The following is a 72,089-nucleotide window of genomic DNA, read 5'->3' on the forward strand; positions in this document are numbered from 1 at the left end:
AGGTGTGCCAATTTATTAAGTACAGAAAACTATCTACCAAAATGATGACAATTCATATGGGGTTGTGAAAATGAATCAAACCTTTTACATCTGGAATCATTTATTTATTTATTATTTAGTTTTTATGTTACTCTTACAAAGTGACTCTGGGTGGCTTACAAGTTATAAAGTTTGACATTGATTAGGCATGTTCATTGGAAAAAATACTTATGCTCAAACTCTTGTGGGTGTTTAGCGCATACGAGGGCATTCATTTCCCAGGAATGGACTTCTTTGTTTTTTACTCATGATTATGGCAAAGTGATTATTTATGTGTTGAGAATATGTTTTGCATGCCTTCTGATACTGAATGTGCCGAAAATATGTTTTGCATGCCTTTTGAGATTGAATGCGTTCTTTTTAACCGCACTCCAGATAGAACAGGCTGTGATGCCTGAGGTTCCAAGGCTAAATCGGAAGAGCCATAAGTTCCCATAACTTCAAAAGAACTTTGTTCTTTTAAAAAACCCACCTGTTTTCAGCCTAAAAATGCATACCCAACCAACCCAAGATAGCGATGGCATTTTGTGAAAATACCAAACGTGTGAAAAAAATTGAAAAACTGAAAAACATCTGAAGTCCCAGAATTATTATTATTATTTGCTTTATTCTTTTTTTTTATAGGAAGCAGAAATACAAGTTAATACTTAGATGCAGGAAAATTTGAACTAGCCAGGAGCAAAAATTTACATTGTTTTGCCAAAAAGCATTTATTTACTTGAAGTGAGAGCTTCAAGCTGGTATGCAAATCTAGGCTAAAAGAAAAAAGAAAAATCATAAGAAATTTGCAATATAGTAAAATATCCTAACTGTTTATTAGTTTAGTGGAAATTCCAGTCTAACCACAATAGATCCCATGATATTCAGAACAAAACATCTTTTGCTTGTAATTCTTTTTTTTTTTTAACCATTGGCTGTCTCCAGGAAACTTTTGGGAGCATTTGTATATAGCCCATGATCTTTCTTCTTTTACCTGCAAAGGTAAAAAGGTAACAAATGCAAATTTCCCCTGGAGATGGCTGTGTAAAAATCAGGAAGACCACTAAGGCAACTGTACTTCAAATGCTTTACACATTAAGTTTCATTTTAAAATGATTCCCCTTTTTTCAGAACAAAGTACATTTAATCAGTAAAAATCTTAGCCAGAATTTAAACCCAATGATCAGTAAACTGGTTATGAAAAACGAGCAAAAGAAAAGAAAATCCAATTTTTAAAAAGTGAAATGCTTTTTAAGAATACCTTTGGCTACAATTAGTTATTATAGAAATATTTGTGCTTAGTAGTCTTAGGTATCTTATTCCTCATAGTTAAGTCTGTGTGGATAGTTTACAACTTCCATCATGCCAGTTAGAGATTATGGGCTAAGCAGTCCATTTGGAAAGCAAAGCTGAAGTGCTCTGGTATTATTCCAGCTAAAAGATTGGAAGCCTGTTAATTTTGGCTGTTATTACCTATGAAGATAAACTTAAAACCAAGCATGTCCAACCTTTTGGCTTGCTTGGGCTGCATGGTTTGGACATGCCAGCTTTAATCCTCGAACCTATCTTTTCTGTGCTAAAACAAATTGAGAAATTATAATCACCAATATAAAAATAATTATGGGTTTGAATTTACAGGATCTATTTTTTTTATCTGAAATATGAAGTCTACCAGCTGGAGTCAAATATAAATTAATAGTTCAGGAACCGGGATATGGCAGCACCTGGTGATTCTGAGCATCAGTCTACAAATTTGTTTTTAGTACTAGAGATTTACAAACAAATATAGTCATATTTCTCTCCCTAACCTAAGCATTCTTACCAAATATAGAAGAGGAAAAGGCTAGTTTTCAACCAATTAAAATGGGAAAACTTTTTTTGATTTACAGAAAACACAATTTTCCAGCATATTTAATCAAGCACTACTGTGTTAAATGAAATTTTTAGTTCCACGGTGTTAAATAAGATCAACTGTTAAGAAAGTTACGCTTGTAGCCTTACATGCAGAAGAAATGTATGAAAAAAAAAACATTCACAAGGACGAGATGAAAGGAAAACAAGTTATCGTGTTGTAAGAGTTCAATACCTTTTAATGCCTAGATAGTTTTTTAAATACAGTAAACTATTTGCTTTACAAAGGAATTATAGCTCAAAGGAAGGCACCAAGAGGCTTACAATTGAACAACAGGCATGTCCCATCAATCCAAATATTATTGGACCAATAGTTCCACCATTGAGGACCCGGATTGTGGGGGCAATAAGCTGACTTTGTATAAATATACAAAAGTATGAAGGCTATTGCTTAACGCATTGTAAGCCGCCCTGAGTCTCCGGAGAAGGGCGGCATATAAATCAAATAAAAAAAATAAATTAAAAAAAATAAATTGATTGGGATGCTTTGAACTATAACCTAAATTAAGGTTATAAATTAAATAATCTGGACCAGAATTCAAAGATGACTTCAATGATTATTATAGGATAGCTGAGGATTCAATACATTGGTTTTCCCTAATCTTACATCTCTAGATGTGTTAGCATGATTATTTATTTATTAAAACTATATGCTGCCCATCTGACTCTCAAGTGACTTTTGGGCAGTTTACAGTATCATAATAGCAATATAAAACAATTAGAAGGTCAAAAGCATAAAACATTGAACATTAAATGTTAAAGAACAAAATTAAGAACAAACTGGATAAAAAGGACCAATGTGTTAAATAGAGTGGAGATAGGATCTTCTCCTAATCTACCAGCCCCTTCCAGAATGGGATGCCCATATTGGAACTCCCAGCCAATTGCCAGAGCCTGGTTCTTAGAATTCCTGAGATGAATTCTGGGATTTGTAGTCCCAATACATCTGGACAATGCTTATTTGGGAAAAACTCAATACATAATTAGCCACTGCAGATATATTTTACAAAAGCAGTAACAATGCAATGAATTTTAACATTTATTGTATGCAAATTCTGTTTTCCATGATCTACTGTGCTAATACACTTGCTTATATTATTCCAATGATTCCAAATTAGTATTTGTATCCCTGGAGTTGTAGCTCTAAACAAAGAAAGTGGAATTGAAACAAATTTTGTGGAGATGTAAGAAGCAGAAGACAAAGAAATGAACAAAGACAGCATGACACTAAGATCAGATGAAGCGTAGGCAATTGTCCCTACCCTCCAGATACTGGATTTCAATTCCCATCAACCTTAGAAAGCAAGAAGCTGCTGAAACAAATAAAAGATGACAAATTGCCATCTTCTGAATTCCTCTGGGTAAGAATGTAAGACTAGGACTACAATCATTTCAAATCCCAAATTAATTTTGAAGCATACTAGAGGGTTATAGTGTACATAATACTGGACTTTGAATAAGATGATAATTGTTTGCTTAATTATGGCACCTCCTCACTGCCTGCATGCCATGGTATGATTTAAAACTATGTTTTGCTGAACATGTTATAGTGAGATGGTTCACACATAATACTATGTGTTTAGTATTATGTGTGAACACATAATACTAAAACAAAGCAATGATGTACAAAACCCAGTGTTTAAATCACAATGCAGTCTGTTTTTTTCTATGAACTCAAACATTGGCTAAAGCTATTTTTGACCTGCCTAATTTATCTCAGGGGTTCTATAAGGAGATATTGAGTTAAGAAAAAGTCATTTAGTTTGAGGTCTTTGATCCTTTGAGTTTTAAATAATGGGTGAGAATAAATATCTCAACAATGATTGAATCATAAAAAGGAGATGGTAACAATTATGCATTAAAAACTTTAAAAAAGAACTTTAGTAAAGGCACTACAACACTGCCTGAAAAAAATAAGAGCTAACAAACTGCACCATTAAAATGTAATAATTGTTATAATAGCCCCACAGAACCCACTGATCATTGTGCAGTTGTGTTTAATACACATTTTTAAAGGCACTTGTTAAACAGGGTAAGGAAGCTTGATGGTTAAAAACAATGGGAGTTTAACTCCAACAAATCTGGCATGATAAGGTTGGGCAAAGCTGGGTGCAAAAAATTAAAAACCAAGTTTCCTTTCACCTCTAATTTCTATTCTTATGGAAGTAGAATACTGTATTATGTCTGCCTTTGACTCATCCTGGTTACCCTAGGAAGTCTGAAGGAAATAAAGGAGTTCAACTGTGTCAAAGTCCAAGGTGATCATTCCCGGGGATGTTGCCATATATAGTCCAGTCTGAATGAGATGAGTTGGTCTGTTCTTATGGAGATGATCATGAGGACTACCAATGTTCCAGACAAAGATGATTAGTTATTCTTTAGACTCTGTATTTTGCTTTGCCGTGGTTATTGATAACACATAAGTGCTGAAACAACAGAAGTTTTAACATCGTCATTCACTGAAGGCAAATATTAGTTATACAACCAACTCTGCACTACATTCGTTAGAAAATGCAAAGTACAGGAAGTTAAATACCATTGGGTCACTGGCTTGTTTAGTCTATTATTGTCTACATTGGGGTGCATAGCTACATTTGGCCTTTGAGTAGCATGCCTCAGACCCCTCCCAGATGCCAGCAGGGTCCAACAAAAAATTAGGTAGGGGCAAACCAGTTATATATAGTTAAATATGTTTATTCTTCAAGAATGTAACAATTTCTTCTATTGCCAGATTAAAAATTTACTGTTTTAAGAGTTTCTAGAGGCAATATTCAAGGCTTTGATAGGTCTCCATGAGTCCTGAGTCTCATATCTGCATTGACCAGCACAAATTCTTCAGGATTTCAGATAACAGATTTTGTCAATGTATTTGAAGATGTAAAAAATTGAATGTTTTCAGTCAGACCATATATTTTACCAATACTAATTTGCCCACTGCTCTTCTTTTGTCCTTCTGTTAACATCCTGTCAAAGAAGCACTTTGCAAATTACTACCGTACATTATTATTATTATTTTTTTTAAAAAGCTTATTTCAGGAAGTAGAGAATGCTGAAACTTACATTTAGGTCTCTGAAGTACTCATTGTAGTCTAAGGCATAACCCACCACAAATAAATCTGGAATTTCGAATCCATAATCTAACATAAGAGGAAGAAAAAGAAAAAGAAAAAGGGATATATTGTTAAAATGATAAACTGAGGTCATTTTTCTTTCTTTCTTTAAATCATAGTTCAGTAACCTGAAAAACATCTTTATTAGCCAAATTCCAGCTATGTCTGATGTATGAAGGCTTAGAGGAGAATGCTTTACAGCTAATCCCTTATATGAGAGTTGACTAGAAGTGTCCAATTAGATCACATAAGCTGTCCCAAAGTGATCCTCTTGATTTTGACTCAGAAAAGGAAAGAAAATCTGAAATATTTTAAACTTTATTTCATCCAATAAGCTTTCTGTTTTAATACTTTTCTTAATAACATTTTTGGAGAGCATCCTAAGCGTAGGAATCTTGTTTAGTTTGAGAATGGAAGTTTTTTTCGAATATCTTTGAATATGAAGAAATTCACAGAAGGGGACTTACAGTCAGGCCTGAATCCATCTGGTAGAGCTGTTCTTTTCACCAACAAGCTGCAATTAAAACGAAGAATAAAATGTTTCCATGATTTAAAAAAGTTTCAAATAATTTGTCCCATACAAGTAAAGATTCACTAAAGTGAACCATGACCCATATTATGAACAGCCACCCTGCCTTATTTCAAGCTGAAGTATGGACATAATAATGTCTCTTTGAATGAGCAGTGGCCCTCTTCAAATGCTAATTACTTCTTTTAAGTGGCCATTGCACAGTTGGAACTATGTTCTTCTGTTTTCCCTTACAGCAGAAGTTAGATTTGCAGAATTAAGAAGCTCTGTGTTTGGTGCAAAGATCCAGGTTAAAATATCCCAAATAAATGTATATTCAGCTTCTGCATGAAGACAATCACCAAAGAAAACCCACCATTTTCGGAATAATCTGCTTTATTATCAAACTATTTTTAGCACTGAGAAGTTTTCTCTAATGGACGACTGGAATCTGCCTTCTTGTCACTTAAGGCTATTATTTTATGCCCTGCATTCTACAGCAAAAATGGCTTACTCTGTGTGACACCTTTTCAATATGTGAACAATGTTACAATGCTTTCCCTTCTCTTCTTAAACATAGCTAGTTCCCTTGGTGGCTACTTGAGAAACCTAGTTTCTAGCCTACTAATTGTTCTTCTGGCCTTACTCTGTCTTCACTCCACTGGACTTTGTAGCCAGCATCTTCATATTTCTGGTTGCTATTTGAGATGTTGAAAAAGTAATCAGGACAAAATCTCAATCAATATTCTGTCTTTAATTTCCGGTCTTAATTTCCGGTGAGGCCATCATAGATATCCCATATCGAAAGTTGTTGGTGTTACACTTGTGGTAAATAATCTCTCTATCAAACCTTGGATGTTGCTTCCAAAACTTCTTTAAAAAAGTATGCAATGGAAAACGATAACTACCTGAAGATCAATCATGCAAGCTGTAACAACTTTATTTGATTTTAATTATATTCAAATGTAAAATTAAATCAAATTTAATTTTTGCTCGAGTCATAACAATTTACTGCCTAGATTTCCATTTCTGGTCCTTAATACACCACTAAGATGCCAAATGTTGTTAAGATTCTTGTCTGAAAAAAAATGCTTTATATGGAAGTGCAACCATAGAAATTATTTATTTAATACTTACTTAGAATTGAGACTGATTAAAAATAATTTAACTTAGTTCCGAATAAACAGAAGGATTATATCATATCTCTTCACCTTCTAAATATAATCAATGAGGTCTTTTGTTTTCTTTCTAACTTTGATTATGCAAAATGACCCAAGTGTTGGTCTTTCAGTGCCAATAGAGAGTTTTCACAAACACAGCTTAATATTTTAATACCAAGAGCAAAGAGTGAGAAAGGCTATGCTTGCTTCCTTCTCCTAAACTGGTTGCTCAGCTTTTGGATTAGCACCAAAAGCTAAACAAATTAATTAACCAAAATTAATGGAAAATGGTTGATAATACTGTGGTTTGATACTACTTTTGAGATTAGCAAACAAATCAAAGTTAAGGAAATTTTAACTTGGCACCAGACTGAATTAAGCCTGAATATATTCTTTCACAAATGGATACTTACCTTGCTACCTTAACCATGCTGGGTTTATATTTTTTAATACTGTCAAGGAGTGCTTTCATAGTCCTTCCAGTTCCAATGATATCCTTTGTAAAATGTACAAAGAATGTTAGCAAAGCAGTATAAAATGCTGTATATTAATATTCTAAAATTTAAATTATATTAACAATAGACACATATTGTTATTTTTTAAAAATAATTCAGTGATATTTTGTTTATTATAAAAGCAAAGGCCCACTCTTCCAATAACTTTTTTAAATCTAGAATTTTAAATAGAGGATTCACAAATATTCTATTTGTGTTTTCTGTTACATTATCAATTTTTGTTATTATTTGGCATTTAGCCAGCCATTCAAAAATTACTGGTATTTCTCTAATTAGAGTATAATAAGAAATCCATGCAAACTGCTCCTTGACACAGACAAATATATGAACTTACCTCCACAATAAGCACATTCTGCAAAATAAGGAGAAAGACATTTAGTTAAAGTAATTGAGAACACAATTCATTTGTTTAGCATCTCAACCACATAATTGCTTTCTGGTTCTCTACCCTTTCATGGCTAGCCCTCTGAAAGTTCTATTTCAAGTCCACTTTCTTTACATATGAGTTATAAGACTATAGAAATCTAAGACTAAACAAAAGATTAAAATATTAACTAGATAACCCATATTTTACAGGTGGACAACAATGAAGATCAAATCAGTTAAACTCAATAGCAATTCATAAATAAGTTACTACATCACAGGACGCAAATGAAACTGTCATTATTTTCTTAACAACACTTTATTATCACAAAAATATCTCCTGTAAAATTGATAATTCTTAGTCAAAGCAACTTCTAATTTGATACGTGAATCAGATATTTGACAAGATGCATCTGATGAGCTTTTCTCCATTGTTAAACTGAAATATTCTCTACCTATCCTTGAATCAGAAGAAAACTATAGTAGCATTTACTGTCTTGGCTTCTGATCCCTATCCTGATTCTTTTGCCCATTTTAAGTCTTGCTTGAGATTGCTTTAGCTATAGCAGTATTGAAGTAGTCTTATCCCTTCTATCCAAAACCTAACAGGTTTCTTATATCGTGTCTGTCCTTGGATTGCACTGGAATAAGAGGGATAAGACTACTTCAATACTGCTATAGCTAAAGATAACTTAAGCCTCTCTTGTTGATAGCCTGGAAATGAGATAAAGAAGCATGGTCAAAAAAAGAATATGTTGCCATTGGATTTTTATGCATTGATTAGGCGCATGTGGGGAAAAATGTCTATTTATTTATTTATTTATCATATTTGTATACCGCTCTACTCCCGAAGGACTCAGGGCGGTGAACAGCCAAGATAAAAATACAAAGAACATACAAAAGTTAAAAACTATTAAAAATAGATTAAATAATTTGGGCTCAAAAAACCAATTTAAGGCATCCAATTTATCTAAAAACATTTAAAACCCAATTTAAAAGGGAGAGTTAGGCCAGACCAGCCTGTTGGAATAGAAACTTTTTAGGGCGCGGCAGAAGATGCGTAGGTCTTGGATCCTCCGTATCTCCGGGGGGAGCTCGTTCCAGATGGCAGGTGCCCCCACAGAGAAGGCTCTCCCCCTGGGGGCTGCCAGTCGACATTGTTTGGCCGACGGCACCCTGAGGAGCCCCTCTCTATGGGAGCGAACTGGTCGATGAGAGGCTACTGGTGGCAGAAGGCGGTCTCGTAAGTACCCTGGTCCTGAGCCATGAAGCGCTCTAAAGGTGGTAACCAAAACCTTGAAGCGCACCCGGAAGACCACTGGGAGCCAGTGCAGCTCGCACAGGAGGGGGGTCACATGGGAGCGCCACGTCGCTCCAGTCACCACCCGCGCGGCTGCATTCTGGACCACTTGGAGCCTCCGGGTGCTCTTCAAGGGGAGCCCCATGTAGAGAACATTGCAATAGTCCAGGCGTGAGGTGACAAGGGCGTGAGTGACCGTGCGTAACGAGTCCCGATCCAGAAAGGGACGCAACTGGCGAATCAGGCGAACCTGATAAAAAGTCCTCCTGGCCACAGCCGCCATATGCTCTTCTAAAGACAGCCGTGAATCCAGGAGGACGCCCAAGTTGCGAACCCCATCTGTGGGGGCCAACAACTCGCCCCCAATAGTCAGTGATGGCACCAACTGACTATATCGGGACGTCGGAAACCACAGCCACTCGGTCTTGGATGGGTTGAGTCTGAGTCTGTTCCTCCCCATCCAGATCCGTACGGCCTCCAGGCACTGGGACGGTCTGGGGTAGAGATGTACAGCTGGGTATGCTGATCATCAGCATACTGATGGTACTTCACCCCAAAACCACTGATGATCTTACCCATCGGCTTCACATAAATGTTGAACAGAAGGGGCGAGAGGACCGATCCTTGCGGCATCCCACATACAAGGGGCCTCGGGGTCGACTTCTGCCCCCCTGTCAACACAGACTGCAACCGGTCAGAGAGAAAGGAGGAGAACCACTGTAGAACAGTGCCCCCCACCCCCAACCCTTCCAACCGGTGCAGCATGATATCATGATCGATGGTATCAAAAGCCGCTGAGAGGTCTAGTAGGACCAGGACAGAGGAGCAACCCCTGTCCCGAGCCCTCCAGAGATCATCAACCAGTGCGACCAATGCTGTCTCCGTGCTGTACCTGGGCCTGAAGCCCGACTGGAACGGATCTAGATAAGTCGATTCATCCAGGTACTGAGGCAGCTGTTGTGCAACCACACTCTCAACAACCTTTGCAACAAAGCGAAGGTTGGAGACAGGACGATAATTTGCTAACACAGCGGGGTCCAGGGAGGGCTTCTTGAGGAGGGGCCTCACCACCGCTTCTTTCAGGGCGGTGGGAAAGACACCCTCACTCAAAGAAGCATTTATAATTCCCTGGAGCCAGCCTCGTGTAACCTCCCGGGAGGCCAGCACCAGCCAGGAGGGACACTGGTCCAATAATCATGTGGTTGCGTTCAACCTCCTCAGCATCCTGTCCACGTCCTCGGGAGTCACAGGATCAAACTCCTCCCAGATAACATTCTCAAGACCCGGCCCAGACACCTCGCCTGAACCCACCCAGTCAGAGTCCAAGCCGTCCCGAATTTGAGCGATTTTATCATGCAGATAATATGCAAAATCCTCAGCACGCCCTTGCAAGGGGTCTTTCCGCGCTCCCAGGTGGAGGAGGGAGCGGGTCACCCTAAACAGGGCGGCTGGGCGATTATCTGCCAACGCGATAAGAGCGGAAAAGTAGTTCGCTGCTTTTATTGCCACTAAGTAGGTCTTGATATAAGATCTCACTAGTGCTCGGTCAGATCCAGAACGACTAGCCCTCCAACTACTCTCTAGGTGTCTTTTCCGGCGCTTCATCTCCCTCAGCTCCTCGGAGAACCAAGGAGCTGGGCAGATTTGGCGTCAGGTCAGAGGCCACAAAGACACCACAAATACATTTCATCCTTTAAAAAGAAGGTAACACATAGCAACTAGAAAAGGAAGAAAAAAAATGCTTCCCTCTCAGACAGCAAATTACCAAGAGGTTAAATGTCTATGGAGATTCTCAGTCATCCAAGGTCATAGTTGTCGCAAAAGTGCTTTTTCAAGAGGCAACTGGACTTTCTGGTTTTTCTTTGAAGATGTTTTGCTTCTCATCCAAGAAGCTTCTTTAGCTCTCAGCTCTGAAGAAGCTTTTTGGATGAGAAGTGAAAACCCAGAAAGTCCAGTTGCCTCTTGAAAAAGTATCTTTGGGACTATCAAGAGGTTAAGTTAGCAGCATAATCTATTTTGAAAATCAATTTGCAAATCACATGCTGGCCATTTCTTTGAAAGAACCATGAAATATCACATTGTTGTTAAGTCCTAACTCATGGCAATGGCAGAGTTTTATTTTTAAATAGGCCATTAGTAGCAAAATTCTATACCCACTTTGCCAAGAAAAGCTCCAAACTTCAAACATTCTTGAGAGGAGGTAAAAATCAATTTACGAAGAAAACTACAGTCAGTTTTCTCCAAGTTCAAAACCATTTGTAAGGTCAGTATTTGTAAAGCTCTAACAACAAAATCTCCAAAACTGGAACAGCCAGTCCAGTTGTGACAGCACAATAGAACCTAGCAATTTACATGTTGCTAACAATGAGCAGAAAGTAGACGTTCCATTCTGAAGGTTGAGATGTGGATTCAGTTATGCACAAACTGATTTTCCTTTTTCTATAAGCCCCCACTTTTATTCTGCTTCAAAATAAACTCAATCATCTTCTCTCCTAAACCAAAACATGCAACTATGTTAACGACATTGGCAAGCAAGTAGCTGTTTGCTGCATGGCAGCAAGGAAAGCTGAACATGGAACTGGGAATTTCAATACCAGCAACAAATCATAGCTGCCAGCCTCTTTGTCTTGGAGAACTGTAAAGAAGCAAAAGAATTTGGGTTTTCTAACAAGTGTGTAAGTTGGCAGCATTTCTAGGTTCTTTGTTGAGGTTTAGATTGGAAGCTTCCCTTGCAAGGAAGTTTTGGCCAAGGAGTGATTTTATCACTTGATCATTCATGTGTCCTGAACTGCAGTTGTTCATAAAAGCAGACCTTGTCCCTACTTTCTTGACTTCTTAGCAAAGAAAGCTAACAACTACACTTCAGGTAAGAAAATAGACTGAAAAGCGGTGTTTACAATTCAGCACAACTTGGCTCTACTTTGAAGAATCATTTCATTTCATTCTTTGACAAAGTGCCTAAATTAGTAGACCAGCCAAATGCTGTGGACATAGTGTATACTTAGATTTCAGTAAGACATTTGACAAAGTAGACCACAATCTACTTCTTGGTAAGCAGGAATAATTAATACCCAAAAGACAGGCTCAAGATCCAGATGAATCTTGACAGACTTGAACATAGAGCCCTATCTAACAAAATGAAATTTAATGTTGAGAAAAACAAGGTTTTACACTTAGGCAGGAAAAACCAAAGGCACAAATACAAATTAGGTAAAACTTGGCTCAAATACAGTAACTGTGAAAGGGACCTTGGAATCCTAGTGGACAATCACATGAGCCAGCAGTGTGTGGGAGCAGCCAATAAAGCTAATACAATCCTTGATTGTATAAACAGAGGCATAGAATCAAAATCACATGAAGTATAAGTACCACTTTATAAAACCTTAGTAAGACCACACCTGTCATACTGCATCCAGTTTTCGTCACCACATTACAAAAAAGATGTTGAGACTTTGGAAAAAATGCAGAGAAGAGCAACTAGGATGATTAAAGGCCTGGAGACTAAAACATATTAAGAATGATTGCAGGAATTGGTCAGTCTAGAGAAAAGAAGGACTAGGGGTGACATGATAGCAGTATTCCAGTATTTGAGGGGCTGCCACAAAGAAGAGAGGGTCAACTTATTTTTCCAAAGCACTTACAAGGCAAGAAACAATGGATGGAAACTAATCAAGGAGAGAAGCAACCTGGAATTAAGGAGAAACTTCCTAACAGTGAGAACAATTAACTAGTGGGACAGCTTTCCTTCAGAAGTTGTAGTTACTTCATCACTGGAGGTTTTAAGAAGAGATTGGGCAGTTACACATCTGAAATAGGATCTCCTGCTTGAGCGGGGGAGGGGCATTGGACTAGAAGAGCTCCAAGGTCCCTTCCAGCTCTATTCTGATTGAAACATTATTTGTAAATATAAGGAGAGTTGTCCTGGAATATTGTTAATAGATGCCACACAATGGCAAGTACATATATCTAGGAATCTCAGAAGTTAAAAATAACAGCCTGATCTTCCATGAACTGATATACAATCTATGGATATGTCTTGTCTCCCTTTAAATCCATCATGTCTGATGGCAAAACAGCCTATAAGTGAGTTTGGTCTTGTGTAAAATATAGTTCTGGGTAAAGTGGGTAAAGGAGACCCAAGTTAAGGCATTGCAAACAATAGGTCCAAAACCGAGACCATAAACTCTTTTTCTGTGATTGTTGCAATATTTTCAGGATCAGACTCAATAAAGATAATAGGAGTTAGAGCTTTAAATATATTTCTTTTTAATTATGATAGGCATTCTATATTCACTGAATATTCAAGGTAGAAGCGACGAGAATGGTGAGGGTGGCTCCTTATATATACAAGGGGTGGAGCTAGGAATGGGAGTGGTAAGTTATGAATACATTAAAGTCCAAAGAATAAGTTAACCTCTGATATTCCATATATACATTATTTACACATTGGAGAATAAGGCATTTACATCTGACAAATCCCCCTCTAAATGCCGGTTCGTTACACAACACCAATTACATTCTGATTCAGGACAATATAATACATATAATTTAGAAGTTAAATATTTGTGTTGTTTAGAAGGTAAGGGTTTCGTTAATATGTCAGCTAATTGTTCAGAAGTATCGCAATGTATTGCTTTAATGAATCCGTCTTGAGACAGTTGTCTCACATGCTTAAACTTTATATCAATATGCCTGGACCTTTGTCCAATTGCATCGGATCTGGATATTTCAATGGCCGCTTTATTGTCTTCATGCATAATAAATGGTAAAGTGGGTTTCTTCCAAACATCAGTGATCAGATCATTGAACCATACAAGGTTATTTGCAGCCTTGGACAAACAAACATATTCCGCTTCTGTAGTAGAAGTGGCTACTAGTTCTTGTTTACCAGTATACCAGTAAACTGGACAATCATTCAATAGAAAAACATAACCAGAAGTACTCTTTCTGCATGATGTATCACCAGCCCAATCTGCATCAGCATAACAAGTAATTTTTGGTTCTCTGTCATTATTGGGTTCCAACATTAAACAAAAATCTAATGTACCCTTCAGATATCTTAGAATTCTTTTGACAGCTTCCCAATGATACAAGGTTGGTTTACTAACATATCTTGACAATAGATTGAGAGGTAATGCAATATCTGGCCTAGTCCAATTAGATATATAAAGGAGTGAACCTATAACTGATCTGTAAAATGTGTTGTCTTTAAACTCAGGGGAAGATTCATCAGTGTTTCTAAGAAAATCAGTTTGCATAGGGGTGTCACAGGTTTTGGCATTATTTAAGTTACATTTGTTTAGGAGTTCGATGATTTTATCTTTCTGTGTAAGTTTGAATCCCCTTTTAGTTTTGTTAATTTGCACACCAAGGTATTTATTCACTTTACCCAGAGATTTCAGTGAGAAGTGTTCATTTAACTTATTTACAAAGATTTCCCTGCTCTCTTTATGCTTTCCAATGTATAAAATATCGTCCACGTAAATTAATACAAATTCAATATGATCATTACTCTTTTTTACAAAGAAACAGTTATCAGCAGTGGTGGCGTTGAAATCCATGGTCTTAAGTACTTTTACCAAGCAATCGTACCATCTTTTGCCGGATTGCTTTAATCCGTACAGACTCTTATTTAATAACCAAATTTCGTTCTTATTAGTGTATTGACTGTGTGGTGCTCTTACATATATTTCCTTATCTAATTTTGCATATAAGTATGCGGTCTGTATGTCATATTGGAATACGTCCAGATTGAGTGCAGATGCTACTACAAGGGCTGTTTTGACACTCTCTGTTCTCACTGTGGGTGAATATGTATCAGTATAGTCTTCTGGATATTTTTGTGCATAGCCTTGTGCAACTAATCTAGCCTTGTATAAGGTATTGCCTCCTTCTAAGTTCTTAATTTTATAAATCCACCTGGTACCTATAATTGTTTTATCCTTAGGTGCGATCGCAGGTGTGAATACATTTAATCCTTGTAAACTTTCCATCTCTTTTTCCATAGCTAGTTCCCATTTTTCTCTTTCTTCATGTGGAAGTTTCAATACTTCTTCATATGTATTAGGTGTTATTTGTTCTCCATTCATATGCATTATGTAATCTTTGTATTTATTTGGTATTTGGTTTCTATTGTTTCTAATAGTTCTTTCAGGCTTGCTATGGTTATCATGCAAATATCTAGCTTCCTTTTTTGTTAATGTGTCTGTCTTTATTTTATGCTGACTATTAGTCCAAGTTTTGGTTTTGTTCTTACTTTTGTTAATATTTTGATTTTCTGTTGTTCCTTCCTCGCAAGATATCGTATCTTTACATTTATTAGGAAATATTTCATTAAGGTGCAATTTTGACCAATTGGCCTGTTCATGGAACACAGCTGTTCTGGATACTATAAATTTGTTATTACTATCAATAAATCTGTACCCTTTGGTTCCAGTTTCGTATCCCATGAATCTTAATCTCCTGGATACGTTTTCTCCCTTTCTCCTCAATTGTTTAGGTATGTGTACGTCTGCAGTGACTCCAAATATGTGCATGTGTGATAATTTGGGTTTTCTATTGTACATCACCTCATATGGTGTCTTATTCACAATACTGGACCAGGTTCTATTTTGAGTGTAATTCGAATAATGTAATGCCTCTGACCAAAATTGTTTGCCTAAACCAGCATCCTCTAATGTGCACCTAATCATGGTTTGTAGTGTGGAATTTTTCCTCTCTGCAACTCCATTTTGAAATGCGGAAAAAGGATTGGACGTGAAATGTAACATTCCTCTATCCTTTAACCATTGGGAGAATTCTTTAGACATGAATTCACATCCCCTATCTGTCATAATTTGCTTTATTCTGATATTATGTTGTGTTTCTATACGTTTGTAGAATTCCTTAAATTTCTGAAATGTTTCATCCTTGTGCTTTAATGTGTAAACAAAACCATATCGGCTGTAGTCATCCACTATTGTTAGGAAGTAACGTTTTCTATAGGTAATTGAGGGACTTAATGGACCAACTAAGTCCATATGTACCAAATCAAAAATATTGTTAGTTGATCTGTTAGATTTTTTTGGTCTGGGACTGGTTTTTAGTTTGGTGGATTTACATACTGAGCATTCCAAATAATTTTCACAATTTTTTATTTTGACACCCTCTGCGTGTTCAGTCATTTTTTGTACTACAGGAAAGCTTGCATGTCCTAACTTCCTGTGTAAGATGTGAGCACACTCATCATGAATTGGTTTACCTATTTTTGGTTTCTTTTCCTTGTATGTATTTTTGTGATCATGAGTTATTCTACACTCATCATTGTCACTGTTACTGACATTTTCATCATCTGCTTCAATACAATCTTCCATATTTGAATCAATGTTATGTAAACATCTTTCTTTAGTTATCAGATAGGGTAGACCTCCTTTTATCATTACAGTACCTACATTTGTTTTGTTCTTTTCTATAGTTGCTTTCCCCTTTGAGAAAACTATATTGATATCAGATTCTCTGCTTAATTTTATGGCACTTAGTATGTTGTGAGGTATTTCTGGGATTAATAATACCCCCTCTATTTTCCCTAGACCAGGCAAGGTCACATTTCCTTTGCCTAGTACTTGAACCTTTTCTTGATTAGCTACCTTTATCACAAACTTATCTTCTATAAATGAAGATAATATACTTTTGTTGTTGGTGGTGTGATTTGTTGCACCAGAATCAATAAGCCAATTGTTATTCTCATCCTGCTGTGTTCTGGTGCTGTCTTGTTTATTTAGCCCATTCAGTGACCCAGATTTCCTCTCTTTTGAATTTTCTCTACCCCCTCTACCTTCTTTGTAATTTGGTGGACTTCTATATTTGTGTCTATCTGTGGAAGATTGTCTGTAATTATATTTGCTCCTATATTCTGGTCTATGTCTCTCTCTTGAGACTTTGGGGCAGTCTCTTCTACTATGTTCTCTGGATCCACAATTGTAGCATCTAAAGGCCTCATTATGTTTATCTTGAAAGACTACTTTCCTAAAAGGTTTGTGGTCTGTTTGGTTACTAGATCGATTTTTTCTTGAATTGTCTTCTGCTATCAATTTGTTAGATAGACTTTCTATGGATAAATATCCCAAATTAATGGTATCTAAGTGTGACATAAAGCTATCCCATGATGGATCAAGTGAATTGATAATAACACTTTTCATTGTTTGATCTGAAATCACTTCCCCCCTCAATTGTAGCTCAGCTCTTATTTTGTTTAGATTTATCAAATGCTCACTTATAGAAACCCCTGGTTTTACTCTAGAGGAAAAGAAATCCTTAGACATTCTTGTGGTTGTAGCTACGCTATCGCTGTGAAATAGATTAAACATGCATTGAATTATTTCTGATACAGTTAGGTTTGGTTTGATGCTATGATACATTGCAGGAGACACGCTAGATATTATTATGAAAAATGCTCTATGATGTAAACAATCTATTTTTAAAGTCCAAGGTCTTCTTGGAGGGCTAGTTATAAAGAATAGTAAATTTTCTTTCATGAAAATAACCTGAAGCTGTTGATACCACTCTTGTAAATTAATGCCATCAATTCTAAGTTTTGGGAAGTCACTGGGTAAGTTACCTACATTATTCTGTCCATTACTTACAACCTGGGGCAGTCCGTGATCTCTCAAGTGCAGGAAATTACAGAACGGCATTGGGATGCTTGCAATGAGTCTGCGCGGTTCTCTGGCCAGTTCAAGTCCTTCTGGGTCGTCTACGTAGTTTCGCACATGCGCGTTGCTCATTTCTTCTTTGGTGGCGTCGTGGAAGGTTCTCTCCCTTTCAGCTCTCTCGATCCGCTCCTCCTCAGATGAGTCGGTCTCTGGCTCGGTTTTTGGGGTTCTGGTGGTGGCGACGGTTCTTTTCTTCTTTTTGTGTGCGTTGGTATCCGATCTTGTCTGTGGTGTAGGGCGAAATCGGCATGGCTCTCTGGGCTCGGGCGTCGTCGCTTTCGAAGTCAGGATGGGAGCGTGCAGGTCTTGAGTCGCCGGTTTGATTTCTTGCTTCTTCGTAGATGTCTTGGTAATTTTCAGTCTTGGCCCAAAAGCAGCAAAAAGCGTTTTCATTGCTGATTTTACTCGATATTTTGTTAAATCGTCTTCACTTTCTGATTTTGGATCATCTGAAGAGTTTGAGACTTCTTTCTCACTTTCTTCGTCTGATAGTGTTTTTCGCGCCAGAAATTTTGAACTGAGCGTTTTGATTGGCTCTGCTCCATTCTCTTTTGAAGTTCGTTGAAACCAAGATGGCTGCCATTCAAAATTTCGCGCGGGATCACATCTTTTCTTTTTAACAACTATTTTCTCAGTAGTCATCTCACTTACGGTTTTTTGATCTTTGGGTTTTTTTTTTAATGATGTTTTTCTCTCTCGCTGCTCCGCTGTTCTTCAGCATCTCCTGGAGGTCCGCGATGAGACTTTCATCATTCTTTTGGCTTTTTAGTATTTTTAATATCTCTGACCTGAGTTCGTTATTTTCTATTTCGATTTCTTTCTGGTCATTATTTTCACTCATTAGTTCTTCTTCTTCAGTGGTGTATTCTTCGGATTCTCTCGAAATCGCGTTGGTGGATTCGTTGATCATCTCTTGATCAGTTTCTATTTCTTTGCTGTAGGCCCTGGTGTTGGGCCTATCTTTCTTGGACATTTTTAATTACTTATTGAGTCAATTAACCATCCTCTGCTACCAGCTTGTTGCAATATTTTCAGGATCAGACTCAATAAAGATAATAGGAGTTAGAGCTTTAAATATATTTCTTTTTAATTATGATAGGCATTCTATATTCACTGAATATTCAAGGTAGAAGCGACGAGAATGGTGAGGGTGGCTCCTTATATATACAAGGGGTGGAGCTAGGAATGGGAGTGGTAAGTTATGAATACATTAAAGTCCAAAGAATAAGTTAACCTCTGATATTCCATATATACATTATTTACACATTGGAGAATAAGGCATTTACATCTGACAGTGATGAACCACTGAATTTATTTTTATTTATGAATGACATTTAGAGGATGCTAATTTAGAGTAAAACTAGAAAACAATTTTAAAAATGTCCAGCAGCCAGACAAACACATCACCTACAACAGAAAACAAAACTAATTGAGTATCTATGGAGATTTTCAATCATCCAGGTCATGGTTGTCCCAAGGGTGCTTTTTTTCAAAAGGCAACTGAATTTTCTTGGCTTTTTCTTTGAAAATGGTTTTCTTCTCCTCCAAAAAGCATCTTCTTCTAAATTAACTGAGGTTCCACATTCTGCAATGGACTATGACAATGATCTTGGAGGACAAGAGGAAGAGCCATAGCCCAGGCAACCACCATGAAAAAGGTATTTCACCTACAGAAGGTCAGAGGGCATGGGAAACATTCCAGAAAGAACACACATACACACATCATTTTTCTGGAAAGTAAAAAGAAGTTAGAAATCAGTAGTGGGTTCCTCCTGGGACCCACTACTGGGGGTATAGAACCAGTAGTAAAACCCGCGGGATGCTCTGCCCACTGACCCCGACGTCATCAATACTTCTGTGCTTGCACAGAAGAATGCGCGTGGCCCCGCTGCGAACCAGTACTAAGGTAAGTAGAACCCACCCCTGGTAGAAATGCTTTCAGACTTGCAAGTTTTTGTTTCTATAAAGCTAATATATGTTCTATCCGAGGCCTGGAGAACAGGCCAATTTTCTAAAGATTTCTGGAACATGGGTGGATGGGAGTCAGATAGATGGCTTGGGGGTGGGGGGATATCATTCCAATACTTACTGCAAAAGTCAACCATGGACAAAGGTAACGGCAGGTGAAGTTAAAGTCTAACCAGGATATAGTTTACCTGACTACCAGGTTGTTTAGCACCTTATGCTATTCTAGTTTCTCTCTGCTTCGTATTTCTGTTTAGGCTACCCTGTTGTGAATATAATGAAATTAGTGTCTTATAAAATAAGACCAATGTTCTCACCCGGATTGAAAGATACAATATTCCCATTCTAATTTAAAGTTGTCACTAAATTAGGCTGAAAAACAGCTTCTATCCCAGGGCAGTAACTATATTGAATTCTATGGTATAGTGCAATATTAATACAATATTGGGTTTTCAATTTCAGTTATATAGAATGTAAAGGATGTGTGTTTGTGTTTTTATTTTTATCAAGGTGGATAAAAGTCAATGATTTTTTTAAAAAAATAAAAAAAATCGGATTTTTTAAATTTAAATTGGATTTTTTTGATTTTTATTGAATTTATTTTAATAAAAAACTTTTGGGGTAAAAATCTATCGTAAGATAGTTTTCTATTTAAGATACATAAATAATTTAGTTTATTCAGCATGAAATGGAGCTTAGTTATGTAGCATGAGGCTATATATTCTGCAACACTGGGATTATCTGTGAGTCAACAGTGGGTCAAAGGAGTAGCAGAGATGACAGTTGCTCTTTAAAAATTATGATTTAAATCTAGTTGATTTAAATCAAGCCTTTTTACTAGTGATTTAAATCATGATTTAAATTGTGTTTTAAATCAACTCAATTTAAATCAAATCCACCCTGATTTTTATAGTTATAATGTATACTGAAGATGGCATTTAATTTCGTTGTACGATGTGCAATGACAATAAAGTAAACAAAACTAAACTAAAGCCCAATTATTTTTGCCTTTATGAGACAAACTGAACAGAAGGAACTAAAATGGAGGGGAAAAATGTAAAGTTTGAAGTATTTTGGCAGAATGTTTCAATTACTGTGCTTGACATAGAACATTTTTTCCTTCACAAAAATAAAGTCAACTGTGTGGCTTGAGCCAATGGATGTCTTCAGGAGAATTTTTGAATGAAACCAGCACAGGAGAATTGAGTTACATTCTTTTCCATTCCCATTTTCCAGGCAAATTTGCACTTTGCTTTAGGTAAAGAAAAGAGACCTGTGCTAAACAAATGAATGACTTTAATTGGGGTTTCTAGATTCTGGACAATAATGAGAACCACGGTGGGAGGGAAATGATCTGAGATGGTTCAGATTGTGCCACATATAATGGCAAGGTCAGGATCTACTGTTTTTAAAGAGGAATTTCTAAAAACAATGTTAGGCCCATTTGGGAATTTGTTTTTGGGTTTCCTACCTAAAATGGAACGGAGCTGCACTGCCTATTGGTTTGGGATTTGTTGGGGGAGGCGGGGTTCCAGGGGCTGTAAAAGAAGAACTCAAGGGCCAAATACTTCAGGTTATACTTTTCTGAAGGTAGATAAAACTCATCAGTAACAAAATGGAATTTTGACTCTCATTTTGGCAAATAGTGATAGACCAAGAACCATCCCTGACCACTTCTTCCACCATTAAGTATCCTGCCATTTCATGAAGGCAATTGGCAAACTCATGGGAAACACCACAAGGGACTTCTTTCAGCACAATCCAAAAATGATATGTTCCCTGTTCTCCAAAAGGTTAGCTGTTGTAGTAAATAGCTATGGAAAGTACTCATCTAAGAAGAGGAACATGGGGAACACTCTTTGTCTGCTTTGCATCTGAATCTTACCCACCAATTTGCGAAAAACTGGTCTTGATTACCTTTGAAGGTTGAAGATTTGAAGAATAGCCAATCTTTTTTTCTCCCACAAAATCAATGATTCAAGCATAAGAAGAGGTAAACTAGGAGTTAATATTTAGTTTCTCTGTTTAATGCATCTCAAAAGGTGGCATGCAAGCCTACTTCTGCAAAATAAAAATTTAAAAATACCCTGAAAGATGTCTACACATTTTCTAATCTTAACTAGTTTGATACAGACCATCTGTAAGAAGCCACGAAAGTAAAATATGTACTGTTTACGAACTACTTTGTTTTTGACAGATAAGGCTGCTGTAGGTTTAACTGAAAATATTTATTGATTCAATTCTATAATCAAGAAGTGAATTTGTGAGGAATGCATAATATTATTAGAAAGGAAAGCAGAAGCCATAACATATTAGTGATAAAGACCAAATTCATCCTTGACCAATGAAAACACCTGGATGGCTGGATGGTAAAATATTTACGCCTTTCCTATTTTTGTGCTATTCGATGGAATCTTATTTTGTGGTTTTGCACAAAAATGTATGCGAATGCGCATTTTACAAAGTTACAGGATGAACCAAGGATGGCTTTTAAACTTTCATATAGCATATTTTTCCATAAAAATGTCTTTTATAGCTTTGAGTAAATGTGCAGTTCCACAGCCTATTTCAGTAGCCGTAATAGGGCAAAGTGATTAGATTTAGTATGTCAACTCACAAGGGCCAATTCCTCATCCCAACCCAACGAGCACATTTCTGAACTTTACTTTTTTGTTTTGCAAGAATTTTTCCCTTCAATTATCTGGTAAAAATTAGACAGATGAGTGAAAGACAGTTAAGGCAGATATTTCTTAATTAGATCATCCCTACGAAAAAGGCTTCAGAGTTATCACCATTTCTATCACTCCTGACAATGGAATCCTAACCAGCCATTGACTTCAGATGAAAGCACTATCAACTAAGCATGGCAATCTTGATTCTAGAATTAAACTAACAGATAATATATGCAAAAATTCTTTCCCATGATCAATTCTGAATTTAACCAATCAATATTTTAGATGAGAAAATTAATGACTTACACAGAATTATAGATTTAGGGTGAGGATTTTACTTGGGAATAAGCACTATTAAACATAAATGGAAGAAATATGTTTAGGCTCACGCTGTAAATCAGTTAAACTGATAAAAAATAGCATTCTTGTGTATTTATCAGTAGCCAACCCTGCTGAACAAAATATAATAGGTTTACACTCACTGAACTTGTAAGATTGCAATCCTTTAAACACTTATCTGAAAATAATAATTCAACCAGAAACAGTATTTATTATTTGGTTTAGCACGAAGCACAGAAGAGGCTCAATGAATAAATTATGATTTTTTTTTAGTAACCACTTTTTGAAATCATAGGTTGTTGATTTAATTAATGGAATGAAATTGAACATTAGATATGAATATAATATACACATATCACACACACAAACACACGAAAAATACCTTGAAGCTTCAATTGGTGTGGAATGAAGCTGCGCAAGCTGTACTAGGTATTCGAAGAAGGGCACATATATTAAATATCTCAGCTCCACGAACTACACTGTGTTCCAGTTAGCTTTCGGGTCCAATTTAAGGTATTGATTATTACATATGAAGCCCCATAGGCATATGGAACCAGATTTGCCCCATTGCATCAATCTGTCCCACTCGGTCAGGTACGGAAGACATGCTACTCATCAGTCAAAAAATTCTACTGGCAGAGTCAAGGAAGAGAGACGTTTATGCTATCATCCCTGCTTCGTGGAACATCTTGTCCTCAGAAGTGAGGAAAGCTCCCAATCGATTGGTCTTCCACAAAAGAGTCAAAACATGGCTGTGAAGGCCTTGTGTAGAGGGCGCTGGTTGGTCGCATGAGAACCCCCTGCTGCCTGTATTAACAACTCCTAGACTTCCTATCTTGGAATTTTTATAATGTCGTCTTACATTTAAATTTTTTTTAAAATTCTAACGTATTCAATTTTTAATGTTTTATTATATTGATTGAATTGTACGCTGCCCCTCCAAGAGAGAAATGTTCAGTTAAGAAGTTTGATTGATTAATTCTCTCTCCCCCCACCTCTCTCTCTCAGATACACACACACACACAGAGTGTGCGTGTGTGTATGGGAGGTTGTTGAATTTGTTGAAGCCTCTAGCCAATCGACAGATGCAGCAGGCAGGAACAGTTTGAGACACAAAACAAACTGGATATAGGCCACAAAAACCATGGCTACTTTGTCTGTAAGCCTGAGCTGCTAAATACATAGCCCTAAGCTATAAATCACAGTTTAGAAATTACAATGGCTGTGCAGCCATGCCCCATTCATCCAACAACATGGACTGTAGGTTAGCACAATGTATCAAACCAGCAAGTGACTTTGCTTGTTGCTAACTTGTCCAACAAACCATCAATTGGCAAGATGTGTAAATGGAGAACTACTGCCAAGACCAATGTAATGATACATTGTGAAGTCAAACAGACAATAGCTGCTTTCAGATACCACAATAAGTTATTGTTCATAATTACAGAGACAAGTTTACACAAGGTTTAGGCTCGCGTGCATCCTTCTTCAATCATGTTCTAACAATTGTTTCCATTTTTGATAAACTGTAATTAATCATATTGTTGAAATCTGAAATTGTATTTAGGCCCAGGAAATATGAAGCTAACTTGTTTTAGATAAAGTTAAACCATAGTTTAACCACTTGAATGGCAACATAAACCATAATTAAGTTGTGCTGCATTGGTAGGAAAATACGCATATCCAAGATAGGTTACTAAGGCTTGTACCCATTATAAGAAGTCAGCCATCCCAAACACAGTGTCTTCCAGTTTTTATAATTCCCTGCCAGCAGAAGAAAAGCAATTATGGGAACTAAATTCAACACATCTGGTGGTTTATAGGGAAAAAAATAATATATAATTTATCATGGCATTCAAATGCAATCACATACATAATTGTATTTTTACCTGGATTCATGGTGGGTGTGCTGTGGGAATGATGGGGGTTGCAGGCTTTAGAAGGATATTTGACTTAGAGCACTACAAAATCAATGATCAAGTATTGGTAATTTATTACAGATGTTCCTTGCTTAATGAAAGCAATAGAGGACCAGCAATTCCTCCACTCAGTGATGCAGACATAAAGTACAATGTCATGTGACTGCATGGAAGTATGATAGTTCCAGTGGTGGTTGGGAAAAAAAATCCTTGTGATTGTTAAGTGCAATGTCACATGATCACCATTTGTTTTTTTAAATAATTTTTATTTTATTAATATATTCTATGCATCAATACACAAATGAAATATACAATTCTGCCATCATGGTGTAATGTGAGTACATTGTCCATAAATATAAAGTCATTCCTTTATACATACATACTTGCCATCATATATCTATTCTTTCCCACCTTTTCTGGACCCAATCATACCATAATTTCCAACTGTTATAAAATTCTGAATCTTTTTTACCATTGATCAATCTAGTTAATCTATCTGATTCCGCACACTCATTAATTTTATATATTCTTTTCAAATCCATCGGTAAGTATTAATTTTTCCACTCCTGTGCAAACGTTAATCTTGCTGCAGTAATAATATGAATCAACAAGAACCATATACCTGATTTAACATTCAAAGGTTTTGCCCCCAACAGGAAAATCTCGGGCCTCAATTCCAAATTGATCTGTGTAATTTCCAAAATCCACTGATGTATTTTTTTCCAATATTTAACTGCCTGCGGGCAGGTCCACCATTGATGAAAGTAAGTTCCATTACTGTAACTGCATTTCCAACAGCAGGAAGATGTCCCGGGAAACATTTTAGCTAATCTCGCATGGGGGAGATGCCAACGGTAGACCATTTTATATATGTTTTCTTTATATGAGGAGGCCATGGTTAATTTCATATTTTTCAACCAAATCTGTTCCCATTGCTGGAAGTCAAGGGGATATCCAAAATTTTGCCCCCACGCTATCATACAATCCTTCACTACATCCTGTCCTATCTGCAGAGACGATAAATATGCATAACATTTAGATAGTACCCCTTTCCCTCCTTCTAATAAGATCTTATCCAATTCTTGTCTTTTACGGTAAATTCCGTCACTATATAAATCTTTTTTATACCTGGAGTGCACTTGGGAATAAGACAACCAGTCTATCTTATATCCTTGGAGAGTTAATAATTCTCGTGACTTCGGATTACCCTGAGCATCCAAAAAGACTTCATAAGTCAAAGTTTTCCCCCCTTTATACAATGTCGGGTAGATCTGAGCTTCCTGCGCCGAAATCCAACGAAATCCACGATCACCATTTGTGATCTCCTGCCAGCGTCCTCATTGACTTTGCTTGTAGAAGCTGGTAGTGAAGACCAGAAATCATGATCATGTGATTGTGAGATGCTGAAAATGCCATGAATGCATGCTGGTTGCCAAGTGCCTGAATTGTGACGATATGATTGCAGGGATATTGCAATATCCATAATTACAAGGAATGTGTATGAGTTGTCCTCATTGAATAGTCACTGAATGAGTAATCATTGAATAAAGATTACCTGTATTTATGAATTATCATGTATACATTCCTACATTCAATGTTTATTTTCATTATTAAACAAGCAGTTTTTAAAACTCAAACTCTTTTAAGATGTCTACAGACCTTTCCAGCCAGTTTTGAAAAGTCATCTCCTCCTATGATCCGAGTATCTTCCATAGATTGGTCATTCTGCAAAAACAGACATCATATAGCGGTTTTACTTTCAACATCAGTATGAACAAAAAAGAACTGGGATAGTAGAAACATATCTTGTGATTTGCTAGTTTGCACTGACTGCTTTATCAATTCTTCTTCTTTTTTATGACTTTTAAAAAATGTGTATTTTAATGTTTTATCATATTTAGCTTTCAACTACTTTAATATATTAGATGTAATCTAGAACTCATCAAATCTTTCACTGACAGATCCAAGGGAGCCATTTCAATGGAAAATGTTTAAGATCAGGAGGATAATTTTTTCATCTGATATTCATTCTCCAGTAGATTTAGACCTATGCAAATGTAGGAAGAATTATAAATGAATTGAAAAGTAAAAGCATAGTTCTGAACACATCCATTCTAAAATAAGCCCCATAAATTCAGGTAGGATAAATCAGTTAATCAAGGATAGCAGGAATGAAAATTTTCTCCCACAGAAATGAAGGAGTTGTAAAAGCCTATGATTCTGTAAAACAGAAATCAAAGCTACTTTTGAACATTTTTAATTAGGATTTTTCAGCATAACAAAATGTATAAGGCTAAGGAAGATAAGAAACAAGAAATAAAAATAGAAGAAATTGAAAAAAATGAAATGAAAATATATAATCATGCATATAATTATCTTCTTTCTATATTTCTGTAACTGACATATGACAGCTCCAGTTTCTTTTCCCCCCTGTATTTTCCCCAACATGTTTGTTCCCTTTTTAATCCCAAATTCCAGTTCATTTTTTCTTTAAAAACAACAACAACAAAGCTACATTTTGTGAAAATCACCGACAAACCACATTCCAAAATAAAACTATTGATGCAAGTTTTATTCACTCAATGCAATAAAATCCAGCAGCATCTTTGGGTAGCAATCAAAAACAGCAAGGTATTAGAGTTTCACTAAGATTGAATCTCTGTCTCTTTTGGATATGTCCAATGGCTGTACAAAGGGGACAGGGCTTTGATTGGAATAGCGCATTATCATCTTGCAGATTTTGATATCCCATTCTTGGTTCACAGAAAAATATAACCTGCTTAAATTAATTATATATTTTGCACCCTACAAAAGTGATTGAGAGAGCAACTTTAAATCACTCAAGCCTTGTTGATTTTCTCATTTCTCTTCGGCTTCTATTCCCCTTCCCTTCTCCCAAAAAACTCTTTAATGCTTAATAAAGAACAAGAGAGTTGTTATTCCATTATGTTTCAAGGGGTAAAATAAACATGGAACGCTTTTCCCAAATTGCTGGACAGCTCATGCACATGTTTTCTCTTCAAAATGAGGTTGAGCGAGCAGTTTGATTCAGTAATGTTATCTCTACTTCAGCCCATTATCCTCCCAATGCTCATTAAGGATTTGCTTACTTTACTGGGCAATTTTCAAGACACTTAACAATCTTTGGATCCTGGATATATCATAGCTCTCCATTACAAATCAAAAGATGTTACCCTCGAAAAGCATCTCTTAATCTGTACAGAAAACTTCAGAGAAGCAGCAGAGAACATAACTGCAAAGTGATTAAGTCCGACCTTGATGACAAGTAGAACTTGGGCAAAGGAACAGAGGAGAGAGTTCAAAGGCTTTGATTTTTTTTGAGCAGCCTGGGCTAGCATAATCTGTGACTGATCAAGACACAAGAACAGGCAATCTGGAGGCCCACTGAACTTTAACCTCCCTCAAACCAAACACTGTATCAAACGGCAAGACCTTGGATAGACTATATATTGCCATTAGAAAAAAAATTCTGGAAACCACCAGGTTTCCTATCTTTGGAAGATACTTTAAAAATGTTGTCAGGTGGCAGCCCTCAATTCACAGTGCCTTTCAAGTGTGTGAGACAAGAATGCCTAGCCTCCTGCCACTGCTAGCTAACGATTCTGAGAGTTTCATTTATTTTTCAGATTTATATCTTTTTTACAGGAGTACAAGGAATTAAGAGATAGGAGCTCCACAGTGCATCTCAAAGCAGTGTTTGGAATTCAAATCCAAAAAAGCTGCATGGCTTATATGACAATCTACATCTTTTAACATTTCTCCTTGAATCTAGTAAATTATCCAGTTAGTGTTTTTCTGTCGAAGCACCTGGTCTACCCCAATATGGGAGGGAGCATTCTGCTTCCCTCTCGCCTTTCAGCTCCAATCCAGGAGCCCTCAAGCAGTCGCATTCATGACAAACCATTTTATACCAAATTTATATTTGCTTTATTTCTTTATCAGCAAATATAAATTTGGTATATATATATATATATATATATATGTATGTATGTATGTATGTATGTATGTATGTATGTATGTATGTATGTATGTCTGTCTGTCTGTCTGTCTGTCTGTCTGTCTTTGGCTATTCGGGTTTTCTCCCGCATAAAATTAGAGGTGTCTTGGCAACGTTTCAACGAAGTCTCATTCGTCATCTTCAGGCTGGTGTCCCCCAAAATAAGACATTCCCTGATAATAAGCCCAATCAGGCTTTTGAATGCATGGCAATAAGGCCAAGCGCTTATTTCAGGGTTCAAAAGAATATAAGACAGGGTCTTATTTTCGGGGAAACACGGTATGTATGTATGTATATATATGTGTGTGTGTGTATGTATATATATATATATATGTGTGTGTGTGTGTGTGTGTGTGTGTATATGTGTGTGTGTGTGTACACACACACATTATAACTGTCATAAATACATGCCAGTTGCCAAGTGCCCAAATACTGATCATAGGACCCAGGGGATAATGTGCGTACTAGAATCTGAGTCCAGCAGGAGAAGGGCGGTATAAAAATTTAATAAAATTTAATAAAATTAATAAAATTTAATAAAATTTAATAAAATTTAATAAAATAAATAAATAAAATTGTCTTTTTTTTAGTGCACTGTAACTTCAAACTTCAAAGGGACATGGTGGCTCAGTGGCTAAGACGCTGAGCTTGCCGATTGAAAGGTCGGCAGTTCAGCAGTTCGAATCCTTAGTGTTGCGTAATGGGGTGAGCTCCGGTTAGTTGTCCCAGCTTCTGCCAACCTAGCATTTTGAAAGCACATAAAAAATGCAAGTAGAAAAATAGGGACCACCTTTGGTGGGAAAATAACAGTGTTCCGTGCGCCTTTGGCATTTAGTCATGCCGGCCACATGACCATGGAGACGTCTTCGGACAGTGCTAGTTCTTCGGCTTTGAAATGGAGATGAGGGGAATCTTTAACTTCAAACAGTTGCTAAAGAAATGGTTATAAGTCAAGGACTTTGTCTAAATCAGCAGTCCCAACCTTTACAGCTTGGTGGCCTGACAAGGAAGAAGAGGGGGCCCAGCCCAGTTCTGAACATGCAACAGCCCAGTAGTGGACTGCGGCCCCGGGGTTGGGGGACCCTTGCTCTAAGTAGCCTACTTCCACCCTATATCAATCATATCAATGTCAAAGGGCATGAACAGGAGCATCGATAGTGTAAATTGTTTGTTCCCATGAAATAATTCCTCATATATAATTGCACATGCAAGATTTTCTTTTCTTGGCTTAGCTTAGGCTTGCTTTTCCATGTATGATCTTTTGAATAGAAAAAAATTCTGCATAATGTTCCAAAATCCACAGCTGAACAATTAGGATCCTTCCAAAATGTCACTAGTGTTGCTCAACTGGTCCTTACAGACCAGTCTAGCTTCTCTCTTTTATCTGCAAATTAAGATTCTGTAACCACTTGGTCAGAGTTTCTATAGCAACATTTAAGTTGCCAATTCTTCCAGTATTAGATCATCTCCACTGAATTGGGTGGGGCAGCTATTATCTTTTTTTTTTTCTTTCCTGGAGACCAGAGGGATCTTGAATCCATCAGGCTACGTGTGGGTGATCTCAAGAAAAGAAAGGGGCTCTTGTAACTAGGATTCCTGATGACAAGATTGTAAAAAGCAGCACACATCTGTGGTTTGGGGTAGCTGAGAAGAAAATGGTCTCTTTTTAAAGTGTTCTGGCAGAACAAAAGCTACCTTATCATGACACAAACCAACAGTAATAAATTTCTAACCCTTTACCTCATTAAACTGTGATGGGCTTTTTACTGAAAAAGTAAGGACATTTACTGAATGTCCTTTGGCTGTCAGCTCAAGGTTTGGCACCTGCTTCTCTCTCTCTCTCTCTCTCTCTTCCTTTTCTTCTTTCTTTCTTCCAGAAACAAACCCAATTAGAGTTCATAGAAAAAGCATAAGAGAAGTTTTAAAAATATCAGTGGTTTCAGGGTATTTGAAGAATCTGTCTTCTAATCATCTTGTTTCATTCAGTGTTACTCCTATCCTGAAGGCACCCACAGAGTTGGAACGGAAAATTCAATCAGTTCTCATTTTAACATAAACTGACCCAATTTTCACTTCCTAAGATAATATATAGACTGGCCTACAGACATATTTTCATTTTTGCACACCTCTAAATTTTGCACTTTGATTCCTTGATCAGAAAATGTTGCAAACCTTACCTACGTCAAGTTTGCACACAAAAAATATAGATTGTTTGTACTTATAAAAAAATAAGCATGACATTTTACACCTGTTTTAAATTTTTTCTTGCTTTATTTAATTTTATTTTTCATGCCAGGTTTTTTTCCCAAACTTTTCCCTCCAGATGTACTTCGATTCCCATAATCCTTCAAGCTGCTTAACCATGTTGACTAGGGCCTTTGAAAATTAAAATTTGATACATTTTGGCTGGAACTTAACAAAGTTAAAAAGCTATCGTCCACTGATTTGAGTGTGGCAGAATGAAAATACATTATTTTATTGATCATGAGCCTTCTGTATTTATGGAGGGCGGGAAGAGGTATTTTAACCTTAAATACAGTAAGATTGCCAGTTGCCAATACAATTCATTCCAAAGCTTGGTCCCTAAATTCAAAAATCATAAGAGTTATTTTAATTTCTTCCAGACCAGTAATCCCTGCCATCTTTTTAAAGATCTGTAGCGTTTAAAAACTAAATTCAGGTAATCCTTGATTTATGATTCCATTTTGGACCAAATTTCCATTGCTAAGCTAGCCAATGTTAAGTGAGTTGATTTTATGACCTTTTTGCCACCGTTGTTAGTGAATCACTACAGTTGTTAAGTAATTCCTACAGTCATTATGCAAATCTGGCTTTTTCCACTGACTTTGCCCATCAGAAGCCTGCTGGGAAAATTGCAAATGGTGATAATATGATCTGGGGAATGCTGCAAACATTGTTAATACATGCCAGTGGCCAAGCACCTGAATTCTGATCACATCTCCATGGGGATGCTACGATGGTCATTAATGTGAAGACCAGTCATAAGTCACTTTTTAAAGTGCCATTATAACTTTGAATGGTTGCTAAATGAATGGTTGTAAACTGAGGACGCAGAAAGCAAACCGAAAGAGAAAACTACATACATGCTGTGTTTCAGCCCAAAATAAATACTGGAAGTTATGAATTGTATCTTTGGAATTATCTGCACTATTTAGTGCAAATGTCCCATTCTTCAAATACTCATTTTTATGAAGAAGGTTCATTGCCAACCATGGCATTGTTTAAATAATTCTAGGTTTATTTTATAGAGTGATCATAGGATATTTTCCAGACAGATGATGACTCATATTTCTGACAGCAATATGCCCCATCTCTTGTGGAAAACTCAGAAGTATATTTATTGTTCTCAAGAGCCTTAGAAATATTGATAAAAGTGTGAACACACCTTCTTCTATTTTTAACATGTTGAGAAGAATTTACCTCAAATTCCGGATATATATATATATACGGACATGGAATGTGTATACTCATAATACTTACAGCAGGAAATCTCTTTTCCTTGTACTAGTTCTTAAGAAAAGATCCAATATAATGGACAATATGCCATGATTAATTAGTGTTTTCAAAGGATACAGCTCTTTTTTTAATTTGGAAAGCACAACAATGAAACAGCAGTTCTCAGGACGCCCAGCAGAAACCTAATTTTAACAGAACTCTAAAATTGTTTAATCTTTTGTTTGGCCTATATCTTGACGGTCTTATTGTTTCTAGATGCTTTATTTAATGAGGAATTAATTAATGGTTTTTAAAGAGTTTTATTCTACTAAGCAAGTAAATTGGCCCATGAGCAAATTGAAAGCCTGGATCTTCTAGATCAGGGGTGTCAAGCTCATGGCCCGAAGGCCGGATACGGCACATGCTGGCCACGTCCACCCCCATTTTAGCAAAGGGGGAAAAAGTCGTGAAATCTATATCTTTGAATATGTATTAGGCTACTCCAAAATGATGGACAGACATTATCTCTTTTCTTTTAAACAGCAGAAATAGAATGTAGATATGAAAACAGCAGAGAGACATTAGGCAAAACTTCCAAACTGTAGGAGCTGTAAGCAACAAAGGAAGATGGCCTCTAGCTTAATGAGATGTTCATGAAAATGCAGGATAACCATTTCAAAGAAGGTGCAGTTGCAGATTTATTCATCGCAGTGACATTTGAACTGAGCAACTGCCAATGTCTCTCTCCACCAATAACATTCTGTGCTTTACAGCAACAAGAAGAGGAATTATGCTATGTGTCTGGAATGAGAATGAATATAACACAACCCCCCCGCCCCCCATGGTTCACCAAACAGGACTAGCAGACCACAAGTAGTTATGCATATCTTGTATTTTATAAGCCAACCTGGAGCCACAATGTAATTTAGAATAATCCTCAATAAAAAGGCAGAAGAGAAAAATAGGACTTGTAAGGCTCAAATATATTTGAGTCTAGTTGTACCTGGATGAAAATAATCTGCAGAAAGATATTAGGGAGAAAATTATATTATATTAATTATAAATTATATTTATAAATTATATATTATAATTAGTTTATCTACAATCAGTTTATTTGACTCAGTGTTCTCTAGATAGTTCATATGACATACATATAAATATTTTCATCACCCAATTCCCTTCTGAAGAAAGCATAATCATGCAAAACACAAAATAGAATAAGGAACAAGTTAAAAAATTAAAAGCTTGAGATAAGAAAAGGAAACTAAATATATAGCTAAACATAGCTTACACCAACATCCCCTAGTCCACCTTCTAACTTGCAAATCATGTGCTTCCATCAGTTCATATAGAATCATAGAGCTGAAAGGGGATCTTAGAGGTCTTCTAGTACAACCCCCTGCTTAAGGAAAGTCCTTATCTTTCATCAAACCCACACCCTCATATCATATACCACCCACAACTTGAGGACTATATTATTTTAACCTCATTGTAACTTTGAATACTATTTAGCCACCAATTGTAAATCGAGGATCTGTTTTGCACACCATTGATTTAGTTTCTGCATAATGTTCAATCATTTGCTCAACATCCTATCTACTGATATCCATCCTTTATTTACATCACTCTTACTGCACTTAGCAGTAATCTTCAACTCCATACTTGCACCAATATTCCCTAACTGAAGCCTATTCCATTTGTTATATGCTTTCTTCAAATCGATAAATGTACAATAGTGTCAACTTCGTCTCTCATATGTTTTTCTATGACCTACTAAAAACCAAAAATCTGGTCTATATACACCATGTCAAACTCACGGCATCACATTGCCATCACGTGATTTTTTCCCATTCGCGGAGCTGGGGTGGGCATGGCCTGCGTGTGATGCATTCGGCCCGCAGGCCACCAGTTTGACACCCGATATATACTCCTTCTCCTTTCTGTCTGGCATAAAAGTACAACCAATCTCCTAAGTATTATTCTTTGTCACCATTTGCACCTTTTCAATCAAAAAGCCTCTTCCCAGATATCCTTAATAAGCAAATCCGCATTTAGTTTTTTTGTATCTGTTTTTTTCTACCTTTTCTTTCTACAGGGGAACAACAATTACACTCCTCCAATCTTCAAGCAGGTTCTACAGTCGCTCCTTAATCAAATCATTTTAATATTTTAACATTTCTCCAATTACAGAAGCTACACTTGCAGCCTCACCATTTTTCAACATTTCACACATTTGAGGCTTCTTTTTCATCCATGTTTTCTTGGACACCAATGTTTAATTTTGCAGTTTGACATATAATTATGATTCTTACATAGCTCTAAAATACTCCTTCCAGCATTCTCCCTGTTTTAGATTCATCCCAAATCACTGCACCACTTTTATTTTTAATTTGATTCATTCCCCTGGAGCTTTAACCTCCTTTAGCCTTATATCCAAAACATCTTTTTATTTTTATCAAAAACCAGTCTACATTTTCTGTGCAGCTTTTAACTAGTCATTGTGTTTTTTGATTATATTATTAGACTATATTTTCTCTGTAGATCTACTGTACATTATAGGAAAATTATGATACAAATCTAATACAGTCACATGATGCAGTATATTTTTTTATTGTTAGGGTTTACACTACCTCTTTTCTTCTATGCATTTTTCTCATCCAAAACCTTTTTTACTTTATATTCTGCCAGATTTTCTATTAAGGTAATGTCACATATCCTTACTCTACTCTGTATTTTTTAATCATAATGTTCTAGTCATCATTTACATCTTCTTTTCTTATATATTCTTTCAATTTATTGTACTGAGAAATTAATCTACCTTTTAATATTTTTATAGGATTCATACCATCTTTTCTTGCAGTCAGTTTACTTTCACTCTAGTTTCTTTTGCTTCTTTATTTTTCCTTCTATGGATCTTTTCTCCAAGATCGAAGTTGACACTTTCAAAAAATGATCTGGCCGATGTGTCATTACTTTTCCAGAATTAACAAATTTTCTCAGTCTTTCGTCATAACTTTATTTATGAAATAAGTGAAAGAAGCACCAACCTCTGATATTAGTTGATATTAGTTGTTATTCAGACTGTATATATATATATATTATATCATTAGGATCTATAAGTCCCCAAAGTGCTTTTTTCAAAAGACAACTTCGTTTTCATTGAACATGTTTCGTTTCTCATCCAAGAAATTTCTTCAGTTCAGTTCAGAATAAGAAGTGAAATGTCTTCAAGAAAAAACAAAGTCCAGTTTGCTAAGTTTGAGGGAGACTGGGTTGCGCAATGACTGGGGCAAAACTCGGATGAACAGGTAACATTTTATTAACCCAAACAACAATCACAACAGAAGCGCCCGTGCCAGTTTGACAGCTCCTTTTATATTCGCTGTCAAACGGCTGAGCCAATCAGAACGATGCTTGACTTTCTATGCTCTCCACTAGGGGAACGGCTCCGGAGAGGACTTTGAACACAACACTCCTCCCCACCACGTTCGCGCATGCGTAGTCCTGGAGATACGCTGGCCGCCGGCGGATCCGGCCTGATCTTCGGGGCCCTGGAACCTGCAACCGTTCTTGCAGAGTTGACCTTTCGCCTGGCGTTGGATCCTCACTGCTTCCAGCTGTGTCTGCTCCATTGGATCTTCCCGGGTTCCTTTCGCCGCTGGCAGGTAAATGCTGGGTTTCTTCATCCTCCATGCTGCGGGGCTTGGTCGGGGGTGGTGTGCTTGCTATCGCAGTGTTCTGCTCTTGTTGTTGCTGTTGTAGTTGGCCCTCTCGCTCGGCGGCGTCCCCTTGTTTTCGGCTTGAGTCAGCTACCTATCTCTCAATTGATCTTTATGACGTTTCCACAACCAGCCCAGGCCCATATCCACCCTGTATGAATAGGGCCCAGTGACACTCACAATCTTCCCTGGCAGCCATAGGGGGTGCCCTCCATAGTTCCGGGCATAAACTATGTCCTCTACTTGGAACGACCAGTGCGTGCTGCCTGAGTCTAAAGGTTTACTAGGGGCGTATTGGGGGTGCAACCGGGCTAACGTGGTCCTCAGTTTACAGCCCATCAGGACCTCGGCCGGGCTCTTATTAGTGCTCTGACTTGGGGTGGTGTGCTGCACCAATAAGTACTCATCTACCCTTCCTGCCAACTTCCTGGCCCCATTTTCTTTAGCGCGCCTCTTTAGCAGATCTCACGGCCCTCTCCGCAAATCTGTTACAGGCCGGATGGAATGGGAATATCAGGCAATACCTGATTCCCAGGCGGGTCAGGAAGGACTCAAAACGGTAGATGTTAACTGAGGCCCGTTGTCCAACATGAGCATGTCGGGCAGCCCATGTGCGGCAAATATTCTCTGGAGGGCCCTGATGGTAGCCTCTGAAGTGGCCGTGTATATTAGCACTACTTCCACCCACTTTGAGTAAGCATCGGCCACCACTAGGAATAGTTGTCCTTGAAGGGGCTCCGCGAAATCAATACGTACGCAGGACCAGGGAGTTCTGGGTTCCTCCCATTCTCTAGGGTGGTCCTTAGGTGGCAACGGCTCCTGTCCCCTAGGCATATCAGCTATGGAGAGGGTGGCCAGCTCAGCGATGCATGCTTCATGTAATACCTCCTGGAATGACAGCTCAGGCTTGTCTGAGGCCTTGGCTATTAATCGCTGTTTGAGGTTCATCCCGCATGCCGCTAATTAGTCTATCAAGGAGATAGTCATCAAGATTCACAAACTGACAGTGCTGCGCTGCTTTCCTCAGAGCTGCCACGTACTGGTTGATCGATTCCCCCTCAGCCTGATCTCTGTGATAGAAGTGCTGGCACATTGCAATCCTTGACAGAGCTGGGGCATAATGCTTCTTTAATTTACTCATAAATTCATCCCAGGTCCTTGAGTGAATGGACTGAGGGGCCATTAGGGTCATGGCAGTTTCAAACATCTCGGCCCCACAGAAACTGAGGAAATAGGCATGTTTCCGTTCACTTGATAAATTTGTATAGTCATTGGCGATAAGGAAACATTCGAACCATGCAACATACGCCTCCCACGACTCCGTTGTCGGATTGAACGGGGCGAAATTTTGTGTAGAAGCCATTCCTGCCAACGGACTCGGTTCCACAGCTCTGTGTGACTGAAGCTGTGCGACGTATTGTCGCTTGCTGACTGTTCGTTAGTAACTGCCCTTAGTAACCTCGCTCTTTTCCATTTCGCTCAGATTGGCAATCCCATCTTCGTCGCCAGTGCTAAATTTGAGGGCGATTGGGCTGCGCAATGACTGAGGCGAAACTCGGATGAACAGGTAACATTTTATTAACCTAAACAACAATCACAACAGAAGCGCCTGCGCCAGTTTGACAGTTCCTTTTATACTCGCTGTCAAATGGCTGAGCCAATCAGAATGATGCTTGACTTTCCATGCTCTCCACTAGGGGAACGGACTTAGAACACGACACTGTTGCCTTTTGAAAAAACCACTTTGGGGACAACCATGATCTGGATTACTGAGAATCTCCATCAATCTATATTTTTGACAAAGGTATACAAAAATTCAGACAATCTAAAAGAGAACAATTAATTTTCATAGACATGTATGTTTTGGACTGGATGATTTATTTGCAAAAGAACTATAATGCTGCAGCCAAATAAGAATATTTCAAAGAAACATTAAAACCATCCTAACATTTCACAAATAGCAGATAGATATAAAGATGACCCAGGGGAGTAAACAAGATACAAATGCCATCCAAAGCTGAAGTCCTCCTGCAAGGAGCATAGCCTCCCTGCACCGTATAAAAAATGTAAAATGAATTAGTTTTGTAGCATTGACACTCAACACTCAATATATCTTTACTGATCTTGAAAAATAGCATACTAACATGCTTTTACTGAAATGCTTCTTCCAGTGGTAGTAATGTATATGTAACAGGTACATATGGAATGATTAATGGCACATATACGATATGAAAACCTGGCTGATACTATAACAACACAATATATTCTGTTTCTCTCGTCTGTTTTAGATTAACCTTCCACCCATGGTGTCAATATATAAGCACTTAAAAATGGAGGAGTGAAGAACAAAGACCACTTTAAATACCATTTAACAAGTAGCCAGGAAGCCTTAACTTCCAAATTTAGTTAGATGAATGAAGAAAATCAGCAGGGGTAGCTGCCAGGAAAAACAAGCCCATATCCCTATGCTGTTAACTATGCAGATCTGATAAATTTACACTCCCTGAAAAGCATCAAAGTTTCTTAAACTCTGGTCAATAAAACTATCTCTTTATACTGCAATAAAAATATATGAGGAACCTGTACTGTTTATGAAAATATTTTCTGCTTCCTAACCAGTCTACATATGGCTTTGGTCAGAGAGCATGCTTAATTCCATCAGACACTAATCACGTCATATCTCTTTATTAAGAGGTTGTGGCAGCACAGTGACAGTAGCTGGTCAAGAGTCATGGTTTGGAGCAATAAAGTATCCCTCTCCCACTTCCAGTAATCTTATCTTGTATTCCATAAAATCTTTTGTCAAGAGAAGTCTAGCAAGGTTTCATTAATTTTTTTTATAGGTCATACAGGATTGGGTGTGAAAATTGCCCTACAGTTGAGTGAATTTTGGTATTTGGAAGACTGGATGAGAATAGGCTGATCCAATATAACTACAGGGCTGCTTTAATTTAAAACAAACCCCTTTTTAATCTCACTGTTGACTAGGTTTTGGTCAGTAAGTGATATTATTAGAGTCCAAAATAAGCATAAAAGTAAAAGACAATCCAAATTCACAAGATAGACTTTTATGTTATATAAATCATATATCCTAGGAAATTGTTAAGTATATAATTCTGCTGGTATACCACTTTTTCTTGAATATTAGATGAGTCAAAGACCTTGCCTCATATTATGCACGAAAATGTTAGCTACTCTTGAGAAATGTAAACGATAAGAATGTAATAATGCTGCCTGCCTTTATTCTCAAAAGAAGTATAATCAATGTTGAATGGACATATTAATAGAGGGTAGTGAAGGAGAATATGGATCAATATTTCTGCCTTTTCTGACTCACCCAAAGCCAATTTGTATAGGGATATTTTGATATCCAGACTGTGAATAGCTAAAAATCCCACAATGGCACTAAAAGAAAATGTATTGTTCACACAATATATTCAGGTCACCTTTTCACTGAGTTAATTTTCTTATGTGAACCTGACCAATGCATAAAACATTAAATTGTTTATATTTTCTTATGTAATCAGAGAGGCTATTGCAAAATTATTTTTAACATCGAAACGAAGACTAGCCACTTCAGAGCAACTTATGTATCCTGGGAAGGGAAAATAAATATTGAAATTATTATTAGCATTTACAATTAATTGTCGTGTACTCGTTTTCCTCTGAAGGAGCCCAAAGCAAGATATAAAATAGCAATAAACCAATCCTGAATAAAGATCAACAGATAAAGAATAATGTAAGGATTCATAGGCTTCTATAAAGTGGAATATAAAACGAAACAACATTCATTTAAAAGGCAAACATATCCTAGTGTAGTTCTTATCTTTCGAATGTCCAAGCTAATATAGTTTCAGTTCTTTGAAACACAACAGTCGGAACACCCCTGCCAACCTCCCTGCCAAGAGGAAGTTCCATAATCAGAGGGATACCCCTGAGGAGTTTCTACTCTGACCGCCACATTGCTAGCCAGACTGTGAATAGTGCTTCGCTATCTAACCTCAATGTATAGGTTACCAGCACTGGGAGAAGTCTTTTAGGCACACAGGATGCCTGCCATTTAAGGCAAAATGGAATTAGGCTTGAGAATAAGTATCCCTTAGCTACTTACGTACAAATCTTCATGACTATCTAGCACAGTCATGAATAGAGATTTCTGTAACTGTAGGCGAGAGAAGAGTTCCTTTTGTCCATTGGTTTCTTTTTACTCAAGAGTGGATAGAACTACCATGACCTTTCTTTGGGGCTATAATTTCCAGCTATGTCTGGCAGGGAGCTTTAACTTGGAAATTGAAAATGACCCAAAAAACAAAACAAAAACCAGTACTAAAATTCTGTTCCAGTATCAAAATATTTTTACTTGGTGTGTTAACCTTTAAGAATTAATTTTGCAAAAATGACTTTAGAATATAAGGTCATATTTTGGGATTGGTCCACTTTTCAGGAATTCACAAATTACCACAAATAATTTCTGGAGTCAATAAAAAGCTATTGGAAAAACAAAGTAACCACACAATCACAGTTTTTTGTACGCACACACCCTTTCTGTGCTATGATATCCAGAGTGCCATAGCTTGCAGCTTATCCTCTAACTCCTTTTGCACAAACTATTTTACAGTGTAATCCTATCCGTTATTTATTCAGAAAGAATCTTCACAGAATCAATGTGCATAGGATTGCATTCCATTAGGCTATACTAGAGGGAAAAAGCAGGAATTAGAGCTATTCCATCTACTCAGCTGAGCAAACATTAATTTTGATTTCCTCTTCTTTTTGAGCTGTTTCTGTCCAGCTAGTCCTCATAAGACCTCTGACAACTTCTGGCTGCATTACACCTTCTCATTACAGTTATCAGCATTAGCATGAAGATTCGGCATATCTAAATACCTGCTTCCTTCTCTCCTCTCCCCTCCTTTTTTTTTGTGCTAGGTTATCTCTTTTTATCTTGCCAGACTGAAAACTGGAGGACAGGGATCCTTTTTCGTTGATCTGTAAGGCGATCAAGATTATAAATGTTATTCATTATTAAGGGTCTGCTAAACATTCTCTGGGAACAGAACATTTTGAATACTCATAGCCATTCAGAAGGTGGTCCAGCTGTTTTCCATAACGTAATCTTCCAAACGGAAGCAGTTTGCGCTTCCCCAGAGTTTCCTAAACCGATTTCTTTCTGGAACAGTAGGCTTTGCACATCTTCAGTATTGATCTATGTACAAATACTACATATAGCCCAGAAAATGGGACTCTTATGCAAGCAAATTAAGGAAGAATTATGAGAACCTGCATAAAACACTATGGCTCGAACCACAGGTGTGTGTGATCTACAATTTCTGGAGACAAGTTGTTCCATTGATTAATTGTTCTGTCAGGAAGTTTCTCCTTAATTCTAGGTTGCATCTCTCGATAGCTTTCCATCCATTACTCATTATCTTGCCCTCAAGTGCTCAATGTTGGAGAAAAGGTTGAGCCCCTTTTCTTTGGGACAATATTGGAGAACTGCTATCATGTCACCTCTAGTTCTTTTCTTCGTTAGACTAGACATACCCAGTTGCTGAAACTGTTCATCATATGTTTCAGCTCCAGGCCTCTATAATCATTTTTGTTGGTCTTGGAATATCTTTGGAATCCAATCCAATTTCATTTTTGACCAACATAAAAATCTAGAAAATATGACATTCACAACTACAGCACAAAACATCAAAGTGTGTTTAAAAAACTGTTAAAGATGGTACCTAGAGTTAAGAGAGGGAGAAATAAAAGGTGTAAGCCTGGTGTAAACCCAGATCTGTGCTGTGCTAATATAATATACTAAAAGAATAATCTGAAACAGCAAATGCTGAAAAATGGAGATTAATAAGTTATAATTTTTTGCCAGAAGCTGTGTTGATGCAGACTGTTTCTAGCTGGCAATCAAGATCTAATGGATGCCTGGCAGCTTTAGATGTTATTGGGCAGCTGGAATCAGAAATTACAACAATAAGTAAATGTGAAGCTGATCAGGGCATCTGATAATCTGGCAAGTAGTGGAGAACAAAGGTACTGCCAAGGGCTCTAAATGAACAGAGGAGTTTGCTGACCGACTCAGGGACACAAAACATTTTGGGAACACATTCCTTGTAGCACACACCACAACATGTTGTGGTGTGTTAGAATGAAAGCTTAGAATGTGCTTAGATGCCTATACTGGATCAAATTTGCTGATCACAAGATTACCGATAATCCTTAAAATCAATAAAATCAATATTTATTCATTTTTAAATTATATTAAACAATATTAATTATGGAATGATTAAATTAATATATCAAATATTATCAATCAATAACATTGTTTCAATTGATTGCTTTCTAATATTTACAGTGGTGTAATGCTTGTAGATAATAGAAATTCTTTTTAGGTTTCATGTTTAAAACATGTACAACTGGTATTTTAGGAGTTAAGTATAAGTTATATTTTAATATGGACTTTCCAGCATCTGAACGGTGAAGAAATGAACTGGATTAAGATATAGGATTTAATGGTTTAGTTATCTATGTCGTGGAACTGACAATACAGGCAGTAAATCGAATTTTAGTAATTTTAAATTAATAATAGATTCTTTTTCAAATTAATAACAGTTTCACTGACCATGTAAAGAATTAATGATACAGAAAACAAACACTCACTTAAACAAATGTTATTGTGAATATCTAATAAGCAGAAACTATAAATTGGTACTAGAAACCTGTAAGCTGGCAAATATTAGGTCTTGTATATTAATTTACAGGCTGGAATGGAAATATGAGGGAAAAAAGCATGTATAGAGTCCACCACCATAAAGTAAACTGGCTCTGTAATATCTTTATCATTTAAGCAGAGTGTATATGCTTCATTCCAAGAGCCAGATTGATGTAGGGGTTAAAGCATCAGACTAACAACCAGGAAATTATGAGTTCTAGTCCTGCTTTAGGCATAGAGCCAGCTGGGTGACTTTAGACTAGTCACTTTCTTTTAGCCCTAGGAAGCAAGCAATGAGAAACCATTTCTAAAAATCCTTGCCAAGAAAAATGCAGGGATTTGTCCATGTAATTTCTGAGAATTGGACACAACTAAATAGAAGAAAAAATGTGTGCTTCTTTCAGACTCTATATTGTTCTACTTTTGGACATGTTTATCCAAAGGCCTAGCTGTCTGGAGAAAGCTCTAATTTTTATCCAATTCTGATAAAAATTGAACAACCAGCAGGAAGAGCTTTAACTATGGTAATGGATGTACCACTGGAAGATCTAAAACACCAAGATACGGACAGATTGTCATGCAAAAAAATCTATGTAGTTGCTAGGATTTGACAAGGACTTGATGGCATGTAATGAAAAAATATGGCTCATTACCTACACTGTATTTATAACAACTCATAATTTAAAAACCATTTGAAAATAAATTCTTCTTAAAACTACTAATTAAAACAAATGATATTGAAAAGTCCTGTTCTTCAACATAGTACTTGCATAATCTGATATACTACAGCCCTCATAAATCCTAGTCAGACAACCATAGATTAAGGTTATTGAACACAATGCTACCTGAAGTATAATTTATTTTGATATCACCTGGTAGAAAGGTTTGGGATATGTTCGGACATTGTGACAATTCTGAAATTGCATCCCAGCATTTCTACCAAAACTCACCATCATAAATACAAAAATAGATGATTTCAGTTCTAATTGAAAAAGATGCCAAGGAACAGTTTTCAAACATCAACAAATTCCAGCACCTCCCCTCAAAACAAGTGTCATATCACAAGACCGCCTTATAGTAACTGAAAGATCATAGGATTGGTGGAGATGAGTGAAAAGACAGTCTTACTCTGTTGCATTTTTGAAGTGTACTCTCGCCCTTTTCTGCATTAGCCCTCATATGACACTGGACTGACTTGGATCTATTTTAAGGAGCAAGGTTTAAGAGATGCCAGCAAAGGATTTCATCCAAGTCTTTGGGGAAATTATAAAGAATCTGGGGTTGCTCCAATTAATGATGCCCCTTTTCCATAATTAAATGAAAGGAAATGCTTTGCAGGCAATGTTGTTAGCATAAAGGAAAAGGAAGTAAGTTAATAGTTATAGCAGGCTAAGCATATTGCTATGATTCAAAATCTCCCAAATCATGAATTACCAATAGAAAAATAGCTATTTCTTTAACAGGTACTAATAGAATGCAGGTTAAGCTTTTTAACCTTATGGCTTATAGCTTAAAAACCTTATGGCTTTTTAACTTTACTTTATGGCTTTTTAAAAATATATTAGAAATTTTGCAGAGAAGGAACTTAAAATGTCAAGAAAGGCTGGGATTTGTGGCACACGTTAGGGTCTTCAGCCATTACACCTCAACATTATAAGAGAAGTAATCCAACACATTTGGAAAGCAGCAGGCTGGGATAAGCTAAGTTAGCTCTTTCCTCTTAGAATCACAAGGTTGGAAGGGTCTCAACGTCATATAATCTAACTCCTTCCTTGGAGCAAGGCCTAATAAGGCACTTCAGAGTGCTGCTATCTACCTGCAATATGAAGACCTCCAGTGAACAGAAACATGCTAATGATGAGGCAGTTTGTTTCATTGGTGCACAACTTTTATCTTGGGAAAGATCATCAAATCTTTCTGAGAGATTATGGGTTTTTTAGATTGTTTCATCATTAGATGTTGCCTTTTAACAATGATGATCTGTCTGTTTTAATAGCGGCTTTTAATCAGTTGTTGATTTTTTAAAAACGTTTTAACACTTTAATGGGTATATTTTTTTTACCAAATGTAAAGAAAAAAATCCATGTGACAGATATCATCAACCTACAAATATTTTTTTTTAAAAAAAATGATTAAAGACTTCTTTCTAGAGAAAAAACACCTAGGACTTCAGTTCAGACAATTAATCCTAGAACCTATCAAGAATTTATGGTTCTTCCCATATCAACCTTATGTCTATTTCTGCAAAATATCCATTGTAGTCCTAAAAACATATCCCTCCTCTGTCAAACAGCTAGTTGTTGTGGTCCGCCAGCAACCTGCGGAGCTGGCAGCGGAGTCTGACAGTGAGGAATCTGGGGATGAACATGGGCCAGTCCTGGAGTCTGGGGAAGGCCCGGACGAGGGCTCTGCATCAGAGGCAGAGATGGAGTCAGGGCCATCTGGGAGTGATGCACGGACTCTGGAGCCTCCAGAGTTGGACAGCAGAGAAACAGAGGAACAGAAGGAGCCTGTTCCTAGTGTGTGCGTGCACAGAGCTGCCAGAAGGCATGAACAGTTAAAACAAAAGGGACGACTCGGGAGTAAGGCCTGGAGATGATTGGCTCCTCCCATAAGGCTTAAAAGAGGAGCAAGAGGCACATGGGCACTTTGCAGGAAAACAACGTTGTTAATTCTGTTCCCAGTCGGCATCTCTGTTTGATTCTGGAATCCATGTGGCTTTGCCAAGTAGGTCTTTGGCAAAGTGTCAAGGGAGATAAAGGTTGGTGATTATCCCGAAGGACTTCTCCCAAAGAACTTTTTGCAACTAATTGGGACTCAGCTGTGAATGAATGTAATTCACAGCTGTTGCAATAAGAGGTTTTTGGGACTACTCGTGTGTTTTAATGACTCAAGAAGCCTCGGTCACAACACTAGTTAAGTTTTGCACTACAAAGCATTTGTTGCTGGAACACGAGAACACAACATCTGTGTTATGTAGCAAATTTCCAATTCACCAATGGTCCTTTATTAACCACCCAAGCCAATATTTTGGATGCAATGAGCTTTCCTGGACAATAAAAATAAAGGGAAGTTGTAGCCTTGTCCTTACCACGAAAGTATGCCCAACTACTCAGAGTAAGGATAGGGAGAAATAAATAGGCAGTAAGTCGCAGGAGGGAGAACAATGGAAGGGCAGATAGCATTTTGATCAATCAGTGTTTTGTGTCCTTTGTGATTAATCCATTCCATATCACTGTTTCGTGAGAATGCCCATATCATTTTCATGTCTCCTCAAACCAGAAGACTGGGAATATTGTGTTGGTAGAGCACATACAGTCATTTATGTACTCGGCTCTGAAGGCATTAAAATGAACAATTAAAAGAGGCATAATTCACATTTAACCAACATATTAATAGAGTTCTCTTTGATCAGAATAAAAAACAAGCAGTTCCTACCAAAGGGGAGAGGAGAGAAAGATTATTTGCCAAAGATCCCTTGCCAACATTTATAACAGAGGGCCAAATCAAGTGTTAATTTGACTTCTCATCCCTGGCCCTCCCACTCATTTGAAAACTCATCTTAAATTAGTTCAAACACTGACTCTAAGGGTTATGGAAATTCATTCCACCAGCCAGGCGCCAATTGGTAATTAATCTATGACCACATAGTGAGAGAGAACACAGCACAAATCACCATTTCAACTGCACACGAAAACGAATGCTTACTGTGAGATGTTTCCAAAGGAGAAAAATAACCATTATCAAAAGAATTAAAAGACATGGTTAAGGTGGGGGGTAGAAATAGTCATGTGTATTAGGTCACAATTTAGATCAATGTTTCTCAACCCATGTGAGCACAATACATTGGTTACAAAGCTTTGCATCTCTTCTTGTGTCAGTCAAATCAATATCGCTCTTGACAAATCGCAAATTTGTCAGGGCTGCCTGACAAAAGAAGAGGGAATAAAGCTATTTTTCAAAGCAGTGGTCACCAACTGGTGGTCCGTGGACCACAGGTGGTTCGTGAGAAAATTTTGGTGGTCTGCAGACAATTATTTGCATTTTTTATATTGCACTAAATATTATTTAACTTTTTAAAAAATTCATATTAGTGATCCACAGGAGTTAAAATTATGAATTTAGTGGTCCCTGAGGACCAAAAGATTGGTAACCCCTGCTCCAAAACATCTGAGGGCAGGACAAGAAGTAATGGGTGGAAACTAATCAAGGAGAGAAGCAATTTAGAACTAAGGAGAAATTTCCTGACAGTTAGAACAATTAATCAGTGGAACAACTTGCCTCCAGAAGTTGTAAATGCTCCAACACTGGAAGTTTTTAAGAAGATGTTGGATAACCATTTGTCTGAAGTGGTTAGGGTTTCCTGCCTAAGCAGAGGGCTGGACTAGAAGACCTCCAAGGTCCCTTCCAACTCTGCTATTCTATTCTATTCTAAATACAAAAAAATTATTCTGAAAAGATGCTATTAACGTTTAGGGATTCCTCCTTCACTACTTGGCAACATAGCCGATCCCTTTTAACAGAATCTAGTTTGCCTATGATTTTTAAGGGGTCAGGATGAGCTTTCTAAGGATAAAGATATAGGTAGTATATTCCATCAATCCAACTGAACACCCCTAAAACTTGTCCAAAACATCCCACTTAGGCAGAGTGCACAACTTTTCCAGGCCAACGGCCAAAACCAGTCTTTGACTGCAAGGTGATGGACATGTTCCAAAAAGGTATCTCTAATTTGATTTAAAAAGAAAGATATTTTAAATTATTTTTTGTTATCCACGTACTCTTCAGTTATTTATCCCTAATTTCTACTACCATATTAGCATTAACAAATCTATAACAACTTACAGTACACACTTGGATTTCACCCAAGTTTTTCGAAGAATAGATGTCGACTCAGGTTGTACACCTGAGTGGTAAAACAGCATGTGTTTAAACAGTCCCAGTTCTCCTATTTTTCACAGATACCAAGTGTACATTCTAATTTTTGTGGGAATGTTTTCTGTGCTTCAGTTGAGAAGTTCCCTCCCCTCTTTCCCTTTAACATTGTGGTGTGACAAACTAACCTTTTAGCCACGAATGCTGAACATCGAGCAAAAACAACCATCAGAATCCCACTACTGTTTACAAGACTTGGACATGGTTCTTGGAGACAAACAGTTGGAGAGAGAAAAGAGCACAGCTGCATAAAATGAACAGAAAAACAGCAGGACTCCCTTAAGAAAGAGAAATGGGAAACGGTTAGTAGAGGGATCCTCAGAAATAGAAAAATCAATCAAGTGAAGAATATTGCTCTCTGAATTAGGAAGAAAGAGTAAGATATTAAGAACCGAAAAAGAAAGGATAAATTTAAGAGGACAACTGAATGATGGGAGTTAGAAAGCCTGTGATCCACGCTGGCAGAATTAAAGCATTAAAGTCAAATGAATGTTTATTCACAAATTGCTTGTCGCATCAGCTACATGCGTAAATGCTATTGGTGCAAAAATGGAATCCAAGCACGTGTGAACTGATCCCGGAGTGCAAATACTAATTTTATAGGACAGGGATGAATTCGGTATGCAATATCTGCATCCCAGAAAGTTAGAAATGGTCTGAAAACACAAGGCCAAAGAGATGTACAAATGCCAAAGAAATAATTGGACAACCCGAAATCCTTCTTACTTAAAAGTATTCTTTGAACTTAACTCATGCCTGTAGGTCAAAAAGAAATGTGAACAACCTTGGCTACTGATAGTTCAGCTTCCTATTCCAGATATCATACATATTCATAACTCAAAGTGAAGGAAGTATCTACAGTAAACAATGGCAACCATCCAAAGAGCTATTTGAATTCACTCCTGAGGCCTTGGGCAAGCAGAGAAGAATTTTTCACTTTTTTTCCACTTTCAACAGCTGTGTGACCACATCCCTTATAAGAAAATGCTTTTGGAATTTCCCAGTTTCTATATTCATTTGCTATATAGCATTATGAGAAGGGGAGGTCATTGCAACTTGGGAAGGAAAAGTAAATTTTGGATCAACCCTAACCTCCCACACTAAAAAAATAAAATAAAAAATATGGGGTTGCTCAGTTTTGAATTTCAGCTAACTGGTCTGAAACCCACTTTAAAATACATGTAAAGTATAACTTTAAGTAGGCATTAACACAGGTTACAATTTCTAAGTACCTCCAGGAAACCTCCTGGCAGTAAGTAAACCAACAACTGGCTCAATGTCTCTTTTTTTACATCACCAAGAAAAAAGGGAATCTGAAGTTGGCTGGGATAAAGAATTCATTATACTAGTAAAGTCAATGCAAGATCTTAAATTAAACATCTTTCCCAAAGATTCAGTATATTTTATTCAGGAAAGAAAAAAACCCTATTAAAATATAATTTATTATCATTACGATATCAATCTACTCATAGACATACAACAGCATAAGGTTGGGAAAATCCACTGTGAAAGCTGCTTTAAAAAGGATGAATTTTAACGGGACTATTTCATTTTCTCCTTCCCAATATAAATCCCTAATTCTACTTCAAACTTTTGGAGACTCTGGAATAAATTTGAGTGCATAAGAAAAATAGGGAAATAGTTCTCCTTTCGGCTCTGCTAAAGAAACTAATTCATCAAATTTTGTCATTTGTATTCGCAATCCTGTTTTAATTAAGCTTGGAGTCCTTATTTATATAGTAACAATACCCACAATTCTCAGCCAGTTTAGCCATAGACCATGTTAACTAGGAATTCCAGAAATTCTAGACAAAATATAGCTGTGGAGCATTAGACTGAGGAAAACTGCAGTAATCAAAACACATTGAGAGCCTTGATAGTACAGTGGTCTACGCACCCTGTTATTAACACAGCTACCCGCAATTTACTGCTGGTTCGAATCTCTCCAAGGCTCAAGGTTGACTCAGCCTTCCATCCTTTCAAAGGTAGGTGAAATGAGGACCCAGATTGAGGGGGCAATAAGCTGACTTTGTATAAAATATACAAAAGTATGAAGGCTATTGCTTAACGCATTGTAAGCCGCCCTGAGTCTCCGGAGAAGGGCGGTATATAAATCAAATTAAAAAAAACAACAAAAAACATTCCATTAAAGATGTATTGTTTTTTTTTTTTAAAAAATATTACTTACCTGATAACTCTTCACTCTAACAAAGTCAACTTTCATGGAGATGAATCTTTCTGAGTTTCTACTGAGGTTCTTAATATGCTCCACAAGATCAGCACAGAATTTGTAGCCACCTTTAAGTACACAGAGAACCACGATGTCATTGTATCCAATGTCTTGCATGATATCTTTGGCCAAACGTTCTATCCTAAAGTAAGAATTAAAAATAAATATAAGGTAAGATCACATATCTTCTTTGTGCAACACAACCATAATCAACTTCATACATAATTACATTTATTTTTTATTCTCCTGCAGGGCATAAAAAGAGGCTATTTGTAGGATCATCTCTCCTTGAAGATATCTTACCTGTTTCTCCAGATCACATAAAATAAGCGCACTCTAGGACTCTTCCCTTAAATGTTGCTATCTAATGGCACCCAGGAAATGTGCATTTTCTGTGGTAGCCCCTACTCTGAGTTCTCTTAACTGCATCCAGGAAGACTGGCTACAGTATAAGCTTTTTTTAATTTCTTTATAATTATTTTATGATTTGTGTGGTCTTTGGTTTTATACAACTGTTGTGAGGCACTCAGCATTATGATTAGCCATATGCACCAATCAACCAATCAATTATATTTGACTGCAAATTAGTGCATTGTGCATTCAATGTTATGCAGTGAAAATTGTAATCTTCAATATTTTTCCACTATATATATATATTTGTTAATAATGTACATCACTGGAGAAAGTTGGCCAAAATATTTACATTTTCAAGGGACGGGGAGATTTGGGAATAGCTTTAAGGGAAACAAATTAAGCCTAGCTCTGGTGACGTAATTCTAGGGGTTACCCAACACCTTCCAGAACCTGGCCAGTTTTGACAACTAAGCAAGATCAGGCTTAGTATTTAAACAGGAGGTCTTTAAGAAACCTCTAGGAATGTAGGCTAGACTAGGAAATTAAAAAGAAAACATGAATGAATTAATTCTATATCAGGTCAAAAAAATAGCATGGCAGTGCATGTGAAGTTACCAAGAGTACAGCTCAACTCAAAAGAGGCTTCACCTCCTAAACATATAAATATAAACATATTTATATTTGGATGAGCGTCATCCTTCAAATTCTGATGTAACTCTCTGATAACACTTTTACCCAAGAGGATCAGAATTCTTATACACATTATTACCACTCAGAAGCGTGCTTGATATGCAGCACAATTTAGGATTCTTCTGTCAATATGCAGCACAATTTCACAGCTTATTATATCAAATCTTCAGAGTTGATTATCCAGTAAGGAGCACAGCAATCCTAAAGCAATGCTGTTTTAATACAGCAGAAGAATGTTACTTAAGAAAGTCTCTCTTTCCATCATTTTTCTCTGCACCTTGACTTGCATCTTAGACATTTAGCCTTTAGGCCATTATTAACATTCAAAATGTCTCACACGATAAGAATTTATAGTACACTCTGGAGGATAAGTGATCAAGGCATACTCCCCATTCACCAAAAACAAAAGCATATTTTGACAGAGTTTATTTTAAACTGTAAATTATTATTTGAAACAGGCACATCTCCCAGCATCTCTACCATCAACTATGTTGGCTAGGGTTGCTAAGAGTTGTGGCCCACCCATTTTAAGGCATGAAATATAAAACAGACATTTTCCCACTTAATTTTCTACTTAAAGGCAGCCATCTAGAACAGCGCAGAATGGATAGATCTGAAGATTTAAAGTTTTAGTTTTCACATCCAAAATATAACATATAACAGCACTGGATTTCCTTGGGTAAGGGTCGCTTTTTAGAGTAAGATGGGGAGCATTTAAATTTAATAAATAAATATGTCACATTCAATTGATTCAAGCATGCTAGTAAATCTAACTAAGCTAGGTTTTGAATTAGCATTGCACCAAACTAAGCCACTGTAGTTTATTCCATCAATCATGATTACATTCAAACATAGTTTGGAACAAGCTATAAACCTAATCCCTCTACTAACTGGCAAAAAAAAACCTTGCCTAGAGCAAATTAATGTATCAGAAATAAAAACTTCTGTATAAAAATCCTATTTTATAATAACAATATTTAATGTGATATCTGAATTTCTCTGGAATGTAACCTATAATCATGGTTACATTCAAACATAGTTTAAAACAAGCTGTGGACCTAAACCCTCTATTAATTGGCAAACAACCCCACTCGTTTGGAGCAAATTAATGTATCAGAAATAAAAACTTATGTTTAAAAATGGATATACAACCCTATTTTATAATAATAATATTTAATGTGGTATCTGAATTTTTCTGGAAATTACCTACCCCAATAGGGAAAATATATCCTTTTACTGGCATTGCTCCACTAAGATCAGGAGAGAAGTGGCAGCATATGTGGCAGCATATGTGGCAACAAGAGAATGAGCCTCAACATTCTCTGAATGGACATATGCTCTAAGCCCACTGACTCAGATCTAGGAACAGTTTTATAGCAAGAACAAACATTCTTGAGGGTACACAAGAACAAAATCAAATTAAAAGATGGAGGAAGGAGACCACTGAATAAAGAATAATATTAAAGGAAGAAAAGGATGAAGGATCTGACCTCCATTATATTACCTGGAGGATGCTGAATAGGTTGAAAGTTGAGTGCCTAAATGTAAAACTAATATACTCAAGGGGAAGCTCTTAGCAGACATCACACTGTGTAATTATGGAGAGACACAGAGTCCGGCTGGCATATTGGGTATTAACAGAAACATACTGAAAATGACTTTTTTTTTGGCCAACAACAAAGCCAAGAAGGTGGCTTCATTCTGGCAATTTAAAGTTTGATTTAGACACGAAAGAAGAAATTTATCTGGAATTCAGCCATTCTTCTATGGGAAATTCTGAATGATAGAAATGAAAAGAGACTTATAAAGAGACTTCTTCAAGCTTTCTGCTGAAAGGTCAAAAATGAAAATGGACAAGTAACAAAAAACTACGATTAGGTATTGAAGGATTGTACATTGTAGAAAATATAAATCACAGGTTTTAAATCAAGTTTTTACCTGTCAACAATGATCCCATGGGGAATGAGCACATAATCAAGATCTCCACAGTAATGCTGTGGATACGCAAATAGATCCAAGCTATATCCTGGCCAATCATCTGAAATCTGCAAGCAGATATAAGTTGGTTAAAATAAACATTTCTGTATTGTATTGCAAATGTGTTACCACATTTATCTAAGAAGCAGACTTTTAAATATGGAGAATGAAGTATTAAGGAGAATGGAAGATATCAAAATCTTGTTGCTGCTGGCATGTTGGGTTTCATCTGCCAGTGAATTCACTGGCTAGAATTTCTGGGAATTTGTGCAACTATTACGAGGGCAGAGGAAATGTATCTAAATGGATTAATCAAAAAATCAAGCATCGCAAAGAAAAATATGGGCTTCAAATTCTTGTACATCAAGAGGTAATGATAGTTTAGCTTAGTTTTATGTGGAAATCCAGTTGCTATGGCTTATTAATAAGCTATGTTTAAAAGAAACCATGGCTGAACACAATGGTTGGCAACAACTGTGCTGGCATCTATTAAGACCTGGTCTCTGCTCACAAAATGGCCTCTAGCTCCTCAAAATTTAATTCCAACTCATTTTTATAACAGTCAAATTGAACCAGACAGACAAATCTTACATAATTTTGGCACTCTTAAATTTTGATGATTCCAGAATTTCCAGGGGAAGATGGTATCCAGGGTCATAATATCTTGGCCTCATTTCAGTACAACATACTGGGATCACATTAGTCTTGATAGTTGATGATTCTTTAAATACTTTCACAAGAATACAGAATACCATTTCTAACTTTCAAGTGTTGATCTGTGCCTAAAAGTATTGTAAACTACTACGGGAACTTCCAAACTTGGATAAATTTCCTCTGAAAAGCTTTCATTAAAGATGTTGGCAAGAAACATCTTCCAGTCCATCTGGACAAAAATTCAAGGTTAGCATGCCACTCCGTCTGAAATTCTGGGAATGTGGAAAACAATCCACAAAAGTTTATGGCATAGTTTTTCATGATTCGCGGTTTTTTAGACAGCTCCCTGAGTCAAAATCTAGGCTGGTCATATCTGCAAAGGATTGCAGCATATTGATAGTACAGCAACAAATGTGCCTCAAATTCCAGCCCCACTAAGATCATATTATCAATATATTGCTGGCAAAGGAGCCAATTTTCTGCAGTTTTTTTTTCAAAGTAGGTTTTAATGAGAATGTAAGGCTTATGGAGGCAAACCACCATTTCCCCTTCAAATCAAAAATGACTTCCATGTCTAGCCTACAATCTTGAATTTCTCAGTTGTCTTTAATCAAAGTATTAGCTAGTCCTGGTCCAACCCTGCATAGCCGAATGGTCAGTGAACATTGACTGAAATGTTACTGGATTAATCCCATTAGAAGTCCTACAGAGGATCTGAAAATTGCACTGTGATATCTGACCATTTGGGACCATTTTTCAAGGAAGGTTTACGGGTGGAATGTAAGCAGATTGCTTCCCCCAGCCCTCTATCCTTAAATCTCAATCCTAAAAGGGAAGAATTCTGGTCCTCTTCCGCTCAGAGAACTCCTGCAACCTTTTACAAGATCAATTGGCCTTGAGCCTTCAAAACTGTTTACCCTTTTTTTAAAAAAAGCCAGGCTGTACTCCTAAAATAAGCATAGAGGTAGCATTCTGAGTACAGGAAATTTTGCATCTTTATTAAGACAAGCTGTTTTTTTATATGTTAACATTATCTGTAACATCCTGATTTAGTCATACTTAAATGTACTGATTTAATGAGTCTATTTTAAATATGATTAATTCAAGAGTCAGCCTTATATAATTATTTTTATTTCTGTGGAATAGGAAAATAGAATGATATTCCTGTATTTTCTTTTAGATTTCACTATATGGGGAACATATATTCTCAGAGATGTTCATAGTATATTAAATACATATTATATATATAAATATATTATAGGTAGTCCTTGATTTACAACCATTTGTTTAGTGACTGTTTGAAGTTACACTAGCACTGAAAAAGTGACTTATAACAGTTTTTCGCATTTAAAACCACTGCAGCATTCCCATGGTCATGTGATCAAAATCCAGATGCTTGACAACTAGCATGTATTTATTAGAGTTGCAATGTCCTGGGGTCATGTGATCACCTTTTGTGATCTGATAAGCAAAATCAATGGGGAAGCCAGATTCACTTAACAGCTGTGTTATTAAGTTAACAACTGCAGTGATTCACTTAATAGCTGTCTCACTTAGCAACAGAAATTTTGGGCTCAATTTTGGGTCATAAGTCAAGGACTACCTGTAAAGAGAAAATTAATAAAAAATTCTACATTAAGAATATTGCAGCTATTAGTACTGTATGTACTTTAATAAATATAGGCCATGTGATTTTTTAAAAAAAAGATACTTTTGCTCTAGTATACAAATCCATTATATAACTTATCATAAGAATATTCATTTATCTTATTGAGCTAAATATGCATGATAAAATTGTCAGTGGTGTGATCAGGGGAGTAGTACAGAAAAAGAATAATAGCCCCTATTTCCTAAATGAGATTCCTATAGCAACTAAGGAGATTTTTAGCTTGCTTCTCGAATGATTACCTCGCTCTCTTCCTATTAGGTGATGTTCTCCTTAAAATTAATATACAGCCATGAAACAGAACATAAAAATTGAAGGCAGCTTCACAAAATTAGAACCAATAGAACACAAACCGTAAGAAGGAAATTCCACTGAGTTCCTGAAAGTGTGGCATGGACTGAAGCTTGCAAGGATACAATGCAAATAAACACAGATTGTTTTATACTTCAAAGCAAACTACCCTGTTTTTAAACCATGGTTTATTGCATAAACCAGACATAATTTGCTCTTCTCAATATGGTGGCAAGAGCTGACTTGCAGATAGATCCACCTACCAAAAGATGTGGGCTAGAAATTTGTCAATATTTTTTGTGGAAAATTTTCCACTTTAGGCTTTTGGTTGTTTCAAAATTGGATAAATATGGCTTTTCAAGTGATTGTTCTAAAAAAGAGAGAAGGAGCGATTTATGGTTGTTTCCAATCGATAGGCTAGAGAAGCTACAGAAAACTGAAACAAAGTGAGAAGTTGCTGAGTTAAAAAGTGTATCGTGCCTAAAAACACTAGTAAAGTTCCATTACAAATAGTCATCAACATACACTTGTTCATTTAGTGGCTAAGTTACAATGGCACAGAAAAACATTGCAGCAACTCTGTGGTTATACGATCAAATCAGATGCTTGGCAATGATCATATATATTTATAACAACTGCAGTGTCCTGGGATCATGTAATCATCTCTTGTGACCTTCTGACTAGCAAAGTCAATGGGGAAGTCAGTGATTTCCCACTGAAGTGAATCCATCATGATTAGATTCACAATTGTGTTACTAACTTAACAATTGTAGTGATTTACTAAACCGTGGCAAAAAAATAATAATTGCAAAATGGGGCAAAATTAACAAATGTCTTGCTTAGCAGTGGAAATTTGGGCTCAATTGTGATTGTTAAGTCAAGAATTATCTATATTTGAATCTGGGGCTTCACAGTCCTATTATTATTCCCCCAGAATTACTAGGCAAACTCTTAAGAAGGCTACAGTGTACTTCTTAGGTATATATTTTGGGTAAAAAAAACACCTTAGATTTATAGATGAATTATCATCCTCTACCTTATATGCAGCAGCTGACAAAAAAACCAACACAATTCTAGGCTGCATTAACAGAGGGATAGAATCAAGATCACGTGAAGTGTTAATGCTACTTTATAATGCCTTGGCCCAGTGGTGAAATGTAAAATTTGTTACTACCGGTTCTGTGGGTGTGGCTTGGTGGTGGTGGTGGTGGACTGAGTAGGCATGGCCAACTTTTTTTTTTTTTAACTTTTAAAACCATTTTTTCTACAACCTCTTTGGCTTGTAAAAAAATACTTTTAAAAGCCTCTGACGATCCCAGCTGAGTTGCCTAATCAGCAGAGGCTTTCTTTCTTTTTTTTAAAAAGCCTCTGATGATCCCAGCTGAGCCGCGCGATCATCAGAGGCTTTTTTTTTTTTACTTTTAAAAGCATTTTTTCAGTCAAAGAGGTTGTAGAAAAAATGCTTTTAAAAATAAATTTAAAAAGCCTCTGATAATTGCGTGGCTCAGCTGGAAAATTGGGGGGGGAGGGATTTTTGCTACTGGTTCTTCGAACCACCCGCCTCCTTCGCTACCGGATCGGGCGATCCGGTCCGAACCAGCAGCATTTCACCCGTGGTAAGGCCAGGGGTGCATCCAATTTTGATCACCATGATGTAAAAAAGATGTGGAGACTCTAGAAAGAGAGTGCAGAGGAGAGCAACAAAGATGATCAGGGGATGAGAAGCTAAAACATATGAAGAACAGTTTCAGGAATTGGGTATATCTAATTTAATATAAAGAAGGGATGACATGATAGCAGTGTTCCAATATCTTATGGGCTGCCACAAAGAAGAGGGAGTCAAGCTATTCTCCAAAGCATCTGAGGGCAGAACAAGAAGCAATGAGTGGAAACTAATCAAGGAGAGAAGCAACCTAGAACTAAGAAGAAATTTCCTGACAGTTAGAACAATTAATCAGTGGAACAACTTGCCTCCAGAAGTTGTGAATGCTCCAACACTAGAAGTTTTTAAGAAGAAATTGGATAACCATTTGTCTGAAGTGGTGTAGGGTTTCCTGCCTAAGCAGGGGGTTGGACTAGAAGACCTCCAAGGTCCCTTCAAACTCTGTTATTCTGTTATATTTTAATGCCAGCAACAACATATTACCAATATAGTTCTGTATCTACAGAATATTTACCCAGAAGCAACTCCTGCTGTGTACAGTGAGGGTTATTTAAGAAGTGCACATAGGACTGATCTGCTCTGCCAACAAATCATTTCGGCACTTTAAAATTTCTGTCAAAATAGACTATTTAATAAAAATTTTGTATAATGTAAAGTTTAAAGTACTGATATATACATTTCAGAGCAAAAGGTTCAGAGCACAGCACAATTAGCCCTAAGCAGTATAAAGATAGTCCTTGTCTTACGGCCACAATTAAGTCCAAAATTTCCATTACTAAGTGAGATAGTTGTTAAGTGAGTTTTGCCTCATTTTATGACTTTTAATGTCAGTTAAGTGAATCACTGTAGATTATAATTTAGTAACATGGTTAAGGCTGGAAGGTTGCAAAAGATGATCAAATGACTCCATGATATGGCAACCGTCATAAATAGTTGGCAAGCATTCAAATTTTGTTCACATGACCAAGAGGATGCTGCAACGATCATAAGTGTGAAACTCAATAAGTCACTTTTTTCAGTGCCACTGAATGATCACTAAATAAATGGTTATAACTAGAGGACTATCTGTCTCTTAGAAGAGACTTTTTTTTTTGCAAAACAAAAGATTTTTCTGAAGTAAAAAAATGAGAATATTCTCCCCTTTTCTACAACTGCTTCTTCTCATCTGGCCACTTTTATAATTTAAATCATGTGACAGTGCAATTTCATACCTATTAGCCATATTAAAAGAAGTTCAATCCTTGATTTAGAATTTTGTCCATAATTTCCATTACTAAGCAAGAGAGTGAAGCGAGTTGCACCCAATTTACAACCTTTTCCCATGGTTGTTAAATGAATCATAGTAGTTGTTAAGTGAGTCACATGATCATTAAGAAAATCTAGCTTCCCCCATTTATTTTGCTAGTTGGAAACAGGTTGGGAAGATTTCAAATGGCAATCACATAACCCTGGGATCCTGCAAAAATCATAAATACTTGCTGGTTGCTAAGTGCCCAAATTTTGATTGCATGACCATGGGATACAGATGTAAGTTCAAGGAGTGGTCACAAGTCACTTTTTTCAGGGCGACTGTAACTTTAAACAGTTGCTAAATGAATAATAATAAGACAAGGACCACCTGTAAAGATGTATTTGACTCCTTCTGTTTACACTGCGGTTTTCTGAGCAGTATTATAAAAGTGTATTCTTTTAGGAAGTTTTTAAACAATTAATATCCCTGATATTCCTTGCTATTCTCCTCTCCAAGTACAACCCAGCCCAAATCTGCATTGGTAATATGCTCCATTCATAAGGGTGTTTATTTTTAAATAAACACATATGCAATTTAGTCTGTGATTCATGTGTTCAGGAGGCAGCCATATTTATTATTTAAGAAGTCAAGTATCACTTAATATTGAATATTAAGACACTTACTGTACTAAAGCTATAATGCCTCTTTATAAGCATCTTCTTAAGAACCTCCAAATCATCTCCCTAAAGAACAGTACAATCTTCCACCCACCTCTTTCTGAAGATTGATTGACCTGAATAAAACAATCCTATGCAATGAATTAGTGAGGGGGAAAAAAAACACACCTAAGAACGGTTCCACCTCCTTTTTTCATAAGCGTTATACCAATTACGCAAGAGGACAACACTGTATCACGTGTAACTTCTCCAGGTCATGGGGGAGTCGGGGGGGAAGGAGGGGGAAGGGGAGCTGTGCAAATAAACCTTCTAGCAGAACTGATGCGATTAAAGTGATTTAGTGTGATGCATGAATGCAGATCCTGAATGCGTGGCTTTTAAGGGACGGGAGAAGGGAGAGAGGTGTGTGTGACGTGTCTTTGCTATTCAAAATCATATTCACTATGGAGAGAATCGGTGAAAGATTTTCCTGCCCACAAGAGGATCGTGTGTTACACTCAATTAGGAAGAGGATCGAGATCGCTCTATATGCTGTACTGTAGTTAAAAGTCTGCAACCCCAGGCTACCTATTTCTCCGAGAGAAAACAAGCCCCATCGCCTTCCACGGTTGGGTGGCGAGCCATGCAATTGTTAAAAGCCTGCCCACCCCCCCAACTCGTGGCAAGGAACTTATTCCCAGCGCGCGGCTTCATAGTTCCCCTTTCGGTTCAAACGTGCTTTCATTCTGGGTACCCTAACGATGAAGTACTAAAATATCCCACGGGTCATCTAAGCTACCGACCGAGAAGGCAGAGGCTGAAGTCCAGGAAGGTGGGGAAGGGGTGGAAGGGTCAGGTGAGCGAAGCGTGGTCGGGTGGGATGCCAGGGTGCTGAAAGGACTGGGAGGGGAGCCGGGCTTGGCTATCGCGCCTGCAGCAGCTAATGCGGCAGTCCGATCCGGGAGGGGGGGAAGTTTTCATTTACCACGACCCCTCGGCGGCTGCTTCTCGGCGCCTCTGCCACGCTAGTCCTGCTGCTCAGCCCCGCCATCTTCACAAGGGGCTGGACAAAGCCTTGAGGAGGGAGAACAGAGAGGCGAGGAGGAGGGGGAGGAAAACGTGAATGCTGAGCCCGGCCTCTTTTCTCGCTCCGATCGGATGTGGTGAGCCGTAGGAGGAGAAGGCAGCGGCGGCGCCGCGCTCAGGCTGGAGGAAAGAAGAAGCTACTGCCAAGCAAACCGACCCAGGGAGGGAAATCTGTGCAGCAGCTTCTAGTTGCTTGGACGCGATTTTTCCCTCTTCTCGGTCCCCAGCCCAGCTCTATAGCTCAGGCTTGGCTCGCCTCTTCCTCCATCGGGGGGGATGAGGTAGAGGCAGAGCTGGCTTTTGGGGGGGAGGTCTCTTCCCTGCAAAATCCCGTTTCTAATCACGTCTGAGCCGGGATTAAATTTGCCTGGTCTCTTATTCCGAGGTCCCTGGCTCGCTCTTCTTGCCTTCCTAGAAACGGATCGGGGTATGGAGTGGCAAAGGCTGGTTCGTTGAATAAACCACAGGTGGATCTTTGACCTGGTTATTGTACACCTAGCCTCGCTGGACAAATTGCATTTCACTACAATGCTAAATTATAGCATGGTTTATTTGGCTTTGATTTACAGCATACAGCAAGCCACAGTCTAGCTTTAGCCCCAGAGCCTTATTCTATTGGTTCAGCTGGCCTTGTTAATGGCCTTTCTTAAACTGATATGAGTCAAAATAAGCCAAGCAGAAGAGAGGGCATTAAATTCTGTAAAACTTTACAACTTCTTAGCATTCCCTTAAAGAAGATGAAATATAAGACCCTCTGATGAATCCCAAATAAAAGTTTACTCACTTTTATTCTTTTGCTACAATAATAGGACAAATGAGCCAGTTCCAATCCCTGGCAGTTCTATATGTAAATATAAATGGAGTGACATTCTTTGGATTCTCAGAATGTATTTTGTCCAACTTCCTGGAGAGGGGGAATTGAATAAGAATGTTTGCCTTGTGTCTGTAGCTCAAATGGTTTTCATTATGACATTTTTTCCTCTATAATCAGCAATACTGATGACCTTCATGAAAGAATACACATCTGTTTTAAATGGAATGAGAGCAGCTTTGATAGATGCTTCATTGTGCCTGAAGTAGAGAAAAGAAGCCTTTGCCATTATAATCAATATTGTAATCAATATAATAAAAGAAGATATTCCATAAGAATTGATTGATGACTGTGCCGTTAAATCAGTGTTGACTCTCAGCAATCACATATATTTTTTTTCAGAATGATCTGCTCCCAATTTAGCCCTTCATATCTTCCAACAATTTTGCTGTAACTGAGTTCATCCACCTTGCTGCTAGCCATTATCTTCTTTTGTTTTACTCATTACTCAGTATAATAGATTTTTCAAGAAAGCTAGCTTTTCACATAATGTGTCCCAAATATGATCATTTGAGCCTGGTTATATGTTCCTTGAGTGAAAACTCTGGATTGCTTTGTCCTGGGATCAATTGTACTTTGGTAGCTTTCTGTTGTGAGTTTCAAAGCCCTCTATGTAGAATTATTCAGATTCATTTTTGGTTCAGACTCACCATAGCTGAAGCCTGTGACTGATGTACATACATACTAAAATCCGTAAATGTGTCTTCTCTGGTTTTAACTTAGGTGAGTCTAGCCACCGTAGTTTGTAAACTTGGGTTTATGATTTAATAGCTTGCATGAAACTGGCCAATTGAAGTTCACTGAACAAAATGTGATTAAATAAAGCATGGCCTAATGCAATGTATGAACCAGAATACAGTAGTCCTCAACTTATGACCATTTGTTCAGCCATTCAAAAGTATGATAGCACTGAATATAGGGACTCATTATCTTTGCCTGAAATTACAACTACTGCAGTGCCCCCATGGTCATGTGAATAAAATTTATGCACTTTGCAATCGGCTCCCATTACATTTGACTGCAAGGACAGTGCATTCTCCCTGCCTTTCTCCTCCCTCCCATCATGCCCCACTGGGTTTTCGCAGGTCTTGGGCCTGCTTCCTATCTCACTGGTTCCTGCATTCTCCTCCTACCTTTTTGGTAGATCTCCTTTTGGAAGTAGCCATTCCACTGTTCAGCTCCCTCCTCATGCATCATCCCTGAAGGGAATGCTATTTTGGGAGCAGCTGCAATTAATCTCTTGTTGGGGAAGGAGGCTAGGCCACTGTGCTTTTTGGCCTCCCTAGAGGCCACATGGTGCTGTTCTGGAAGCAGGTGTCTTTTGTGAGCAACCACAATTCATTGTGGCCTTTCCAAAATGGTTCCAAAGTGGAGCAGCTGCAGGGACCTTGTGGGGTGGAAAAGGAGGCCCATGGCCTGTGGGGATCCAATGGAATGGGTAAGTAAACCTAAAGCCTGCAGCTAGGAGAGGGAAGCAGAGCATGGGGTGCCTCAGGGGGGTAGGGGAGGCCTTGGGATGCCCATGACAGGCCATGTGTAAATTGGGGTGGTGCTGCAATACAGGATTAGACCTGTGCTAGGCCTCCTAGGGCCTCCCCCACACCTGAGGCATTCTGTGCTCTGCTTAATGACCCACACAATGACTTAATGACTACATCAGGAAGAGTAGGGATGGAGGTTATTAAGCATGGCAGTCGTGAGCATCTCACTTAAAACCATCAAACTTGTGACTGCAATTGACAGACTCCATTATGGTTGTAAGTAGAGGACTACCTGTATATACTTTCTGATGATTAAAGGAATAGAAGAGAAAATAGAATTAGAATAGAACAGAACAGAACAGAACAGAACAGAACAGAGCTGGAAGGGACCTTGGAGGTTTTCTAATCCACTCCCCTGCTCAAGCAGGAGAACCTATACCCGTGATGGCAAACCTACGGCACGCGTCCACAAGTGGCACACGGAGCCATATCTGTGGGCACGCGAGTGTTGCCCTAGCTCAGCTCCAGCATGCACATGCAGGCCGGCCAGCTGATTTTCAGGCCTTTCGGGAAATGGGCCATTTCTGGCCGCCAGAGGGACTCAGGGGGGAGGGAAGGAGGAGGCCGTTTTTGCCTTCCCCAGGCTCCAAGAAAGCCTCTAGAGCCTGGGGAGGGCAAAAAATGGGCCTATCGGGCCCACCAGTAACCTTTTTGCTGTCACGTGCCAAAAGTGGGAGTGCAGAGAGGTCGCACGTGCATGCGCGGGGTGTGTGTGGGGCATTGAATTATGGGTGTGGGCACGCTGGTGCGCAACCCCCCATGCTCCCCCCACTTTTGGCATGCGACGACAAAAAGGTTAGCCGTCACTGACCTATACTATTTCAGATAAGTGGCTATCTAGTCTCTTCTTAAAAAACTCCAGTGATGGAGCAGCCACAATTTCTGAAGGCAAGCTTCCACTGGTTAAGAGCAGAATTCCCCAGCCTTTTTGGCTTTGTGCAATTGGGGATGTGGGAATGTGCGAACGCACACACACACACACTTGCCTGCCACTTCCATGGCCCAGTTCTAAAAGTCACAAGACCCAGTCTGGGAGTTGGGGACCTCTGGACTAGAGCACTTCTACAGTGAAAATACAGCATTGAAAGCTTGAGGGTCTAAAAGGGATACCTTGGGGAGATGATAGAGTTTTATGGAACCAAGCATGGCAAATGAGATAATTTTCTACTTTTCTCTGCAGCATTGGAAACTCAGAGACATACAGTGACATTGAATGAGAACCAATAAAAGGAATTTATAGTTCAGAAAGGATTATCCTATTTCAACTTTTTGGGGGAAAAAACCCAGCCAGGACAGTACTATGAGTTATTTTATAAAATGCACATTTAAAGTGCAAAATGTATTGATGTTGCCCTCCCCAAACTTCAAACACTAATGGATAGATACAGCAAAGGATTAATATCCAAGGGTAGTACTGGTAGCATATGCTTGCCTCAAAGAGTTGGCTAACAATATTTAACAGCAAATGATTCATTAGATCAGTTATATTTCTGGGGCTGAATCAAAGTTCAGTAAGTCCAAACCCAAAAATCCATCCTAATAATGAACAAGAATTAGTATATGGAACTGAAGCAATATTTCAAAAATAGTAATTAAATCTTGTACTCTTGGAGTAACATATAATTTCAGAGCAGCCTTTGCTAAGTTTCTGAGCGATCCAGCTAATAGTGAAATCTTGTCTCAAAGAGAACACCAAGTCTATCATGATTCAAGATAGCTTGCCCTTCCAAATGTTCAAGCTACCTCCAAATTAAAAAAAAAAAAATCTATAGGACAAATGTACCAGATATTTACCTGAAAATAATGTGATGCTTAATTCATGCTTAAACATGAATAATAGCATAATTTGATTTGCTTGCTGGTTTTATTGGCTTAAACAAAAAAAAATTCTAAATATTGAATGAATATTGGGACTAGAACAGTGTTTCAGCATCAAAACATTATGCATTTATAAACCATTGGCCATTATGAAATTAAAAATCTGACATTTATAGGCCAATGTTGGTTATAAAATCAAAATTTGTTATCAAAGAACATTTGTTTGTAAAACCTGTGATATTGAATGAAACATTGACTGAAGGTTGGGATTATATCACTGTTTCAGCATTAAAATATTTTGCAATTATAAACCATTGACCATTATGAAATGAAAAATCTGATATTTATAGGCTATAAAATCGTATATAAATATATATATAATGTTGGTTATAAAATCAAACTTCTCTGCTACTTAAATCAACATTTGCTATGGAAGAATTTATTTATTTGTAAAACCAATGATAGTTTTAGTTTTATAGTTTTATTTTGAAACTATCTAAAACATTATGCTATTTAGTAGACTACTCAGCCCCCATAATGCTTCCTCTGGTGCTTTGGGGCCAGGTGGCCATATGTTTGCTATCTGTTCTGTCCTTCTGCTCATCAATCAGAAGGCAACAGGAGCCTTTCCTTGAACCATGGGGAACCGTTGCTTGAATCTTTCCTGATATGTCCATTGCTACTATTGCTACTAAAAACAAATCCGAGATATGTCCAAGGACATTTTTCCCTACTAGAGAATTATTGCAGTGAAAACAGGATATTGCCATAAAAATTTAGACATGGTTATCTTAATTAAACTGTTGAATTACTTTGAAAGAAAACAGAACGAAGTCACAGAGATAAGCTATTGCTGTCTACCATGACAGCTGTATATTATCACCAGAATCAAAGGTAGCGTACCTTAAATAGTACAGGTAAATGGAAAACAGCCACTACCCTAATATCCTTGCATCTCCTTTATTGTGGCTGCATTTCCTTTATTGGCTCTGTTTTCATTGTTTTGTAGGAACGTTTGATCTAGCTTTTATATATGAATTGTTGACTATGAATTATAGTTATGTGTTATACTAGTTATAGATTTGTAGTTATAGCACGTCAAAACTATTTGAGAAAATGTTTGTTCCAGAATTGTGATACCATGATGATGAAGGTGGTTTCCTCAGGATAAGTCTCATCTATTGCACAAAGAGTCTGACCTTGCAGATTTTCCAAATGCAATAAATCTGACTATGTAATTTGTAATGGACTGAGTGGGTGGGTTCAAGCTTTCAAGAAGTATTGAGATCTCTACTGTGGCCTCTACAGCCTGCAGACTTGACTTAAGCTATTCCTGACTCCTGTGTGGAACTGGCAATGATACGATGAGTTAGATCAAGAAAAAGGTCAGCATCTCACTGTGAGAGCTGTAGACTTGAAGAAAGTTGTAGCATACTTCCTCCTCGAGAAGCTGTTCTGGATCTGGCTATATTGTATTGCTGTCACCAGCTCTATAACCTTCATTTTTGAGGCAAGTTCTCAAGGTGGTAGGAATGGTTCTGTGGAGGAAATCTTTCTAGGTTCAGGCCTGGGCATGAGAGAGAAACTACATTAGGCACATTGGTGAATGACATTTGTCAGGCCTGGATGAGTGGAGTATCCCCCCCTGCCCCAGTGATTTTTGGCATCTCAGCTGACTTAAGAAACATTTACTGTGGTATCTTGGATCAACTGTGAGAATGCAGTTGCCGCAGCGGTGAAATGCACTTACCTTCATTACCGGTTCGGGACTGTGAGTGTGTGCGCCTCTTCTGCGCATGCGCAGAGGGTCAGAAACGGGATGTAGTGATGTCTTGGCAGGTGGGCGGAGTCTCCCACCGCTGGCGCTACCGGTTCGCGCAAGTCGGATAGATCCGGCCAGATTTCACCACTGAGTTGGGTGCACTGCTGCAATAGTTCCTTATTGATAGGTTGGTTCAATCAGTAGATGTGGATATTGGGTCAAAGTCTATTCACTTAAGGTTGCCACAGGGATCAATGCTTCCCACCATACTTTTTAATGTCAGTGTGAAAGACAATGCTAGGTGGAGATCATCCTGGAGAAAATTTATATCATCTCTAAGAGTCTAACCAACTAGAAGGCACATAATCAATTAATGAAGTCACTGATTGTAAGTTCAGGTTGAGGACCAGCAATGCGTTGATGATGCCCAGTTATGCATCATCACTCTGGACCAAACCAGCAACACTGTTAATCAGGTCCAATGTTTGCATATTCATTATAGTTGTCAGCCCATGTTGTCTCTTAAGTATTACCAATTTTTGTCATTTTTGTCATTTTATTAAATTTGTATACCGCCCTACTCCCGAAGGACTCAGGGCGGTGAACAGCTATAAATAAAACATATAGATACAAAATTTAAAATAGAAATAAAACTAATTAAATAAATTTGGCTGAGACATTTTAAAACCCCAATAAATTAAAACCAAATTTAAAATTCCATTTAAAAAGAGGAAAAGTTTAGGTCAGGCCAGCTTGATGGAATAAAAACGTCTTAAGCGCGCGACGGAAGGTACGCAGATCCGGAATCCTCCGTATCTCCGGTGGGAGCTCGTTCCAGATCGTAGGTGCCCCCACAGAGAAGGCTCACCTCCTGGGGGCCGCCAGTCGACATTGTTTGGCCAACGGCACCCGGAGGAGCCCCTCTCTATGGGAGCGTACTGGTCGGTGGGAGGCTATTGGTGGCAGCAGGCGGTCCTGTAAATAGCCAGGTCCTAAGCCATGGAGCGCTCTGAAGGTGATAACCAAGACCTTGAAGCGCACTCGGAAGACCACCGGGAGCCAGTGCAGCTCGCGCAGGAGAGGCGTTACATGGGAGCGCCACGTCGCTCCCATCACCACCCGCGCGGCCGCACTCTGCGCCAGTTGGAGCCTCCGAGTGCTCCTCAAGGGGAGCCCCATGTAGAGAGCGTTACAATAGTCCAAACGGGAGGTGATGAGGGCATGAGTGACCATGTGTAACGAGTCCCGATCCAGAAAGGGACGCAACTGGCGAATCAGGCGGACCTGATGAAAAATCCTCCCGGTCACGGCCGTCAAGTGCTCTTCTAAAGACAGCCGTGAATCCAGGAGGACACCCAAGTTGCGAACCCTCTCCGTGGGGGCCAATGCTTCGCCCCCAATAGTCAGCGATGGCACCAGCTGACTATATCGGGACGTCGGAAACCACAGCCACTCGGTCTTGGATGGGTTGAGCCTGAGCCTGTTTCTCCCCATCCAGATCCGTACGGCCTCCAGACACCGGGACATCACTTCAAGGGCATCGTTGGGGTGATCTGGGGTGGAGATGTACAGCTGGGTGTCACCAATGAGAGAAGTCTACTAGCCATGGCTACTGCTGGATAAGCAGATAAAAACTATGACAGGGAAGAATTTTGCAGGAATGGGAGTAATTAATACATGCTTTATCATTGTTCACTTGGACTACTACAGTGCATTCGATGTGGGTTTGCCTCTGAAGACTACTTGGAAACTACAGTTGGTATAGAATGTTTAGCCCCACTTATTTGCTGATGTTCATCACTAAGAACAAAGCATATCTCCATTATGTATCCTTTATTGGTTGGCAGGTTTTTATGTGTATTTCAAAGTGTATGGAACCGAAGGATTTGCAGGACTACTTTAATTCATTCTTTCCAAGATAAACCTTTGGTGATTCTTAATTTTTATGAATTTCAGAGGGGGCTAAAGCAATGATGTTTATTTCTTATGGTCCTGTTATTTGCAATACAATCTCCCTATAGAAATCAGCTTGGCTCCATCATTGGCTCATTTCCGGTGCAAATAGAGTTCTTTATGAGAGCTTTAGGTGACAGATGGATAATATGGTTGTCATAATGATGCTCCAGTTTCAGATTAATATTAATAACTAATATTAATAACTAATATTCTGCTTGTACTTTCCATTAGATTTTATTTATTTATTTTTTGCTTTAATTTATATGCCACCCTTCTCCGGAGACTCAGGGCGGCCTACAATGCGTAAAGCAATAGCCTTCATACTTTTGTATATTTATACAAAGTCAGCTTATTGCCCCCACAATCTGGGTCCTCATTTCACCTACTTTTGAAAGGATGGAAGGCTGAATCAACCTTGAGCCTGGTGAGATTTGAATTTTGGTTTACTATATTTTATTAGATTTGTATTGTACTTTTCACTCCCAAGATGTTTCCAAAATACAGACTAATACGCACATACACACTGAACTTGAGAAAAATTAGCATTTTCTATTGCTATGCTAGTTCTGTGGGCACTAACATCTCTATTAAATTTTTGAAACATGCTTTCTACAGGATTTCCATGGATGATTTTGACTTTTCAATTTACAACAATTGGTACCAGAATTTTCAAGGCGATGGCTAAGGACTTGTGCCCAATTTTACAACCTTTCTGCCATAATTGTTAATAAAATCTCTGCATTTGTTAATGAATCATGTAACTGTAAAGCGAATTTGGCTTCCCTCTATCCAGCTGGGAAGATGGCAAATGGCAGTCACGTGACTTCAAGATGCTACAACCACATAAAACACTAGTTGCCTAGTGCCCAAATTTTGATCAAGTGGCCATGAGTTGCTGCAACACTTGTAAGTGCAAGGACTGACTACAAATCACCTTTTTCAACGCCGTTGTAACTTGCCAAACTGATGGTTATAAGTTGAGGACTACCTTAAATTTACTTACTAATTTTACTTGTTTTTAGTTTTGTAGTTTACAGTAAAAGCAAACACAAAAATGAGTTTAGTAGTCTGCATACCAAGTTAAATAAAACAAACGCTAATGATTTGAAAACTAAATAATTCACTGAATAACTTGGCACTTTAATGAATATTTATCACTATTAACTGTCTGGTAAATCATTCCTATCTGCTATTACTTTTCATCCTCTTTGAATCATAAAAACACTGGAAACCTTGAAAGGCTTTTTAAAAATAGCATACAGCCAGTCAAATACTCTGGAGAAAAATAAGCCTTTATTGAAAAAATAAATAATCATCTAAAAGGAAATAAAATGTAAAATATGATAAATTTTAACAAAGATTTTAAAACCTCAAATATTTTTCTACTTAAATATGCGATTTATATCTCCACTGAAAGTAAACTATCTAAAAAAAAAAATGATTCTCAAAAGACACCCTCATTTGTTTGATATGTAAATAACTTTGTGTTTCTCAATTGTATGAATGTCATGTTCCAACTGTTTCATGTCTGTTTCCAGCTTTTCTTTGTAAAGCTTCTTCGGTAATGTATCTATTTCTACTGAAAGATTTTGGAAAGCCTGATGTACCTCCTCCCAGTTCGTTTTGAGACCCTACATGGAAAAGAAGAAAAGAAGAATTAGAATGTGGTAAAGCAGTATTTCTCACACTGGGCGACTTTAAGATATGTGGACTTTGACCCTCCAAATTCTGGGAGGAAATCTTAAAATGGGCCTGTTTGAGAATCACTGCAGTAATGTGTATTTAAAAATGCACAAAGGCTGTAATCTATATTCTCAGGGAAGGATGTACTATTCATTTCTCTGTTAAATGCTAAAAACAGTACCTTTTTCCAGGTTTCCATGTGGCCTGAAAAAAAGAGATGTTGGTAATAAGAGTTGTATTAATGCAGTGTTTCCAAACCTTGACAACTTTAAGATATGCGGATCTCAACTCCCAGAATTCCCCAGCCAGCATGGGAAAATCATTCCTGACTGACGAATTCAGGAGTTGAAGTCCACATATAGTTGCCAGGTTGGGAAACATTGCATTAATAAAAAAAATATTTTTTTTTAATGAAGTTGCACATTTTTTCACAGAAGCCTAAATACAGCTTACTTTAATAAATAGCACAGAAGTACTATGTTTGCATCAAACATTTTAAAAATGCATTTATCATTTTAGATAGTCTCTGAAAAGGAGAAAAAGAGAGATAATGAATGAGAATGATTTAGATGTGGGAATAGAAGGGAAATTCATTAAATTTGCAGACGATACCAAGCTGGTAGTAATAGCCAACACTTTAGAAGACAGGCTCAAGATACAGAAGGACCTCAACAAACTTGAACACTCCTCCCTATATAACAAAATGAAATTCAATGGTGAGAAAAGTTTTACATTTAGGCAAGAAAAACCAAAGGCATAGGTATAGGTACCTGGATCAATAGTAGTAACTGATCTTGGAGTCCTAATGGACAATCATTTAAATATGAGCCAGCAATGTAATGCAGCTGCCAAAAAAGCCAATGCAGTCCTAGACTGCATTAGACTGCATTACCAAAGGGATAGAATCAAGTTCATGAAGTGTTAGTACCACTTTATAATGCTTTGGTAAGACCATATTTTAAATTTTGTGTCCAGTTTTGGTAACTACAATATTGAAAATATATTGAGACTCTACAAAGAATGCTGAGAAGAGCAACAAAGATTATTAGAGGACTAGAGGCTAAAACCATGAAGAATGGTTGCAAGAATTGGGAATGTCTAATTTAATGACAAGAAGGATTAGGGCAGTGTTGGCAAACCTTTCCAGCACCAAGTGTCAAAATGGGAGCATGCGTGCACCCGCATGCCAAGAATCAGAACAGCAGCTGAAATCAGAAGCGTGTCAATGAAGCTGTCAAGAGTTTCTTGCAAAAATCAAATCCAGAAGTTCACACACATACACTCTCTCTCTCTCTCTCTCTCTCTCTCTCTCTCTCTCTCTCTCTCTCTCTCTCTCTCTCTCTCTCTCTCTCTCTCTCTCTCTCACACACACACACACACACACACACACACACACACACACAGAGGTTTCAGTTTCGTTTCTCAGCACAGCACTCAGAAGCTGTAGACTTAAGGCAAGCCCTGGCTGCAGTCTGTCTCAGCTCCCAATTGTCTGACTTAGTTGCTATGCCTATTCATTGGCTGACCTTGTTACCATGTCTTCCCAGTCATGAATATTGTGACAGAAACGCCCTCCAGCCCACCACTGAGAACAAACCAGTGCAGCCCGCCCCCCCCGGCACTTCTGCCAAGGGAGTGCGACCACTTCCTGGCTGGCGCGCCTCTTACCCCAGCACCAGAAAGATGTTCTGTTGTGACCCAGGCCCACATAGTTGATATTAAATGCAAAACAGTTCCAAAAAACAAACAGATTTTATTAAAAATCTGAGAATTAACTCATTCTCAACATATACTAAATTAAATGAAAGCAAAGTCCTCAAAACACCAATCCTTAGTTTATCTCTGACCTTGGGATAACTAGGCAAACTGCCAAAGGCTTTTCTTAGCAACAGTTCAGAAACAGAAGAAATAACTACAGCCAAACAAGAAGCACTTCTCTCAATGGTTGTTTTCCAGGAAAGAGGCCAAGAGCCGTTGCTGATCTTTTAAGCCTTATGGGAGGGGCCAATAATCTCTTAGCCCTACATCTGAGTCATCCTCTCTGCTTTAGCTGCTCCTGCCTTCTAGCAGCTCTTCTCATACGTGCAGTAGGAACAGGCTCCTCCTGTTCCTCTGCCTCTCTACTGTCAGCCTCTGGAGGCTCCTAAGTCCGCACATCAGTCCCTGATGGCCCTGGCCATCTCTGCGTCCGGCGCAGAGCCCTCATCCGGGCTTCCCCAGCCTCCAGGACTGGCCCATGTTCTTCCTCAGCCTCATCGCTGTCCGACTCCGCTGCCAGCTCCGCAGGCTGCTGGAGGACCACAACACGTTCCTCCTGTGTGGACTCAGCTTCTGCACAGCCCCACCGCCCCAGAAGAATGGCTTCTTTTGCGGCCCCAGCCCTCCAACCTGCGGCACCAACACGAGTCCATGGACTGGAATGCCTAGCCAGCTCAGGCGTCCCAAAAGAGCAGCAGCAGCAATGGCAGCCACAGGGTGAGGGACAGGAGCGACCGGCTGACCCCCACAGCCACTCCCCTGCTGGCGTGCCGGGCCCTTGGCAGCATCTCCATCCGTGAGGAGCTGCGCTCTCCTCCGGTCCTCCTAGGGCAGCTTGCCTCCCTGATGGCGGCTCCTCCTCCAGCATCCCGGGGCTGAGGAGGCAGTG

At 38.0% G+C, this 72,089-nt stretch overlaps 2 protein-coding genes across 3 annotated transcripts in view; both read right to left on the reverse strand.

Moving 5' to 3' along the window:
• Positions 1-2,090: 2,090 nt before the first annotated feature.
• PRTFDC1 (phosphoribosyl transferase domain containing 1) lies at positions 2,091-60,010 on the reverse strand. The gene is made up of 9 exons (XM_034402402.3): positions 59,711-60,010; positions 52,526-52,632; positions 49,502-49,685; positions 26,130-26,195; positions 7,557-7,574; positions 7,121-7,203; positions 5,507-5,553; positions 4,990-5,066; positions 2,091-4,355 (listed from the first exon to the last, which is right to left on the reverse strand). Exons 1-9 carry the CDS (start codon positions 59,774-59,776, stop codon positions 4,308-4,310), a joined length of 696 nt encoding a protein of 231 aa, XP_034258293.1. The 5' UTR covers positions 59,777-60,010; the 3' UTR covers positions 2,091-4,307.
• Positions 60,011-69,033: 9,023 nt separating this feature from the next.
• The window catches only part of ENKUR (enkurin, TRPC channel interacting protein), an 11,630-nt gene continuing 8,574 nt past the window's right edge, over positions 69,034-72,089 (reverse strand). For both annotated transcript variants that reach the window (XM_034401887.3, XM_034401888.3), the window contains exon 6: positions 69,034-69,390. In XM_034401887.3, coding sequence (XP_034257778.2) covers positions 69,217-69,390 — 174 coding nt within the window. In that variant the 3' untranslated portion in view covers positions 69,034-69,216. The remainder of the gene's footprint in view (positions 69,391-72,089) is intronic.

The sequence above is a fragment of the Pantherophis guttatus genome, chromosome 4 (genome assembly GCF_059756535.1).
Source record: "Pantherophis guttatus breed Tessera chromosome 4, ASM5975653v1, whole genome shotgun sequence".
NCBI classification, from domain to species: domain Eukaryota; kingdom Metazoa; phylum Chordata; class Lepidosauria; order Squamata; family Colubridae; genus Pantherophis; species Pantherophis guttatus.

Excerpts from the sequence above, each read along its gene's own strand:
- PRTFDC1 (XM_034402402.3), bottom strand. The coding sequence starts at position 59,776 with ATGGCGGGGCTGAGCAGCAGGACTAGCGTGGCAGAGGCGCCGAGAAGC. Across the intron at positions 26,196-49,501 it reads TTAGAGTGAAGAGTTATCAG|AATGACCAATCTATGGAAGA; the intron begins GTAAGTAATATT and ends CTGTTTTTGCAG. Across the intron at positions 5,554-7,120 it reads AGCATGGTTAAGGTAGCAAG|CTTGTTGGTGAAAAGAACAG; the intron begins GTAAGTATCCAT and ends TTTTAATTGCAG.